The 71,031-nt window shown below is 50.9% G+C and overlaps 1 protein-coding gene and 1 pseudogene across 1 annotated transcript; one reads left to right on the top strand and one right to left on the bottom strand.

Annotated features, from left to right (window-relative positions):
* Nucleotides 1-6,915: 6,915 nt before the first annotated feature.
* Nucleotides 6,916-54,909, bottom strand: SLC9A1 (solute carrier family 9 member A1). Its single transcript, XM_003989699.5, has 12 exons — nt 53,741-54,909; nt 19,866-20,326; nt 16,347-16,597; nt 15,220-15,437; nt 13,802-14,004; nt 12,201-12,290; nt 11,651-11,721; nt 11,361-11,534; nt 11,009-11,123; nt 10,772-10,873; nt 9,476-9,548; nt 6,916-8,814 (listed from the first exon to the last, which is right to left on the bottom strand). The coding sequence occupies exons 1-12, from the start codon at nt 54,093-54,095 to the stop codon at nt 8,477-8,479; spliced, it is 2,451 nt and encodes an 816-aa protein (XP_003989748.1). The 5' UTR covers nt 54,096-54,909; the 3' UTR covers nt 6,916-8,476.
* A 3,202-nt stretch (nt 54,910-58,111) lies between these two features.
* On the top strand, nt 58,112-58,701 carry LOC111561982 (annotated as a pseudogene).
* The last annotated feature ends 12,330 nt before the right edge of the window (nt 58,702-71,031 follow it).

Raw genomic sequence — 71,031 nt, forward strand, 5'->3', positions numbered from 1 at the left:
CCAGGTGGTAAAATCTTCCTGCTGCCGCTAGCCCCGAGTGCTTCGCCAGCCTTTCTTGGCTCCAAGTCTGCCCACACTTTGTAAAAGTCCCTTCCTCAAACCCTTTTCAATTACCCCTTTAAATATGCCATCTGCTTCCATCCAGGCCTCTGATGGATTGATACCGGAATGATACCAGAATAGCCTTGGGAAACAGATCCTTGGATGGGATGCTGACATCTGAAATTGGGCTCCTCACACATCTTGATTAGTGCATGAACAGCCTCCCCGACAGGGGGTAATGGACAGTGGTAATCTGTGGCATGTAGTGGCATCATGGCTCCTGACTTCAGGGCCAACGGTGGCAAGAGATGGGCGGGTGAGATGTTGGGAGATCAGGAAGCTCTGGCCCTTAGTCACCATGGTGACAGTAGTGACTACAGACTGGAGTGGCCTTCCGACTCTGCATCTGACTGCCCTAGGAAACATACACAAAGAAAAAACCAGCTCGAAAGCCTTCAACTGGGCTACACTGGGGGAAAAATTCTCAATGTGGGCCTGTAGGCAATGAGAGGTGATGGGGTGAATTCTGAGGAGAATCAGCATCCCTTGTGAGGTAACTTCTCTGAGTGAAGTCACTGAATGACTTTTATGCTAGGAAAGGCTGGTTTCCTCGGACTGAAGGCAAGGGTGGCAGGTGGGGTGGGATGGTGGGTGGGTGGGGGCAGAGTTCTGCTTTCACCAACAGGGAAGATTCAGGGTGTGTTGGGGGCTCAAAGTTCTACCCAAATATCCCATCCCATGTCTGGGGTGGGGGGGGGGGACCATCCCATTCCTTCTGAACCAGTGGTCTTCCCTTAGCCTAAGATACTTGGTGGGCTACACATTCCATTAGTTCTGCAACCTTGGGGTTTTGACAGTCAGGGCCCGGGCTTGGTTCTCTGCCATATCTGTGCCATGGCTACCAGAGAGCAAAGATCCCTTCGGAGCCACCCTGGGTGTGCTTTCTGAAAGTCATGAGTTCAAGGCTTTCAATCTGTTCACAGCCCCAGTGGATCCAAGGGACCATAGGCCTTGTGTCTGTAAGTGAACTGGGAGAATCCCCCACTAATTTCCTGGCTCACGGAATGAGAACTCTTAGGGCTGGAAGGGGCCACATGGAATCCCGCTGTGCTACAACGTCACCACCATCAAATAGCCAACCAAGGGCAATACTATATTCCTAAGGGAATTTCAGAAATTAGCGCCACCATCAAAGATCTGAACTAGGCAGAGATTGTCGTTCCCATCAAGACTCAGTTTATCCTCACTTATTTGGCTGGTGCAAAAACCAGTTAGGTCCTGGGGAATGATTGCAGACGACTGTGAAGTCAATTGGGTAGGACGCCGATTTGCAGCTACGGTTCTACACATGAAATTTTTACTGAAACAAATCAACACATCTCCTGGCCTGGTCTACATCTTTGACCCCAAGTGCTTCCTTTTCTATTCCACTGAGTAAAGAGCCATTTGCCTTTGTGTAGCAGGGATGGTACATCTTTACTACCTCGGGGTTTTGTCTATTCTGGTGATTTCTGTCATAATATAGTCCAAAGTGACAATAATCATCCTGATGTAGCTCAGAACACTATGCTAGTCCATTACATTGATGAGAGTTTGGTAATTGGGCCTGGTGAGCAGGATATGGGGAGCACTTTAGATTCTTGGTAGAACCTATGCATGCCAAAGGAAGGGTGAGAAATCTCACAAAAATCCGGAGGCATGTCATGTCAGTGAACTTTCTAGGGTATCTGGTGGTCTGGGGGCATGTCGAGACATCTGTAAAACGAAAGACAGGTTGCTGAACTTTATGGTGCCCACTGCAAAGAAAGGGGCAAAATGTTGGATGGGATACTGGATTTTCGAGGCAACGCTTATCACATTTGGTCGTGCTGTTCTGCCCATTTACTGAAAAACCTGCAAGACTGCAAGTTTCAAGTGAGGCCCTGCAGACAGAAGACTTCAGGCCCAGGCTGCCCTGTCACATGTGCTTTAGGGCTTGGAAGTGACTATGGCCGAAAAAGATGCTGTACAGACAAGCTCCAATGGGAGAGTTGCAACACAGTCACAGACCCTTAGGGTTTTGGATTAATTCATGCTCTCTTCTTCCAATAACTAGTCTCCATTTAAAAACAGCTCTGGGTCCCTGAGTGGCTCAGTCCATTAAGCATCTCACTTTGGCTCAGGTCACGATCTCACGGTTTGTGAGTTGGAGCGCCACTTTGGATGAGCTTGAACCCTGCTTCGGATGAGCTCTGCTTCTCTCTGTCTCCCTCTGTCCCTCCTGGGATTCTCTTTCACAGCCCCTTGCTCACTCGTGCCCTCTTTACCTCTCTTAAAAAAAAAAAAATCTCCTGGCTCACAACTGGACATAAATGGAAACTGAATGCCTGACTGTGGACACCAAGTGACCCATGCAACCAGAACTGGATATTATCTGATCCAGCTAATCATAAAATTGGACATGCATGGCAGCATTCTATTATTCAATAGTATATAGGAGATCAGGTCTGAGCAAGTCCAGAAGGCACAGGGAAATTGCATGAGCAGGTGGTTCAAATTCCCATGGCATCTCCTCTCATTGCTTCACTGCTTCTCCCTCTAGTTGGGGAAGTTGCTTTGACCAGTTAACTTGGAGGGAAAAGCACAGACGTGATTTCCAAATGGGTCTGCACGGTATGTAAGCACCGGCCACAAGTGGACAGCTGCTGCATTAAAGCCACACCGAGGGCATCTCTAAAAGACAGTGATGAAGGGATAACCTCTCAGAGTATCAGGGTAGAACTTCTGATTATATAGATTGTCCATTTTGTGTGGAAGGTGAGATGACCTGAGGTACAGATCTACACTGATTCATGAAGAGGGACTAACAAGTTTGCTGGCTGGTCAGAAACCCGAAAATAACGAGATTGAGAGATCGGTGGTGAGGTCTGAGAGAGGAATATATGGACAGACTGCCTGAAATGGGCACAGGTGGTAAAGCTATTTCTGACCCACACAAATGCCCTGAGAGAGCATCCATTAAGAAGAAGCCTCTAAATAATTGGATGAGATCTATTCTGCAGATGTCAACTTCTTTTCCCAGCTACCTTGGTTCTTACTCAATGGGCCCACATACAAAGTGGCCATGGTGGCAGGGATAGGGGCTATTCATAGTAAGGTAGGCAGGATAAGTGAGCTCCCAGAGATGTCCTAATTCTTGGGATCTGTGAATATATTTTATATGGCAAAGGTGAATTAAGGTAGCAGATACAATTAAGGTTGCTGATCAGCGGACTGTAAAGGTAGGGAGATTATCTTGCAATATCTGGATGGGCCCAAAGGAATCACAAGGGTCTTGAAATGTGGAAGCAGGAGGTAGTCAGTGTCAGGGTGGTGTGATGTGGGAAAGGATTGGCTGTGACTAGTTTTGAAGATGGAAGGAGGGCACACGCTAAGGAATGCAGGTAGCCTCTAGAAGCGAGAAAAAGATTCTCTCTCCTCTAGAGACTTCAGAAAGGAATGCAGCTTTGTTGACACCTTGATTTCAGCCCAGTGAGACTTATGCCAAGCTCTTGACCTCCAGAACCGTAATACAATAAATCTGTGTCGTTTGACGCCACTAAATCTGTGGTAATTTATTACAGCAGCCACAGAAAACTAATACACACAGGCTCAACCCATTTCCCTCACCGAATCGAATGGACAACTGGCGCTGCTGAGCGCCCAAGCTGCCATCAGCAAAGACCAAGAGTTTCCCATGTGGCACCATTCCCTGGGGCAATGGTTCTCAAAGTGTAAACTAGGAACCCCTGGGGGTCCCCCAAATTCTTCCAGGAGTTCTGTGAGGTAAAATCTATTTTCATATTAATACTAAGGCATTCTTTGCTTATTTCATTGTCATTGTTTCATGAGTGTATGGTGGAATTTTCCAGAGGCCTGACATATGTACAACACACTAAATGCTGAAGATTTGAGAAGCTAGCTGTCTTGTATTAAGCCCAATCTCTTTAGAAATTTGTAAAAACGTTAAGTAATGCTGCTCTCCTCACAGTTTTTGTTTTGAAAAAGTTTTCATTCAAAATTTTATATTAACATACTAGATTTATTCATTTTAAATGAGTATTTTAAAGCTTAATTTTTAATCCAGGAAAATAAATACCCCCTCCCCCCCACAAGAATCCCTTTTTAATTTTTAAGAGTATAATTTTTCAGTATTTTTTAAGAATGTAAAGGATTTCTGAGACCAAACCTTTGAGACCTACTGTTCTAGGGTTACCAGCTAGCTAGCTTCCCATTGGCAGGTTGATTACGCTAACTCCTTCTTTTGTGAAGGGAACAGTTATCAGCTCACGGTAATAAATATGTATTTGTGGTACCGACTTGCCTTCCCTGCCTGCAAGGATTCCGCCAGCACCATCATCTCTGGACTTTCCAGAATGCCTTACTCATCACTAGGCCATGTCACACATTGCCTAACTTCATTTTATGGTGAGGGGCAAACAGCAGTGGTCTTAATGCACTGTACTTACAACGTACCCTGTCACTCATAAATAGCTGAATGGATAGAATAGTGTTAAAGCACCAGTTGGGAGGTACTCTGCAAGGTTAGGTTGAGAAGTAGAAAGCAGTATGTGCTTTAAATCAGTGGCCAATATCCGGCTCCACCTCTCATAGCCAGAAGGCAGAAGCCCAGGGGCCAAGGAGTAGGTAGCAATGGGAGTGGCTCCTCTCAATATTATTCCAAATAACCCACTGGAGGAATTTTTCCTTTCCATCCCCTCAACTTTGTGTTCGGTAAGTCTACAGTCCTTAGTGCCCAAAGGAGGAATACTTCCTCCAGGGAACACATAAATGGTTCCTTTAGATTGGAAGTAGTTTTCCCTTGGCTCAATTGGAGCTCTGTATGTTATCTAATCAAAAGGCAGAGAGGGGATCAACTGTACAAGATAGTGTGATTGATCTAGGTTACCAGAAGGAAAATGGGGGATGGGCAGGAAGGCTATGTTTGGAATCCAGAGTACTGGGCGCCTCTTGGATCTCCCATGTCCAATAACGACCGTCAACGGGAAACTTGGCAACCCTTCAAACCGAAGACCAAGAAGAACCTGAACTGTATGGCTCTTACCCACCAGGTAAAGAACCAAACCAGCTAGAGAGCTAGCAGCTGGGAAGAGGGACAGAGAAGGGGGTGGAAGAGGGTTGCCATTGAGTGCAAAATTACGCCTTGTGACCAGCGAGCGGCAGAAGGGGGTGCTGTAGTGGGTTTCTGGGTTTCTGTGGTTGGTTTTCTGCACCCACCCCCCACCCCATCTTACTGGAAGAGCCCTGGTGATGGGTGACGTTTTAAGTTAAAGGGTATGACCAGACGATGACAAGAGTATGGTTAAGTATGAGAAGGAGGTGGTGGTTGATGAGACTGTGTTTCTCCTATTGAAGATGAGCTTTCCTTCCATTTTTAGAAAATTGAGGTGAAGTTTACATGAAATGAGCCATTTTAAAGTAAATGATCAGTGGCACTTTGTACCTTCACAGTACATGCAAGGTAGCAACCAGCATCATAATCTATTTCCAAAACTTGCCATCACCCCAAACAGAAATTATGTAATCATTAAGCAACAGAGACATGAGTTTTTCATCTGAAGGATCAGTGGATGGTGGGGGCAAAAGGCATGGCTGTTTGGATGTCCTGTCCCCTAAATCCACTCTCTCCTTGCTCCCTTTACTGCAAGGCTGACCCAAGTTACTCAGGTGCCTTCCCTTCTGGCTCCCTAGTGGATTTGGCTAAGGGGAGGCACCAGCAGGATCAAAAGCAGAGTATTTATCCCCTGCTTCCCCGTCTGGCAGGGGCTTTGCTCTGCTCCCTATGGCTGTGGCTCCGGCAGGGTGGCCCCCTCCTCTAGGTACAGCTCCTTCTTCTTGTCCTAGGGGGAGGGAGTCTAGGGGTTGTAATGGCTTTCTGAAGTGTGAGTCCCCTGGGCCCCGTTCCTGGTAGGTTCCCGTAACCCTGCCCACACCTCTGTAAAGAATCCTTTAGTTGAAGGCTCTTCAGTATCCCTTTGGGTGTATCGTCTGTTTCTTGTTGAGACATCGATTGACACAGGAACGGATGGCATGGTCCTTCCCTACAGTCCCTTTGCACTGACCACTCCTGACTCCCAGTCGAAGCAAACAAGATGATTTCCTGGACAGCCCACCTTCCAAGGGTGCCTGGGGTGTGTGCCAAGGCCCCACTGCCCTCTGGTGGTCAGCTCCTGGAAATGCACCTCAGGGATCCAACCTCCACTGAACTGAGCCCATCGGGCACCCTGCACAGTGCTGAACCTTACACACCTGAGCACTTTCATCCACGTTACTGTCCCCACTTTACAGGTACCAGAACCTTCCCACTGCCCTTATGTATAAATCAAAATCTAGCCAAGGATTACAAGGTCCCATCTTTGCCTCCCTTCCTGTCACTCTCTGACCCAGCCAAACCGGTCGTTTCTCAGATCCTAAGGTCTTCGCATGTGCAGCTCCCAATTAGAATATTCAGGAACTCTCTGAAACCTTCATCACCTGATCAATCTCAGCTTATTCTCTAGTCCTTTCCTAAGATCACTCAGGATAGTCCTCCTTGCCACTCCCGACCCCCTTTCACTCGCTGTCATTCACAAACACACTGGGTTTTTCGTGGTCTGCATGAACGTCTGCTGGATAGTGCTCTCTCCTCAGGAGGCCGGAGGCTCCGGAGGGCAGGGAGCATCTTGCTTTGCCCACTGCTGTTATCTCCAGGGCCTGGCACACAGCAATAACCACACCAGCTGCTGACACGGATTAGGCATTTCTCTGCGCTAGCCATTGAGCTAAGTCCTTCAGGCGCCCAGGCCAGGCCACCCTCCTTCCCAAAGTCCTGGTCCCTAGGAAGCAGCCCTCAACTGTATAAAAACTCACACGTGTTTATTAGAATATGAAAAAGATTCGGTTTCTTCTGTACAGGCAGCAGAGCGGCAGCAGCTGTGGTGGCTTTGAACATGGTTGTCAATGTCACCCTTGCATGGGGACTCCTGCCCAAAACAGCACTTGCACGGAGAGGAGGGGGACAGATGAGCACCCACTGCCCAGTCCGCTGGGAAGAGGGGCACTCTGACTATTGCACAATCCTGGGGAAGGACAGACACCAATAGGCCTGGGCCTGGCCATGGTGGCAGTGGGGGTGGGAGTGTGTGCCTGTGAGCAAAGGCCCCTAAGGGCCCAGGACTCTGCCCACCACCAGCCCTGGTGGGGTGGGAGATGCTGGGGGAAGGCCTTCTCCCCCAAGGGCTGGGCTCCACAGCAAGCTGGGTGCGGTGCACATAAGAGGGGGAGTCTGGGGGCACATAAGAGGTCCAGGGGCCTAGGGGGTGGGTGGGGGGAATGAGAGAAAGAACAGGTCAGCAGGGACTGAGGGTCAGGCCCAAGAGCAAAGGAGGTGCCAGGAGGCCCAGCATCAGTGAGTTAGAGAGAATCATGAATCGGGATGTGTTGTGTGGTCACTTCTAAAATCACAGCCTTAGGGCCACAGTTAAGAGCCCAGGAGGCAGAGGACTGATCTGGGGGAGAGTGTTGGGCAGACAGGCACAAACGAGGAGGGGTAATGCTCTGGAGTAGGAGGGCCAGAGCTCTGTTCAATCAGGGGTGTTCAAAATGTTTTAAAAACAGGAATGCCCTCTGTGCAAACTGAATCATACATGGAGTGTGAACAGACAAAACAGATAAAAAGGCAGCACTTTCTGGATCCCCTGACAGTCCCTCCCCTGACAGTAGCCCCTGAAGGGTCTGGTGGTCCCTGGGGAAGCAGTCTGGAAAGCTAAGTCACATCACTGTCCAAAGTGCCCCAGCTCCAGTCAGGGAAGCTCAGATATGCTCTCGGCCTGCAGCTCTGAGTGAAGACAGGTCAGGGTGGCTGGCCAGGTGACAGAGCCAGCAGGAGGAGGGTGGGCCTGCCGTGTGTCACTGATTCGTACCCCAGTCAGATACCTGGTCCCCTAGTCTTCCCACTGTTAATGTAGGGCCCAGCCTAGGCCAAGAGAGGTCTCGGCTCCTTCCCTTTCCAGGTGGGACCAAGACTGAGCCAGAGGCTCTTTGGTTAGGAACTAAGATTGGTTTGAATGAGAAGGGCGATGGAGTAGGAGGCAGGCCTCTGAGGGCTGGGAATCCCAGAGGCCCTGGGCCAGGTTTGGGAGACAGCCTGGATCAGGAAGGGGCAGAATCTGCCTCCCAGCCCAACAGTTCTGCCAAATGGATTGAGAAGGCAGTCCTGGTGGGAGGGAGGGCGCTTCCCAGGAGGCAGGGGAAGCCGTGCTGCGGTTGGGGCTGTGGGCCCAGCTGCCATGCGGTCAAGGGAGGGGCAGGGCCAATCCAGGTCAGGAAGGACGAGGGGAGTCCCCAGCTCCCCCAGCAGCCCCTGTTCTGGTGGGAGAGTCTGTGGTGGGATGGGCACTGCCCGCTGACTCCAGCGCTACTGCCCCTTGGGGATGAAAGGCTCTCCCTCCCCAGGCTCAGGGTGAGGACCTGGGTCACTAAGGCAGCGCTGTATCCTCTGGGAGCTGGGGCTGTCACTTGGTCCAGGGGTGAAGACATCATCGGTGCCTGGGGATGAGGGCTCCTTGGTCCGCATCACAATGCCCCCATCGTCCTCCTCGTCCTCCTCCACCACCCTCGCTGGATCCCGGTTCAGCCCCAAGACCTTGCCCTTCAGCTCCTCGTTCACCAGGTCCACAGACTCGGGCGACTGCGGGGAGGCTGGGTCGATGGTGATAACAGGCAAATCGGCCTTCGGCTCATAGGCCAGGGGGTCTGGGGACCAAGAGCAAGGCACACGTTGGCTTCTGCCCTGAGTCTGGCCTGGCGTGTGCTCCACCTTGATGTGGGTCAGCAACCCCCCCAGAACCTTCCTAGGAGCATGGCAATGCTGCCACGTTTCAGGATTACTCCACATGGCTCCATATGAGCCCTCATCAGATGGTTTCTCTTCCCTTCAGGCTGGGGCTCCGAAGGTAAGACTGTGCTCCTCTCCTTAGACCAGGGACTCCCAAAGGTGACCCTCCTCAGACCAAGGATTAGGGCCCCTTCCTGAGTCACCACCTGCCCCTGGGGCCCAGGCCTGGGAGAAGGTCCGCTGCCATTTCCCTCACATGTTGGGATATCCCAATGGTGCAGACCCTTCCTGCCTCACCGCCAGGCACCAACCCCCTCCGCGGTCCTCACCGTGAGCCCCACGTGAAGCACCTCTGTCCCTAGGGAGGACAGCAGGGCCATTCTTCTGCCCCCTTGGGGGATCCCCAACTCCATCTGATGTAGAAGGAGCTCACAGCTTGGGAGGAGGTCAGAGGGAGTAGCCTGTCCTCCCCAGCGGTTCTCTGAGCCCCATTCCTGTCAGAGCCTCATCTTCAGGAGACACTGGCAGTGAGTGCCCCACCTCAAGGCCCCTCGTCAGGCACCCTGCACTCTGCCTTACCTGAGCCAATGCGGGCCCTCGACATGGTGGGTGAGTCCAGCTTGTGGGCCGGCACCGTCAGGTAGTTGTTGATCTGACAGAGAGAGGGCAGACAGGGGTGAGTGCGGGCAGCCCCTCTGGATGGCGCCTGAGGCCGATGGCCACACCCTCCTTTGGCGAGCTGGTGCCCGGGTGCTGGCTCCCTCTTTGGCAGTTCCTCACCAGGCTCTTCACTTGCCTCTGCCAGCGCTGAGGCCGTGCTGGCACTTTAGGGGTTCCCGAAGGCTTGGCCCAGCCTGTGGTCAGGCCATGCAATCTCCTGAGCAGCCTTAAACTGCCCTGCCTCTCACACAGTGACACTGCCCTGGTCTCTATCTACTCCAGTCCACACTCGCCCCTGAGGTCCATAAAGTCAGCTCAGGAGAACTGGACCCCAAATGGCCCTCAGGTATCTCAGTGCCATAGTCTAAACTGAACTCAGGTTCTTATCTTCCCTTAAGCCCTTGTTCTATCCTAGGGACACCTGGGTGGCTCAGTCGGCTCAGTCTTGATTTCAGCTCAAGTCCTGATCTCTCATATATTTTTTTAATGTCTATTTATTCATTTTTGAGAGAGAGGGAGAGCACAAGAGGGGGAGGGACAGAGAGAGAGAGAGAGAGAGAGAGAGAGAGAGAGAGAGAGAGAGAGAGAGAGAGAAGGGTGGAGGTGGGAGACACAGAATCTGAAGCAGGATCCAGGCTCTGAGCTGTCAGCCCAGAGCCTAATGTGGGGCTTGAACCCATGAACCGCAAGATCATGACCTGAGCTGGAATCGGATGCTTAACCAACCAAGCCACCCAGCTGCCCGTCTCTCATACTTTCAAGCCCTGTGTCGGGCTCTGCTCTGACAGTGTGGAGCCTGCTTGGGATTCTCTCTCTCTCTCTCTCTCTCTCTCTCTCTCTCTCTCTCTCTCTGCCCCTTCCCTGCTCACATGTGTGCATGCAATCTCTCTCTCTCAAAATAAATAAATAAACGTTAAAAAAAAAAAAGAAAATGAGGGGTTAGAGCACATGGATAGACTCAGATGTCTGAGGATACGATGAGACAGCAATGGCCTCTTTGCTGCTCTGAGAGGGAAGGAAGTGGAAGAAGAGGCAGCTTTCTGGAACCTGCCCTGGGGCTCAGCCTTCAATACAAGTGGAGGAGGCCCCCCCCCCAAAAAAACCCCAAAAAACCCAGATTGCAGAGGCTCTCTCTTCAAAGGGGCTTGGTGGTGGGGGTGTGGGAAGAACCCAGACTCCCGGAAAGGCGGGAGCCAGCTCCAGTCCTAGACGCACCTTCTGCTCTAGTTGCCGGGCCTTCTGTCTGCGCAGCAGCATCTGGTTCCAGGCCTCCTCATAGGGATCTGCCACCAGTGTGTGTCTGTTGTAGGACCGCAGCTGTGGGAGGAACAGCCATCAGGCACTAGAAGCTGGGCCTGGAGGAGCCAGGGGGGGTCTGGGCACGTGTGGGGCAGGGCTGGAGCAGAGAGACTCCTCTGCTGTAAGGGCACCAGGCGGGGAGCAGCCCCTCACCCGCTGCCTGGTCTTCTGCAAGTTGTTCCTCAGGATTTTGCGAATCTCCTCCTCCTTGTCCTTGGACAGAGCTGGCAGGATGCGCTCGGCAGGCAGGGACTTGGGGTGGATGTTCCTGGACAACAGGGCACAGGTTAGGTCCCCGGGAGAACTCCTGTGACCCTGGAGTGCAGGGTCCGGGCCAGGAGGTCACCCAGGGGATGGCCTGGGGGTGGGGGTGGTCCTCATTGTGGCCCTGCAGCCCTCTCACCCACCCTGCTTGGACAACAGAGGGGCCTGCCCCCCACCCCCCCGGCGGCCTGCCAGGTTGGTGTGTGTGCAGAAGCTGCCAGCATCGGCCATGGGCACTCACTGCATGGAGACAGTGGAGACAGCAGAAGGGATCTTGCCCATGCCACCGCTCTCCACCAGCTCAATGGCCTGCTTCATCTCCATCTTGTGGTAGAAGGCGATGAGCTGTGGCTCCTTGGAGCGCTCCCCGGCTATCAGACACTTCTTCACATACTTCTTGTTAAACCGGTTGAGCCTGGCGGGAGGGGGGAGGAGGGAGGAGATGCATGGAGCCAGTTCCTCAGGGTGGGATGACACCCAGGTGGGGAGACCCTCACCTGCCCCTCCCCGCCCACCAGGGCTGCCACCTACTTGTCCTTCCAGTGGTGGTGGCCGTAGTGGCCACAGATGTCCTCGATGCCTGTCAGAAGGTGGTCCAGGAACTGAAATGGGCCCAGGGCCAGGTCAAGCCTCACTACTGGGCTCCTTCCCTACGGAGACTTCTGAATGCCTCCCCCCCCACCACACCTTCCACTCTAGTGTAGCTCTGCTCAGCCCAGCCCTGTAGTTCCAGGAGCAGCCAGGAGGTGGCACCAACACCTCACTCATCCTGAACCCATGGCACCTCAAACCCTCTGCCTCTGGGGCCTGGCTGAGCCCCCTTCCCTGAACCCACCTGTGCCCAATGCCTGCAATAGATTCCCAGTAGAGGTAGAGATAGCATGACCCCCCCTCCTGGCACTCCTGGCTGCCCACACCACACCTGCCTATGGCACAATATGGTGACCTCAAGGGGCTGAAGGATGACCCAACACGGGGATGAGGGAGGAAGGAGCTGAGTGAGGCAACGGACGTGAGGCCTGGCTGCTCCCCAGCTCCCCGAGCCTTTTGCAACTGAGCGCCAAGGCCCAGCTTCCAGTACCTGTGTGTGGATTTCCTCGTTGATAGAACGCTTTGTTTCTTGCTTTTTCTTCACAGCCAACAGGTCTACCAGGGGCCGAATGGTCATGCCCTGGGGGGTAGGTAGGTGTCAGGCACTCCAGTTCTGCTACCCTGGCAGGGAGGCCCAGCCTCCCCTGCCCCCACCTGCAGAGCTCCTGAGGCTGGTATGCCCTCTGCTCTGAGGTCCCCAATCTCTCAACCTCCATGCCAGCCATCGTATAAAGGCAGGTCCTTAAGGGCTGCTTCTTCCTGAAGACACGAGCCCATCCAGGGGAATGACTCCCTTAGCCGGGGCGAGGGGTCGGAGGGCCTGGGTTCAAATGTGGGCTCCGCCACAGACATACTTTGCAACCCCAGAGAAGTCAGGCCTGGCTGATAGGGAAAACTACTTCTGCTCTGCCTCCCTCACAGGACTGCCACTGATAACCTAGTAAAAGTGACAGCAAATTTAACTGCATGTTTTCCAGGTGCCAGCTGTGATTTACTAGTATTAGTTCGTGAATACCCACAATGACCCTAAGAGGTAGATCTTTCCATTGTCCCCATTTTACAGATGAGGAAACTGACACAGAGGGTAAGTAACTTTCTAAGGTCTCACAGGAGTAGTAAAGCTGGATTCAGACCCAAGCAGGAAGGCCCTCCCTCAATGCTGACTTCATTGAAAATGGGCTTGGTAAACCATTACCATATACAACTGCAAAGTTAAGGTCATAAAATATTTTTGAAGATGGAAACAGGGCAAGCGGGTGAAGGAGGCAGCCCCCTATCCTTATTAAGGACAGAAGGTAAGTCTAGCCCCAGGAGGATGCTGCCATATCTTTTTCTTTTGAGAAGGCAATGCTGTTTCCCAGCTAAGGCTTTGCCACGATTTATATCTAGGAAAGACAGAGGGGATAGAAATGGAGGCCTAGACAGACCATTTCTCACCTGCCCAAAGTCACAGGTCAGGTAAGGTGGAGCAAATTTCCGCCATCCAGGCTGGGTTTCCTTGGGGATTCTGAGGGGATTGGGGGGACTCTCAGCTAAGCCAGGTTCATTTAAATGCACAGAAAATACTGACCAGCAAGGCTGGAAGGACTCTGGGATCATCTAAGCCGATGCCCTCACTTCACAGATGGGGAACTGAGCCCAGAAAAGGGAGGAGGGTCTTTTCCAGGGTCACACAGGGGCAGCACAGCTCGGGCTGACTCCAGACCTCCTGCTGCCCAACTCAACAACCTTTCTAGCTCCCCCCGTTGTGCTATGATTATCCCATTTTACAGGCACAGAAACTGAGATCCTAGGACATTAAATCACTTCCCCAAAGCCCTGTAAAGAGCCTGTGGGCCTGCTGACTGCACCCACTTCTCTCAATGCCATCTGGATCTCTAACTAAGTTAGGCAGCATTCTGGCTGCTCTACTTTCTGATCGGTTGCTCACTATCATAATTCCCCCTTCACAATTAAGGAAACTGAGGCCCAGAAAGGGGGAGTGGCTTGCCCAAGATTGCACAGCAAGTTATCAGTGAACTAGAACCCGTGGCCCCCTCTCACTGGCAGACCCAGGGTCCCCAGGCAGGGCTGCTCCATCCTGTCCAGCACCTGCACAAAGACGGTGAAGAAGATGACAGTGATGATGGCAGTGAGGAACAGGTCACACATGGGGAAGTGCTTCTTGTCCAGGAGGTAGCCCAAGGAGAAGGCGATGGCCCCTCGCAGGCCTCCGTAGGCAATGATGAACTGGTCCTTGGGGGTCAGCTTCACAATTCGGAACTTGTTGATGAACCAGGTCAGGCCCAGCACACCTGCCAGGGAAGGGCAGGAAGAGTGTCAAACTATCCCCAGCCCCTCCCGGCTTCCCCGAAACCGCTCTGTCTGGAGGAAGCCTCCGCGAGTACACCCACCCAGCGGGCTCATTTCCTGGGTCCCTCAGCCAACAGCTGGGTGGATCCCTCAGAGGGTTTCCCAACCTGGATGTGCTTTAGAGATATCACAAGGCCTCCGGTGGCTGGATGTCAGAAGGCGGGTGGGAGAAGAGCTGAAACAAGGCTGGCCACATGTTGGTATCTATTAATTATAATGGGTTCATGGGCTCAAATTTTCTGTGTGCTTCAAATTTTCCATAATAAAAAAGTTTTCTTAATTTCTTTTTTTTTTTTAATGCTTCTTTATTTTTGAGAGGGAGAGACAGAGTGCAAGTGGGGGAGGGGCAGAGAGAGGGAGACACAGAATCTGAAGCAGGCTCCTGCTGTACTGACAGCTCGGAGCCCAATGCCGGGCTCGAACTCAAGAACTGCGAGATCACACATGACCTGAACCAAAGGTGGACGCTCAACCGACTGAGCCACCCAGGCGCCCCTAAAACGTTGTGGGTATTTTGGTTTTTTTTTGTTTTTTAAATGCAGAGACTTGGATGCAACCTCAAGCACAGAACCAGAATCTCTGGAGGATGAGGCCCTGGAAGAAAGGGGATTTAGAACAGTGCACCGAGTGGATGTGACACCCAGTCAGGCTTGGGGACCAAAGACCTAGTCTCAGAGGAGAGGTGAGTGAGACCCAGAGGGGGAAGTGATACAGTCTCTGAGGTGAGGCGTGTCTGGAAAGTATAAGCAGGACCCAAGGACTGGAGGCCTGGTCCCTGGGTGTGGCCCTGGGCTGGCGGCGCGGCCAGGTTTGGAGGAGCCGTCCTCAGCTTTTCAAGGGCTTGAGTCATCGGCGCCACAGGACCACGCGGAAAACATTCACAAACCCAAGCTCTGTGGCACAGGCTCCCTGAGGCCCCTCCGTGCACTCACACACGACCGTCTTCCCAGAGGTCACAGACTCACCGTGAGCATGGGCTCCTCTCGAGGACCCATCGTGGTCTCAGCATGGCAGAGAGGGGCAGGGGAGCACCTGCTGCACAGCCAAGCAGGGGCTCTCCACACAGGGCACCCTTCCCCCCGCCCTCAGCCGACCCCCTGCCCCCACCGCGCACGCTCGCACACACACCTCCACCCGGCTCCAGCCCAGGACCTCACCCAGCACTCGGGCGATGAGGCAGAAGAGCAGGGTGCTGATGACAAAGGTCCAGTTCCAGTGGTGGGAGCCAGCCACCGTGGAGACGCCGAGGAAGATAAAGATGAGGGTCTCACTGACACTGCTCCACATCTTCAGGAAATATTTGATGGTCGTGTGGGACTTGTGGGAGATGTTGGCCTCCACGTAGGGGCGCATCACCACTCCCGAGGCAATGAGTCTGGGGTCAGGAAAGAGCAGAGTTCGGGGTTCAGGCGAGCTGCACCTTCCCAAAGCCCTTCCACTGCCAGGGAGGCTGAGCGATACCCATTTACTGAGCTCCTCTGACGGGTCAGGCACTCACGGTGGGCTTCACGCGACTTTTCCAGCTCAATCCTCTCACTCAACCCTCAGACACCGTCATGTTTTTGCATTTTTCAGCTGAGGGACCTGAGAGTTAAGAGACACTTCACCCTTCCACTGTTAGCCAGTGAGTGGCAGAGCTAAGATGCAAACCGAGGTCTGCCCGACTCCCAGGCCTGTGCCTCCTCCCCAAGGCCATGCTGCCTCTTTGCCTAACAGGAGTCAATTACACATGTCCGTGGCCTTGGTTTATTGCCCTGGAGTGCGGTGTCTCACAGATGGGGGTCTCCACAGTAGCTGCCCAAGCTCTCCTGGCCTGGGGTCCATACCTGAGCTCTGCTCCTGCTGGCCTGGCCTCCTCAAGGTCACCCTGAATCCTGTGATCCAACCCGGCCTCTCCACTTCCAATGTCCTGCTCTACCGGGCACACCTCACTGCTTCTCCACCTTACCCTGACTGTGAGGCCCAGGTGAGGCCTCAGGACCTCTATGACTCCTCACAGCAATGGAAGCCCCAAGCCTTCTCGCTAGGGCTACAGAAGGGCACAGTGAATGCAGGAGCCTGTGTCTAGCTACAACCAAGGAACCCCCTTGGAGGCCAATGAAGGGAAGAAGTAGCAGGGCTGAGGCTTTCCAGAACTTTAAACTCAGTGCTTCCCGGGGCAGTCCCAGGACCTGGAGCCTGGTGCATGAATCTTATCCCTGGAGCTGGAGGCTGGGCGCTGGGGTGCTCCCTTGTGTTGGCAGGCCGCCCCCCCCCCACCCCCCCATGCCATGCCCAGACTCACGCCATGATACCCGACAGGTGGAAGAGCTCGGCTGATAGGTAGGCCATGTAGCTGTAGAGGAAGACGAAGAGCGGCTCGATGACACGGATGTGGGAGGTGAATCGGGACGTGAAGGCTGCGATGACCCCGTAGACCACGCCCACAAACACCCCGCCCAGGGACACCACGAAGAAGCTCAGGAAGCCAAGGACGATGTCCACGATGCCCACTCGGTCGTAGTTTGCAAACTCTTCAAAGAGATGATACAGGACCTGGGGAGGACGTGCAGGCTGGTTGGCAGGAGGGCAGGGCCCTGGCCCTCCAGCTCTCGGGTCCACCCAAGGGTGATCATGTGCCTTCCACTGACCACGGCCACAAGAAGAGGCCACGTGATAGTGGAGACACGCTAGTGCCAAGCAGGTGGTCCAAACCACAGGGCCAGGGGCTCGAGGGCCTCGCTTCCGGCAGGCAGCATGCCGTGCTGATCAAGAGCACAAACTCTGAACCCAAATTGTCTGGGTTGAACAGTGGCTCTGCCGTGCCCTAGCTGTGTGCATGGGGCAGATTACTGTCTCCCTGTGCTGCAATCTTCCTAGCCATAAAATGGGATTACAGTACCAACCTTACAGGACTATTGTGAGGACTAAACTAGTTAATAAAGGCAAAGTGCCCAGGACCATGCCTATCACAGTGTTAGCTATTCCTGGCACTAAGGGGCCTCTCTCACTGTCTGACCTTGGGCAGGTCATGTCCCTGTCTGGACTTCAGTCTCTTCTTCAGCATAAATCAGGGAGAATTCAGACCATGAACTAGAACAGGACTTCTTAACCTGTGAAAATTTCTGAAAATATACACAGGCAGGCCATACCCGCCTTGGATTCTCTGGAGGTGGGGCCCAGAAATCTCTACTCAACAAGCTCTTCAGGGGGTTACCGTGAACGGCCAAACTCAGATACTATGGAACTAGAGGCTTTCTGAGGCTTCCCCACCTCCTGGACTGGGAAAGAAACAGTCACTGTAATGCTATTGTCAGATGTTTAAATGGGACTTCACATATTGTAAAGCCCTTGGACAACGGTCACCCTGCTTGACACACAGCAGCCTCATGAGGTAAGCGAGCCAAGGATGCCCACTCCTTTGCTCAACTGAAGCCCACAGTGGTGGAGCGACTTGACACAGGGCCCCCAGACCCCATCAGCAAAGCCAGGCCCAGAACTTGCTCCCTGACAGCAGTGGGCAGGCCCTCCCCAGCAGGTACAGCTCTGAGGATCCACCCCCACTCAGGTGCCAGCTCCCTGGCTACCAGGCCTTCTCCTAGACAGCTTTGCCAGGAAACCAGCTGGAGTTTCCAGGCCTGGGGGTGTTGAGGGAGAGAGAAAAGGACCTGAGGGTTACTGAAAGAGGACTCTCCAAAGCCCCCAGTACCTAGAGACAAGGAGGCCTGGGTAGGAGTGGTGACCTGTTCCAGGGCAAAAGCCTGAGACCCTGGGACTCAGGGGGAGCCTTCAGCTTTAATGTCGGGAACAGGGCACTCATGTTTGTGGCCAGAGCTCCAGAAAGGGTCTGACCTGGCGCAGACGGAAGGGGAGATGCCAAGCACTGGCCAGTCTGCAGTGCTGCCTGGACCATAGCTGTCTGGGAGACAGGCAGGGCTCCCGCAGTGGACAGCAGGTGCATTCTTAGCCCTCGGCTACCTAAACTCACTCCTGGCCTGAGGAGGTTCATGGGTCCTCACAGTGCACTACCTGGGCCAGTGGGGCAGGTGAAGGGCGAGGTCCTCCTCTCCCACCCGGCTACAGACTAGAGAGGCACTGTAGCATAGTGGTAAGTGTGTGGGCTCAGGGCTCCGACTGTGTAGATCTGAACCCCAGCTACCTTATTTATCAGCTAACATGACCCTGGATGAGCTCCTTAACCTCTCAGTATCTCAGTTTCCTCACTTGGAAAAACGGGATAGTTACAGTGCCAACCTCCCGGAGTTTCTGTGTGGATCAGATGAGGCAAATACATATTCAGACAGGAAGTGCTCACATAGGAAGTGAGCTGACTACCAGCACTGCCACCACCTTGGGAGGCATGGCCAGATGCCCAAGTTGGCCAGACTGCGGTATCCACTTGACATAAGCAGGCCCCACTGCTCCCCGATAGTGCCAACCTGAACCCCAACACCCAGACCCAACTGGGGAGGGCTTTGACTTTGGTACTTGCTGGTAAGTGTGGCTCCTGTAAGAACCCTGGGAGGATGACAGGCTGGGTACTGCAATCCTTGTTACAGATGGAGAAACTGAGGCAAGAGCTGGTGCCAGAAGACCCAGCACTGAGGCCTGCCTGCTTAGACCAGACTGCTGCTCCCCCAGCCCCACAAGGACCCGATGAAGGCAGCAGGGGAGGAAGAGGAAGCTGAGGCTGCCCCCCCCCCCCCCCCCACTGCTGTCTGTCTCTTCTTTGAAGTGCGGCTTCCTGAGGGGCTGGGGTGGGTGAAGAGGGAGCGTGTGTGTGAGCATGCACTGGCGTGCAGGTGTCCTTGTGTTTCCTTGTGTTTTCCCGTGTGTGCAGTGCTCTCTGAGGGGGCCAGCTAGGAGAATGGGAGTGTTTTCACAATGTGTGAGTGTGCACATACACATACCTGTTTCCTGAGGAAACCAGATGGGAGGAAGGGCATGTGTGAGCACATACAGCACAGCCATGTGCCAGACTCTGTGTTGGGGCTGTCTGTTCTTACTAGATCCTGGGAGGAAAGCAGTATCTGCTCTGCCACTTTGCAGCTATCAAAGGTGAGGCCCAGAGAGGTATGGTGATTTGCCTAAGGTCAGGTAATAAGCAAGTGGCCAACCCCAGACAATCTATTTTACTTATCACCTTCTGGAGGGTTCTTTTTTTTTTTTTTTTTTTTTTTGATAAATTTTATTTTTTATGTTTTTAAAGTAGGCTCCATGCCCAATGTGGGACTTGAACTCGTGGCCCTGAAATGAAGAGTTGCATGCTCCACTAACTGAGCCAGCCAGGTGCCCTTTCTGGAGGTTTTGAGGGCAGGGTCCCTTTCCACCACTGCTGCCCCCACACTGCACACACCTAACTATAACTTAAGACCCAGCCAACATAAAGCTGAAATGGCCCTCATAGACTAAATGGCCTATAAAGGACAAACTGAAGTCTAAAGAGGATATGTAATTTAACCAAGATCACATCACGATCTGAGTCAGGGACAGAGAATATGCCCCGGGAAGGCCAAGAGCTCAGGTCCGGACGTCTGACAGACCTGACTTCTAACCTTGGTTCTATCATATGTTAGCCAGTTGTTTAACTTCAGCGAGCCTGATGCTTCTTCGTTTGTAAAGTAAGAAGCACCTCCGAAGATCATCATCAGGATTAAATGAGATAATCCACACTGAGTGCTCAGAGTGATGCCTGGCACAGAGTAAGCAGGAATGGACATTAGCTGTTTGGCTACTGTGATTAGCGGGTGGATGTGGGATTCACTCTGGACCTGGATTCAGGTCTGTGCCCAATGTGCACGTGTGTGTGGCCACTGCCCCTCACCACAGTGACGGCGTCATTGAGCAGGGACTCCCCAAAGACAAGGATATGCAGCAGCTCATTGATGTGAATTTCCTCAAAGACGGCCAGCACGGCCACGGGGTCCACGGCTGAGATGATGCTGCCAAAGAGCAGGTTGTCCAGAAGGCCAATGTTGTTGATCTGCTCGCCGCCCACCAGGCACACGGCGTACATGAGGCCGCCCAGGAAGAAGGCATTCCACAGTGTGCCCACCACGGCGAAGATCAGGATGGTGCCCAGGTTCTCTGTGAACTGCCGCAGCGGCAGGAAGTAGCCCGCGTCCAGGATGATGGGCGGCAGCAGGAAGAGGAAGAAGACGTCGGATTGCAGGAAGGGGGGCGTCTCGCCCACGCCCTTGATCAGGCCCCCCACCAGCAGCCCCACCACGATCAGCAGGCAGCTCTCCGGGACGATGCTCGAGATAGTGGGGATCACATGGAAACCTGCGGAGGGTGAGAGAACAGGAGGCCATGGTCTTGCGGCGAGCCAGGACGGAAGGTTGGGGACAGGGCTGGGGACAGAGGAGCAGCTGGTGAGAGGGGCACAGGCTTGGTCTTGGAGGGCCGCTCTGTTAACTCTCTGAGCCTTGGCTTCACCATCCGTAAAATGGAAGCAGTAATACCAGCTTCACCGGGTTTGCCGTATAAACTAATTGACAATGTTTTTAAAGTGTTTTTTCCAAAGGATATACAGATGCTATCTCTGCCTCTGTCATAAAATAGTGGAAAGAAGCAGCTCTGTATGCCTCCGGAAGACAGAAATCATACATTGATTACCGAGGCTCCAAGTATCTAAGGGCATTAGCTACACCTGAACCCAAGTCAGCTTTCTAGGTACAAGTTCAGGGTGGCAGATGTGAGCTCGAGACCAGGCACAACAATCTAATGATTCTGTCTGAGGGAAGGAAGTGAGTTCCCCATCACGAAGGTGTTTAAGCAGAAAGCAGACAACCGGTTGGTCAAGAAATAACACAGGAGATAGAAGGAAGCACAGAAGAATCAAAGAACATCAGCACAGAAAGGAACTTGGGGATCAAACCACCTGCCGTCTGCAAACCTACAGAATGTACACAGTGACCCCTAACTCCAGATTCGTGTGCTTTCCTGCTAAGCCCAGAGAGCTGCTCAAGAAGCCAATGGCGATCAGTCCATTTTGCATGTGAGACAAAACCTATATGCCATCCTGTTTTCTAGCCTAATCCCATCCACTTTAAAGACAGAGCAACCGAGGCCCCGGAAGGGGAAGGGACTTGCATGAGGGCACACGGCAAATCAGTAGCAGAACCAGGACAGAACCCAGGTCTGACCCCCCGTAGCTCCCATCAAACTCCTAAGTTCTAGAAGTCAATCCTCACTCTCCCTCCTCCTCATCAAGGCATGAACATGCCCCTCTGCCTGACACCCTCTCCCCAAGCTAGCAGCAGTGGTCCACACTGAGGCTCCAAACCCAGAGCTAGGAAGTAGCAAAAATCCCCTTCTGAGAGGTGTTCCTTCAATGCCAGGTTTGGTCCCAAGCTCCCTAAGGGTTTTGGGTTTATTTTTGGGTGGGGAGGTGGGTGGAGAAGACCCAGGCATTTAACCCCATGTTGAGTGCCATAAAACCCAGGGTAAGCTTGGTTAAGAGAGTATGACGGTTTGTTTAAGGTGAAAGTTCTTGCTCCCGACCCCTCCCTAGCCTGTAATCTGTGCAGGCAGATTCCCTATCCATTTATAATGAGATCCCCAGGGCTAGGGACATAGTAGGAACTCAACAAGTATCTACTGATTTGAAAATGCACAGGGCTAGGCCATTACTGACAAAATTCCTGACAACCCATCTGGCCAAGCTTTGGCTCTCATTACCCGTGAGATCCGTGGGAAGGAGAAGAAACATCCCTCCTCATGCCCAAAGCCCCTTCTACACTCCAATACCGATCTGGGTAGTGCCAGTATCGCTACAAGTCAAGACTCACCCTCAAAACACTAGCTAGGCCCAGAACCGTTGGTACAGTGCCAAGCACCCAGGAGACACTCAAAACATGTTAGAAAAAAACACGTCTCCATTGTAGGCGAGGAGAGAACCCCAAAGCCACCAGTACAATTCTCTTGACTTCAAAACAGACCTGACCAAACTCCCCTCTTGCTGAAAAATTCCCCAGTCTTTGTAGTGTCTAGGAGTAACCCCCGGTGTTCAGTTGGCTGGTGCAATGGAAGGGGCATTTCGCCCAAATGAACCACATCCTCTCTTGTCTCTAGATCTTTGCCTGGTCTAGTCTGTCTCTCCAGAACGCCATTCCTGTACCTCTATCCCCATGTGTGTGGCTGATGCCACATGCTTCTATCCTCCTGCTGCTCCAGGAAGCATTCCCTGACCATCCCTGTCTGTTCACATTAGGGCAGGAGTCCCTCTCCGGTGCCTCCCCTTCTCGAACCTTCAATCCACAGACCCTGCCCAGATTTCTCTCTCTCCCCCAGCACCCAGCAAGGTCAGACAACCTAGGCCGGAGCAGTGGAGACGGGACAATGGTACCACACCCAGAGACCTGCACTGCCCCGGAGGGGAGATAGGATGGCATGGGACTTTGGGGGAGCAGAGCTCCTGCAGGCCACCAGGAAGCTGCTCCTCAAGGCCAGGAGTCCAGCTCCAAGTCTAGCCAGCTGACCTTGACATTCTGCCCTGGAACTGAGCACCAACAGCTAGCTGCCTTAGGAGAAGGCATAGTCTAAAGAGACAGCCCAGGCAAGCAGACGACAGCCTGTACCTCCATCGAGCACATCAGGCTTTGCAAATTCCTCCCTGCCCCCCCCCCCCCCCCAATGCTATCAGTCCGATCCACAAAGCTTTCCTGGGACCGGGAAGTGCCACACCATGCATTGGAAACCCAGAGAGGAGTACCACATGGGAGGACGGGGTAGGGGGACATGCAAAACAAGCCAAGAGCAGTAACGTGAAGAATGTTCATTGTTCCTAAAGATGCACTGTGAGCCAGGAACTGTGCTGGGAGCCTGGCATATAGCGTCTCTTTAGTCCTCACAACAGCCCCGTGGGATAAGTATTGTCCCCATTTTGCAGAAGAGAAAGGTGGGGCCTGGCAAGCAAGATTCGGTAGCTTCCCCAGAGTCTAAGGGAAGAATTCTACTCTAGCTTAGAATATCTGTAGCAGAGAGAGCTAATTAATCTTGTACTGAAACATGGGTATTTTCTCTGAGCCCAGGCTGGTGCTGTGCACTGGGGACACTGAGGTCACTCAAAGTCAGAACCTTCATGAAGAGCTTGTGGGAATGGCCATGCTTTACTCACTCTTGGGACTTCTAGGCCATCAGGCCTCCCTTGCTAGGCTAGGAGACAACTGGCACTCCTTTTTGATGGAAGAAAAGCTAGAGCTCAGAGGAGGCAGGACAGGTCCCAGCTACCCAGGATCACTAGGTCTCAGGCCTCCTGACTTGGGTGCAATGCACTTTCTGCCACATAAGCTTGCTCCCAGAGTACCTGGGACTGGAGCCATGTTCCCAGAGTGAGTCTCCCCGCGTCTTCCTGTGCTGGCCTTGCCTCTTGGTGAGCAGACCCTGATGGGCAAGGACAGGGAAGGGCCAAGCCCAGACTGAAGAGGAAGGTCTGGGATCCACACTTGGCTCCTTACCCCTGGTAGGCGGTACATTACTGGAAAGCAGTTTCCAGTGGGGAGGGCGCAGTGGTACGGTGTGGGGAGGGGCATGAAGGCCTGTTCTGGCTTGTCCCTCTCCCAAGGCCCTGACTCTACCAGCTGTCCCCACCCTGTAGCCCTAGAGATCTCCTCAAGGTGCGGGAAGTTTGCTGACACCACGTGTGGTGAAAGGGGAATAGTCAGGCCCCAACCCCCTGACAAAGGCCCAGCACTGAGGGGAGATCCCAAGATGCCAGGAAATGAGGCTGGACTTCCAGGGCCCAAACTTTGTGGCAGCAGTGATATCACCAGGATGGAATCTGGGGTGGGGCAGAGGCGGTTGGAATCAGATCCAGAGCCAGGAGAGTGGAACAGACCCTGGAGACCATCCAAACCCTCTGCCACATGGTCAGGGAAACTGAGACTCAAAGACAGCCAGTGACCTGTCAGTGTCACGTGACCATTCCACGGTGAGAAGCCAGGAAGCTCCAGGCCCAGTGGTCTCTCAAACCACGTGGCCTCCCATGAGGGTGTGGAAATTCCACATCCCTGGGCCACAGGGCAAACCCACGGACATAGTTCTGACCATGGGAGGGGAGAGATGTTTCCCACTCTGCCCAGTGTAGGTGGCAGATGGGCAACTGCGGGGACTGGGGGACACACACACTCACCCACACTCTTGCTCTCCTACACTCTTACAAACTCCCTCTTACACACTCAACTGCAGTCTCTCACACTCACCCACAAGCTCTTGCACTCTTACACACTCCCTTTTACACATACTCATCCTCACTCGAGCTCTTATACACACTCCTCACACTCACTCCTTCTTACACATACCCCCCTACTCTCACCCACGCTCTCTTACACACGTATCCACACTCCCTTACAGCTCTCACACACATTTACTCCCTCTTACACACTCACCCACACTCTAACTCTCTCTCATAACACACTCTTACACACATTCACACGCTCTAGTTCTCTCTCATACACACACACACGCACACTGAGCAGACACTGACCGAACTCCAAAGTGGTGAGGGGCTCCCGGTGCCTCTGCAACCTCCCCGCTCTCCACCACGAAAACATCTGATTTACATCTCCTGGGACGGTCCCCATCTGCTGAGACCGGTGCAGTGGAGCAGCAGGCAACGCTGTTGTACGTCACCCTCGGTTGCCAGGGTGACCGGACACCCCTGATCCCGCTTCCCGCATCTCGCTCCTGGCCTGGCCAGTCAGAGGGGAGTGCCGGGAAGAGGGGCCTCATTGGGCCACCAGTGCTGGTCACCAGGGACCCAGGGGTGTGCAAGGGGCTCTGCCGCCCTAGTTCCGGGCCTGAGGCCTGCTCTGGGGCTGCAACTCGGCCAGGTCCCGAGGGATTCCTGGTTGCACACGACTCCGTTTCTCTAACTCCCTCTTCAACTGCCCCAGCAACCAGTCTCAACTCCCGTCCTGAAAGGTAATACCTCCCAACGAAAGCCTGGCACTCTACAGTTTACAGCGGTGTGCTCTCATACTTTCCATCTCGTTTGCACCTCACCACAGCTCCGGGAGGTCACAATGGCCATCCCCTCATTTTACAGATGAGGAGACCGAGGCACAGAAAGGTTAAGCAACTTGCTCAAAGTCAAGTAGCTGAAAACTGACTCAAACCCAGGCAGCGTGGCTCCAGGGTTTGTGTTCTTAGCCACTCAACACATTATCTCTGGTTTTGTTCTTATTTTGTCTCTAAGGGGAGCATCAGCACCCAGGCCCAAAGAGGCCCGAAGTGGCCCTGAGAAGGCCAGAGACGGTATTCTCTCCACGAGCTCTCCTCCAGCGAAGTCTTACCACTGCTCCCCTTCCACTCCAGTGGCCTCGTAAAGACCTTGGGAAATCCTTCCTATCGTTTAGGTCTGTTGCCTTCAGGAAGCCCTCCCCGTGTTAACTCAGCCAGAAGGGCTCAGTCTTACCCACTAAACTCCTAAGGTAGGAGGTGGGAATTTTCAGACTGCTCAGCCCCTGCCTGCCTGATCTATATTCAGCTCCGGTCTCCGCTGGGGCTGGAGGCTCCTCTGGGGTAGGAGGGGCTCTGATTCTTCTTTAATCTGATTCTTTCCACCTACAACGTCAGCTATGAGGACCAAGGAAAAAGGTAAACAGACCAGAACACACTCCCCACTGCCCCAGCCGCTTCACAGCCAGACCAGCAGAGACAAAGATATGTGGCACTAGTCTCTCCTCCCTGGGTTCCAATCAGGGCTCCCAGCTGGGCAGCCTTGGGCATTTATGTTTTATCTCCTATTCTCAGTTTCCCCATCTGTGTAAAAGCCTATTTCAGAGGGTTTATGGAGTACAAGAGGAAATAATCCAGGCAGAGAATGCCAAACAGTGCTTGGCACTCACCGTTAGCAAAAAGTGGTGACTGCTTTTACTATTATAATTTTCTTCAAAACCCAAGTATAATGTGAATTGCTCTACATTATCATGACGTGTCAGTGTAAACTTGTCCATCACTGGGCCTTAAGCTCCCCGAGGGCGGAAATTCTCTAGAGTCATCTGGGACTCCAGCTTCCAGCATATAGTAGGCATTAACTACTTGTGAACTGAGATAAAACTGACTTTTAGATGTCAGGAAAGAGGAAAGAGGAAGAAGGTGGGGACGGCTACATTTGATTTAGGGTAGGTGTTGCTCCCAGGGCAGGGACCATTTGGATTGGGCTTTGAAGGATCAACACAAGTCTGCCAGAGAGTGACAGAGAAGCAGAAGGAATGCCATTCTAGGGTCTGTATCCTCTAAAGAGCCCAGGACAAGTATCCTGCACATAGCAAATAAATATACAGGTAATGAATAAATGAAACATGAGGAAAGAGAAAGACAAAGGGGAAGGCAGGCTGACTTCGACGAGCCTCTGCCAGTATCCAAGTATGAGTGTCGTTGTGAAGGTTAAATGTTACACGGTACACGTTACATGTGTCTCTGAATCTTGGTCCTTCCTCTGTAACCGGGGTGATGATGCCACCCTCAGGGTAGCTGTGAGGGTCACTGAGATCATTTATTTATAGCTCCTGGCCTATAGGAGTCACCCAATGAATGACAACTTATAAACATGTCAATCAATAGTGCCCACTCAATAATACTGTATTTGATCATGATTCACTTTAAGATACAATCTCTACACGGAGAAGAAAAAAACACTCACTAGATAGACACACTTAGAATGTCTGAGCAAAGTGTGAGGCTGGAGCCTTTACGTTATCTCCTCTCATTTCCCCTCTTAAAAAAATTTTTTTTTAAATGTTTATTTATTCTTGAGAGAGACACACACACACACACACACACACAGAGCGTGAGCAGGAGAGGCGCAGAGAGAGAGGGAGAACAGAATCCCAAACAGGCTTCAGGCTCTGAGCTGTCAGCACACAGCCTGACGCAGGGCCCGAACCCATGGCTGTGAGATCATAACCTGAGCTGAAGTCGGACACTTAACCGACTGAGCCACTCAGGCACCTCTCATTTCTCTCTCTTGTATCCTGACCCTCATTTGATAGATGAAGAAACTGAGGCAAGGAGAGGTGAACTGACTTGTCCAAGGCCACCTAGAGCTGGCAAGTTACAGAGTAAAAATTAGAACCCAGCTCTCCTAATTGCCAGTTTTTTTGTGTCATGCTGCATCAGTGAAAACAAAGCTTGTCAGGACCAATGGGAAGAAGATTCAAGTTTGCCATATGCCTCCACTGTGGACGGAGCCGTAAGTAAGTCTGTTCCAAGGGTGATACTCAGGAAAAGGGGGTTCAGGGAATGATGGAAGTTTCCTAAAGGATGTGGGACTGAACCTGGGCCTCAGGGGCAGGAGACTGGAGGGGGAAGAGTGTGAACAGAGGAGAGAGGGGATCTCAAAAGTCTTTCCAAGGGCCCTGAAACCTCCAGCCGGCCTGGAGATGAGACTGTGCAGGGAAGGAGACAACACTGGCTCACAGCTGGAGTGGGCAGGTCACAAGGGAATAGAGTCAAGGGGCCCCAGCTGATGCCGCAGGCCTCAGAGGGTCCCCTGACCCTTTAGGTCTGGCCCCCAATGACCATGACCCGGCCTTGAGCCAGGTTATACTTCTACCCTGCTTTTCATTCCCACTAGCCTTTTCCCTGGTCTCAGGGACGCACATCAGCAGCCCCTACCCCACCTTACCCCACTAGGGCAGTACTTCTTGGTACCCAGCCCAGCCTCCCCAATCACCTAAGCGCCCCATAAACATTTGTTGGATGCATTTCACTCCAGCAGATTCTCCCCATCCCCCACAGGAAAGCTCGGGATTGAGAGTCCCTGTGCAGTGAGGTAGAGGATGAGTCACACGGCGCCGCGCCGGAGGTGGGGGGGGAAGGGAATAGGGACAGGGACCAGGGACTGGCAATAAACAGTCGTGTGTGTTGACAAGATATAGAGCTCCAGCAGGCAGCAATAGGACCTGGCAAGCCGGAGGTTCCCAGGCAGCCAGTAAGGATAGCAGCTCAGGGGGGTGGGGTAAGACCTCAGGCTCCAAAGACCTGTGGCTGGTTTGGGTCCTTGGCAGGTATGTGTTACACATACTGTTTCTTTTGATTTTTTCCAAAATGGAAATCTACTGCTTTGGCGATTTTAAACAGAACGCTTGGTCAATGAAAACTTTTCCCCAACAGGATATAAGTGCATTAAACAGGAAGAGGATGATCTCCCAGTGATTCTCCTCCTTTCCCTTTCCCTGCTATACAAGACCCCTCCCCCTCAAACCCACACTGTTAACAGTTCAGTGGGCAAAATTCCAAACTTTTCGGTACCTATAGTTTTAGAATTTAGTATAAATGGTACTCTGTATACTGTGCTAGAACTGCTTTTATGGGGCAGGGACCGCACCAAGCACTTTACTGAAGCATCATCTCCCCCTAATGCAGTAGGCACTACTATTATCCCCATTTTAAGATAAAGAAAGAGAACATCAGAAGAATGACTGCTTACAGGCCCCAAGGTCACAGAGCCAGGGCCATGGAGCAGTGTTTCAGACCCAAGATTACCTTACCTCCTCCCCAGCCGTCCCATGGAGCAGTCTCATCATATACATGGCCTTGCCTGTGCCACAGTATATTGAACAGTCCCTCCCTGATGGCATTGGGGTGGAGGCTGGCTTCCATACTGAGATCCTCCCTAAGAGCCCCAGGCAGGCCTTGCCCCTGCGGCCGGCAGTGAAACCAGAGGGCCTCTGCTTCCATTTTCTCTGTACCTTCCCCTGATCCCATAGTATCACTGGCACCAGAAAAATCTAAATCGTGTCCCTTGCAGAGGAGGCCCTCTGGGCTCCCTGAAATTTCAATCATGCGGAGTGGAGGAAGCAAAAGCACAGAATGCTTGAGCTGGAGAAGAATCTGGACTTAGTCTGGATTCAAGCCACCCTCCCATTCCTTTCCGGGTGCCCAGGTGTGCGTCTTCCACTCCCCCACCCATCCGCATCCCTCCTCCTGCCAGACTGCTCTCAGGACCTGCAGGCCCTACTCGCAGAAGCTCCTAGCACCGGTCTGCCCACACCAGAGGCAGGCGAAGAAACAAGAAGCTCGATAAGAGAGGTTCCATTTCCAGAAACTTTAGACCTTGGGAAAACTGGATTTCTCTTTTCTTTTCCTTTAGTGAGGGTAGGGTAGGGTTTGCAAAATGCAAATTTAGGAGAAAAACTGAAATCGAGTATAGCAAATACCTGTTGTTCTTAGTGTCCCTTCCAGTTGAAAGTCACTTAGCTTAGAAGCTTAACAATTAGATCCGTTATATAGAACTTGAACTTGCTCACAAGATCATCAAAGCAACATAAAGAGAAATTCTGCCATTTCCAGGACAACAGCCCTGCGGAAAGCGAGGCCCAGCGTCCCATTTTCAGCTGCTCCAGGGGAGGGGGGGCAGCTGTGAAGGGAGAACAAGACAAGACTTCAGAGGCGCCGTGGGAGAGAACAGCACCCAGGGAGGCATCTGGGGCCCCTCTACCCCTCCCAGCTCAATCAGTGCTTCACAGCCTCTGGGGGTGGTGATGAAGAAGGGGTGTTGGGCACCCCTCAACTTGGGCTTTTTGGGGACCTTTCAGAAAGGCCAGAAAGACACTGATGAAAGAACATGACCCTCAGAAGACTGAGCTTGGAATAGGCCTGAGAGGATGAGGAGGTTTCCCAAAGGGGTGGGCATGGGTGACCCTTAGGCCGGTGTGTCCATGTGCACGTGGGGTGGACTCTGAGTGGCAGGGGCACAGGAGCTGAACTCTCTCATTCCTCCACCTCCAAACACGCTCCTACACTGTTCCCCACCGCTCCAGTATCATTCAGTTGCTTGGGCCCCAAACCCTAGAATCATCCTGACACATCTCACACCCCACATCCAACCCAAACTCTTGTCTGGCTCTGTGGCCTCCTTGCTTTTCCTTGAGCATGAGAACAATTCCACCCCAGGGCCTTTGCATTTGTTCTTCCTTCCTCCTGAACCACTCTGTGCCACATAGTTGAACAGCAGATTCCTTCCCTCTTTCAGGTCCTTGCTCAATTGCCACCTCCTCAGGGAGGTCTTCCCCAGGCCTCTCTAGCCACTCACCCTGCTTTATCTTTCTCTACAGCACCCGTCACTTCCCAACGTCTGCATGTGCTCACTGATGGGTCCCCCACCCAGAACACAAGGTCCGCTGTTGAATCTCTAGCACCTGGAGTTGTGCCCATCACACAGTAGGCTCACAATCAGTATTTACGCATTGAGATCATCTCCTGACTCAATGACCTAACAGGGTGTTGTGGGGACCACGTGAGACCACAGATATGAGAGCACTGAGCAAACCATAGGCTTTGTCAGGTGGATTACCGGAGAAATACTCCAGCTCCTCCAGCAGCTTTCCCTAAATACCCCCCCAGGCAGGAAACTTGTCACTTTAGAGTCTGGAATCTTGTAGCCCTCCACATTGTGTGGTTGGCGGGGCATCTACCCCTCCAGACTGCTCTCAAGGACAGGACCCTGTCCTAGTCATCTTTGACCCACCAGCACTTAGCACAGAGCCCGGCACATGGCAAAGACCAAAACTTGTTTGTTGAGCCTGTGTGACTGTCCAAGGGCAGAATTCAGGTCTGATTGAACCTCACCTCCAGGGTATGGCACTAAGCTCCAGTGCACCAAACACTGGCTGAACTGGCCTGAGCCTGAAGGCAGGGCTGGGGTTGGGAAGGCACTGGGAGAGCTTTCTGGGCAAAGCAGCAGCATATGGAAAGACAGGTGTGGGGAACAAACATGGTATAAGTAGTGGCTTTCTATCGGGCACAGGGGAGAGTGAAGACTGGAAAGGAAGTGATGACTTAGGTAGGCACAAAAGCCATTTGTCTGGGCAGTAGACAACAGGTGAGGAAACAGAAGGTCAGTGAGATCCAGACACTCTCAAGATCACATGGGTAGCAGCAGCGCCAGGTCACAAATGTGGGACTGCTGCCTCCCAATCCGGTGTTCAGCCAGGGTCACTGAAAGGCTCTGGTCTGGGACGGTGTGAAAGTCCCGCCTGCAAGCACCTCAGGGAAGAAGGAATGGGAGATGGGGCTGGCAGTCTAGGCTTAGCACCCCGGGGTGGGGAGAGCTGTCCAACTGCAGGGTTGTTAAGTCTAGGTTCCAGGAGCGGCTTCCACTGTCTCCTGCAGACGCCAGCAGGATGGGTGAGCTCACCCCCAGGTGCCTCAAGAGACCAGAAAGCTACATTTGGGGGAGGAAGAGCCCAAGCCTCAGGAGACCTGGGTTCCGGCCCAGACCCTGTCACCAACCCATTAAGTGCTTTGAACAAGCCCGTGCCTTACTCTGGCCTTAGTTTCCCCATTCTCAGAGGCATGTTGAGAGCCTTTCCATCTCTGACATCTGACCGATGAGCTCTGCTACTGGACAAAGCACTTCACACTCACCATCTCTGTCCATGCCAACAAGCCCAGGTGTCTGGGTCCAGGACAGTCTTCATGCGGAGTAAGACAGCACGAAGCACGGGCTGGTGTAAAGGGCCCTGGTCTGCCAACACAGGAGCTGGCTTCTGTCCCAGTTCTAAACCCGAACTTCTCTGTGATCTCTGGCAAATCACAGTATTGCCCTGAGCCTCACTTCCTTCCTCTCCGGCATGAGGATAAGCAATGCTCATGGCACTGGGTGGCTGTGAGAAAGAGAAAGACTGGTCTTGGACGGAGGGGCTGGATGGCAAGGGGCCTCCCTGTTCTCAGGGAGCAGAGTATGTCTGCCCTCCAGGGCTCAGCCCGCTCTGCGGCCCAGCATGGTTGCCACCTAGACGTGGGTTCCACAGGAGAGCACAGTAGAAATATCAAGACACCAGAGGGGCTGGGGGCCCTCCGCTGGAACAGAAGTCACTCACTGCCTCACACTGGAGCCAGGCCTTAGTAAGAGGAGGACCCAGCAGTCAAGTGACAGCCATAGCTCTGGAGGACTGAGGCCGAGCAACTGGGCCCGGGCCAGGGGAAACTGTCCCACACGTAGGCCGGAAGATCCTCAGTGAGATGGCTGGGAAGGGTGACATCTGGAAAAACAAGCAGGGGTACAGTCGCCTCAGGGATCTGTCCAAGGTTTCACCCCAAACTCAGCCAGCAGTGAGCCTGTGGTTAAGAGTGAACATGGTCAAGGGGCACCTGGGTGGCTCAGTCGGTTGAGCGTCCGACTTCAGCTCAGGTCACGATCTTGCCAGTCCCAAGTTCAAGCACCGTGTCGGGCTCTGTGCTGACAGCGCAGAGCCTAGAGCCTGCTTCAGATTCTGTGTCTCCCTCTCTCTCTGCCCCTTCCTCACTCGCGCTCTATTTCTCTCAAAAATAAATAAACATTAAAAAAAATAAACAAGAAAAAGAGGGAGCATGGTCTTGAGAACCGGCGGCCTGGTTTCCTGGCCCTGCCATCTCCTAGCCAGGTCTCCCTGGCAGGCACTCAACCTCTGAGTCTTAGGTGAAACTCAGTTTCTTCATCTGAAAAGCGGGCTCATAACCACTTGTCTCACAGGGCTGTTCTGAGGATCCAATGAGATTATGTGTCTGGAGCAAACAACTGCCAAAGAAAGCGCTCAGTGGAAGGCACGGCTCCAATCTCCGAGCCCCTAGTCCCCAGGCCCAGAGAGGGCCTTCTGGCACCAGAGCACACTTGCCAGGGAGGGAGCTGGACTCAGGAGACGGGGCCACACTCTGAGAGAGCCCCTCTGAAACAGGGCTTCGTACCCTGTCCCTGTCATCATTGGTTCCAGGCTGAGCCAAGCTGGCAGAAGCCTGCAGAGGTGCTGAGGGGAAGTGGAGAAGAGGCGGGGCGGGAGGAGGGGGGGAGGCAGAGGGAGGCTGAGAGGAGGCAGAAGCCCTCTGGATCCCCACTGAACCTGTTTCTTATCCCCTATAAAATCTATAAAACTGCCTTCTAGGGTACCTGGGTCCAGGTCGCAGGAGCGTGGATGTGGCTGAGCCAGGCAGCAGCAGGTCCCAGAGGCGGGTTGGCAGGGTGGGAGGTCAGAGCTTCCCCTGAGCAGGTGCCCAGGGGATGCCCTGAAAGGCTCCCACACACTTCTGAAAACAGCCCAGCTGGCTGAGCATCATGAGGAGGGAGACACAGAGGGCACACTTGGAGGGCCTCTCCCTGCCCACTGGGACAGTTTGTCACCTCAGGCCTCTAAGAGCCAGGAGATATACTGAGTGGATGGGAGAGCTGAGCATGCTCAGAGGAGGCTGCCCTTTAGAGGACACTGCAGAGAAAAGATGAGGACATGGCTGGCTGCAGGCCTTGGTCCTGGTGCCAGGAAGGCCCAGGGCTCCAGGAACAGCAAAGGGAGGTCAGGCCTCTCCCGGGGCTCAAGAAGAACCTCAGTATGAAGCCACAGGAGGTTGGAGGAGACAGGGCCTTCCGAGACCATTCCAATCCAACCCCTTCATTTCCTAGATGCAAAGAATAATACCCAGAGAGGGCAGGAACTCGGCAAGGTCACATAGCCAGGTGTTGGCAGAGTCCGGATTTATTCACACCGAGGACTCATACTCCGAAGCCAGTCCTCACTTAGAACACAGTGCCGCCCCTCATCACTCCCACCTTTTCTTTACAACTACCTTTTACCGGGCACTTCAGTGTGATGTGTCTGCACACCTTAAACTACACGAGTCCCCGAAAATCTCTGGTATCACATCCTTATTCTGAAGCTGAGGAAACCGAGGCAGGGAGAGGTGAAGAGACTTAACCAAGGCCCTACCGTGGGGTCTTTCTGACTCCAGAGCCATGGTTCGGCATGCTTCCTCCAGCTCTGAGCCCTGGCTTTCTGTCCTGCTGTGCTCGGAACAGGAGGCACGGGTCGCTTCGGCTGTCATTTGCTTGCTACGTGACCTTGGGAGTGAGACACTCACCCACCCTAAACTCCTGGCTCCCTCTAAGACCCACCCCCAGCAGTACCAATATGCTCTGGTTCTGTGTGTGCTCTGCCAGAGGGAGGACCAGGACCTGTCTGTTACCCTGGGGAAGAGGAACAGAAATTTCCAGAGGCACCTCTCAGGCCTGGGATGAGGCCTACGAGGCCCCTGCTTAACACCTGTGCACACTGCCTTGGGGGACACAGTGCAGCCCACTAGTCACATGCCAGCATGGGAAGGGAGGATTGTCATCAAGCCCTGTGCTTTCTCATTTGGCCTCAGCGATGCCACGAAGTAGGCACTGTTTCTATTTTCCAGAGGAGAAACTGAGGCTCGGAGTTTAAAGAACTTGCCCAAGCAGCACACAGCCAGTAAGCAACAAGGCTGGTACTTGATCCCAGGACTGCTTCACCCCAGAGGCTGAGCTCTGCCCTCACACCAGGCTGCTGGATAGGAAATGGCCCATAACTGCTTCTTGCTGCCACTCTCATCCGCAGGCACAGGTTCCGGAGTCCAGCCCCCACGTGGCTATGCGGTGAGGGCCTGGATGACGGCAGGCGCCCATCCGTGACGAGCCGAGCACAGAGAGGCAAGATACAGGCAGGCTGAGAGGCTGTCGGCCTGCCTACTTGCCTGCCATCGGTGTGCTCCAAATAAGTCACTGTCCCGTGCCCAGGAAGAAGCAAAAAAGGCTTCCAACAGCACCTGCTTCCACCTAAGCTGGGCCCATCATATGACTCTGCACATGGCACAGGGGTGGGGATTCCTGTGGCAGCAGGAACCAGGAAGCAGCACTGCAGGGCAGAACAAGAAAGGCCCGGAACTCAGGCTGGAGCCCTGGTTCTGATCAGCTCAGTCGCCGGCTGCTTCATGAGATGGGGACATTGATGATCATAGCACTCACTGAGGGCTCCTTAATCCTCAAACCATCCAGTGAGGGAGGCACTATCACACTCACATCATAGATGAGGAACCTGAGGCTCAGAGAGGCCGGGCTACTTGGCCAAGGCCGCCAAGCTGGTAAGTGGCAAGGCCGAGCAGGAGTCAAGTCCAGGAAGCTGACTCCAGAGCTGACAGGTACTTGTCCTCCAGGGCATTTCTCAACCAGGTTCCTCACCTGAGCCACAGGAAAAATAAGGTGGATAATCATCTTCTCGACTCTCCAAAGGATGGGCCTAACTGGACTGTCTCAGAATGTTCAAAGGAGTAGCCTGGGGGCCTTACTACGGTACTAACTGTGGTTGTTATCAATGGAATGGAAAGAATACTAGCCCTGAGTGCCAGTCCCCATGTGCCCTAACTCTGGGCCTTGGGTTTGCTCAACCATGAGGAGGGAGGGCCAGGTAACCTCAAATGACTCTCTCACCCTGGTTTCCTAGGATTCAAGGTTGCTCGGTTCCACCACTTTCTTGTGCATGTGACCCTGGGCGAGTTAGTTAACTCTTCAGTCCTCAGGGTCCTCATTTATAAAATGAGGACACCTCCCCTCACCTCACAGGGTCAGATGAGGCCCACCCAAGATGCTGAAGGCAGAGGGCCCAGAATGGTGACATGCAAGGCAAGAGCTCCGGCACATGGTGGCGGTGCCTCCTATTCTCTGTGCAGGACGTCTGTGATATCACCATTCACTGCCATTTGAACATGTGTCCCTCTACAACCTCGCCCTGAAAGTGGATACAAGGGCTCACACCCCACCCTGGACCAACAGGGCACTCCCAGTGGCCCTGCCCAGCAACCTGATATCACTGCCATGGGTGCTTTCATAATGAGCTGTGGCTCCAAAAGAGGTGGGAGATAGAGCACGAGGAGCCACTTCCGCCTCTGTGTGCCTGGTACCGAGTGTGGTGGCCAAATACGGGGGGGAGTGGGGCCCACCTGGGCTGGTACAAATCTTATCACGCCAATACTTCCGTGGGAGGAGCAGGGTGAATGAGGCACAGGCCCCAGCCCATACTGGTCAGGGTTTTGTTTCCAGATTCCTGACCTCAGCCTGGGCCATGGGCTCACAGGCCTGGGGGAGCCCTCTCTATCCATTTATAAAAGCTGGGAGGGTGAAGGCTCAGGAGATCCAAACACCAAACTACGAGAAGTCTAAGAGACTACTCGCCTCCAGGCTGTCACCTGCAGGAAGGGACAGAGAGCAGGGGTGCTTCTTAGGGGGAGGCAGTGAGCTCTGTGGGAATGGACAGAGGTCCGGGTTTGGGGGCAAAGTTAGGATAGAAAAAGTGCTGTAGCTTGGACTGGGACAGCATCTCCTCTGCCCCACCTGCCTGTTTCCCCACCCTCCTAGACCAGAGGATGGTGGACACCCCCTCCACTGGGAAGCTGCAGGGCTGATGTCCCCCTTGGCTTGGTTCTGGCTCTGCAGCCTTCCCTGGGCCACGGTTTCCTCACGTGCAAGGCAGCGGGCTGGGTTAGCCTCTCAGAGGCTCCTCTGGTTCTGATAGCCCGTGATTTTACAGAATAAGCAGCATACACGTGTCACCTCCCACCTTGTACTTTCTACCTTACACTTTCCACTTTGTACTTTGCTAGATGTTATCTCCTACCCTGATATTGATCTTTCCTATATGTTATCGCATTTAGAGTTAGACTTCATGGCATCCTTTTATGAGGCAGGTGTGGGTGCTCCTGCGTTAAAGATGAGAAAACCAAAGCTCAGGACATTTAAGCCCAAGAACACACCCAGGCAGGGCACAACAGAGCCTGCACTTTATACCCAGGGTTCCAGAATCCAAACCCTGGGTTCCACACGGAGGAAAGCCCGAGGGCAGCCCTGCCAGGCCTGAGTGGAAGGCCCCGAGCGACTGATGCAGGACCTCATTCCAGCCTGTCCCTCTCGATGCTGCTCCTTTAACGCAGATAAGGGGACTCTTAAAAAGTCAGACTTAATAAAAAAAAAAAAAGTAAGTTGCAAAAGAGTATGAACAGTATGATTACCACTTTAAAATGATTTTTATTAAAAAGAACTTCACACAAAGCTAGGGAAAAGTCCAGGCAGACGCTCAGAACTGTGAAGTGATCAGCTCTAAGGAGCAGGTGAATAAAAGGGATAGGACTTGCACTTGGTTCTTTACATACTTAGGTCGCGTTTGAATTTTGTTTCCTTTTTATGAACAACAAGATCTGGGAGGAAATTTTTCTGAGCACCTGCTCTGAGTCCAAGCTCAGTATTAAACACTTTATTATAGGGGGCACCCGGGTGGCTCTGTCAGTTAAGTGTCTGACTCTAAGTTTCGGCTCAGGTCAGGATCTCGTGGTTTCGTGGGTTTGAGCCCCGCGTTGGGCTCTGCGCTGACAATGCAGGGCCTGCTTGGGACACTCTCTCCCCCCTCTCTCTCTGCTCTTCCCTCCCTCAGGTGCGCTTGGTGTCTCTCTCTCAAAATAAATAAATAAACTTAAAAAAAAGAAACACTTTACTGTAATAAATTATTTCATTTAATTTTCACAAAACCCCATGGAGTATAAGAATGTTCATAGCAGCTTTATTCATAACTGTCAAAAATGGGAACCAACCCAAATGACCATTAGCAGAAGAGTGAACCACCATGGCTTATTCATAGAAGGCAATGCTGTTCGGCAACAGAGAGAACAAACTCTCATTCATGTGACGACAAAGAGGAACATCCTGAATAAGGTGAGCAAAAGAAGCCAGACACAAAAGAACACCTGTTGTCTGACTCCAGTTATATCAAGGTCAGGAACAGGTACAACAAACTGATGATGACGGAGTCACAACAGCGGTTACCTCAGAGGAATGTGGGGGTACAGACTGGGAAGGGCAGGAGGGGGCCTTAGGAGGGTACACAGATATCCTCTATCTTGATTTGTTAACATGGTCACAAACATTTATAAATAATCACTGAGCCATTCACTTTAAGATTAGTTCACTCTACTGTATGTATATATGTATGTTATTCCTCAATTAAATAGAGGGAGGAAAAGGTTTAAAAAAAGACATGCAAGGGAGAATTATCTACAGAAAAATGATGTTCACAGGTCAGGTACTCAGCCTAACGTCCCACAGCTAGCAGTAGTGCAGCTGGGATTCAAAGCCAGGTCTGCTGGACTCTGAAAACCTTAAGCCACCAGACTCTACTGACCCTGACTGCACCAAAGGATGCCCTGAATCTCCACCATCCGGGCCCCTGCACAGGCAACCTTGTCTCTGCTTGCTCCTCACTGCTGATCAATGGTGGCTGTGGTTTAGTCACCTGCTCACACTGAGAGGAGCCTAGCTCCCTGGAAGCCTCAGCATACTGAGAGCTGCTGTTGAACCAGCGAGGCCGATGGGGAGCAGAGGCCAGGCCTACAACTAAAACCTCGGGCCTGCAGGGAGCTGAGATAGGAGGTGTGCTGTGTGCCTGGAGAGGGTGTCCGGTGCACCCACTTGCCATAACAGGCCCTGGCCCACAATGATGGAATTTCAGATGTGGAAGGACAGCTGAGCAGCAGAGCTGAGCCTGGACTTGGCTCTGACACTTGGACCAGTGCTGAGGCTGCTGGGCCACATTGCCTCACAAGGACTCAGAAAAGCCTATCCCGCCAGTCAACATCACCCCTCTTTCCCACCAGGGGAGCAGAAGAACTTTGAGGAACTTGGCTCCCCCGGAGACACCCACTCTGATTTAAATTCCTAGCCTGCTCAGGCTCCCCTTCCTCCTCCTTCCAAGGGAGCCACCTCCTGCTGCTAGGCATGGATCCCGCCTCCTGCTACATCCTTTTCATTCTCCCCCCAACTCCTACACAATCCTTGTCCCAAACCATTTCCTGCAGTTTCCCATCTGATCAGTTTCTTAGGAAGGATAATTATCTATGGAGGGAGGAGGCGGAAAATTCCCAGAGCCAAGAACACTGTGAGAAACTTCATCTAGTCCATTCTCCACCTGCTGGGAGAACCTTCATCCTAAACACAGGCTGGTCGTGGTCATGCCTCACCCCAAACTCTCTGCAATTCCCATCAGCACGAGAAAAGTGTCCACACTCCTCTACGCTGAATCAGAGCCCTTCTCAATCTTTCCCAATTTCGACTCAGGCCCTCGTCACCACTACATTCTAAGTGGCAGTGCCAGAACCGAGACCCGTCTGCCACCAGGGCCCACACTGCATTGTGCTGCCTGCCTGTGTCACTTCAGCCTGTCTTGTATTGTAGCTGTTTACACGTCTGTCTCCCACACACAACTGTCAGCGCCACAAGGGTGGGAGCCACTGCCCACACTGCTGACACACAGTAGGTGCTCAGAGGCGAGCTGAAGAGCAGGTGGGAGCCAGGGGCAGCCGCCTCACCTGCAGAGGGAACAGGGGGCCGTTCCGGAGGGAATGGTGGAGGAAAGAAGACCCACACTTATACCATCACAGAGGGGCTCCGGACTAGGGGTTGGGAGACCTGAACTAACCCCAGCTCTGTCACCTCCCACTGCGGCCTATGGGCAAGTCATTTCCTCTCCGGCTCTCTGCTTCCTCCTCTGTGAGATGAGGGGGTTGGGCCCGGCTCCGTTACTGCTGGGTGCTCTCCACAGCACTGTCAATGACCGTCCCCAGGTCTACGTGCCAGGCCCCACCCCCACTGCCGCAAGAGCTGGCATCCCAGTCTAAGCCTCTTGACCCCCAATCCCCTTCCTTATCTTTCACTGTCTCGCCTCCTGGATCCCTCACTCTGTCCCTAGATCCCTCCCGACAATAAAGTCTACTTCTCTGATTCTAGGCCTGGTGTTTCCGGGCCCGGCAGTCCCCCAGGCCACGTGGGATCATGGGATTCGGCAGGGAACAGGCACGTCACAGCCCTGGTGCTCAGCCGTGCCAAGGCTCGCACAGGACAGGTCCGGTGACGGCCTGCCTGTGGGCACCGGGGTGGGGCAGGGGAGGAGAGGGCAGGAGTCCAGCAGGGCCTCGCGTCCCCACAGCCCCTCCCTTCCTCAGGTGCCCTCATCCCCTCCTGCTCTGCCCTGCTCCCTATTCACCCCTCCCTGGCAATGACTCTCCCAGGCTGGAGCTTCCATCCCACCACTGGCCCGGTGTTTCAAAGCTTCACACCTGTTGCTCTCACAGACCTGGGCCGAGTGGCTGTGGGCCAGGGACCTGCTTTGCTCGGTTTACTGTGGCCAGCCCGAAGCCGGAGCCAACCCTCTATCTCTGGCTCCCAGGCTGCTCTGCGCATCCCTCCCCAGGTCAGACCATGTCACCCTGATCAAAAGCCTTCAGTGGCTCCATATAGCACCTAGATTCTCACACCACACCTCCTTCCCTCCCTCTCTCTCTACTCCAGGTTCCTCAAATGTGCCATCTCCAGGGACGCTGGTCTTTGAAAGGCAAGCTCCTTCTTGTCATTTGCTCAGCTCAGAAGCCACCTCCTCAGAGAGGCCTTAGCTAACCATCCAAAGTAGCACATCTCTCTCCTATCTATTTTCTCCAGGATACTTATCACTGCCTGACACTGTTGTGTCTACTGTCCAACACCCCACACTGCCCTGTGAACCCCCTGACACCAGAAGCCTCCTTGTCTTGCTCCTGGCTATGTCTTCAGTACCCAGAATAGTGTCTGGCATGAGAGGAGGGGGGGTTCTACACATTAGACTCGGTGGCCAGGGAGGCCTCTCTGAAGAGAGGACACCTGATCCAGGACCTGGGCAGGGAGCTGGCCTGCGGCAGCCTTCCAGGCTGGGGAGAGCAAGTGCGGAGGAATAGGCCTGGAGAGGCTCGTGCACTTGAGAAACCCAGGAAGACTGGAGTGAGTGAGGTCAGGAGAAGAGCAGCAAGGAGTGAAGCTGAGAGAGCTGAACGCCACACCTCTCCTGGATTCGATTTCACCCCAAGTTCATCAGGAAGCAACTGAAAAGTCTGAAGCAGGGGAATGGCGAGTTCTGGTTTACATTTCTGAACGATGCCCCTGGCTGCTCTGTGGAGAGCTGATTACAGGCAGAGGGGAGTGCAGCCAGGAGACAATTCAGGGGGCCCCTGGAGTCACCCGGTTAGAGATGCTCGTGGCTTGGACGGGGAAAGCAGAGGTGGAAATGGAGTGAAGGGTGTGTGATTGATGTGTGTGATCGAGCTTTCCAGAGGGCTGACCAGCCCTCTGGCTGGAGTTCTAAATGCGTGGGAATCTAGCCTAGCCCACCCACCCAATCTTATTTCTCACTGACCCCAGCCCAGACGTCCCCCGCAGCTGGTGGGCCTTCCTCTCTAGCCCCTTCTTTCCCCTTCCTCAGCCGGGTGCCCACTCACACCCACTGTTCAGAGCCTCGGCTGGTGCCACGACCCTTGCCTGACCCGCTGCTTCCCCTCCCCTTGTCAAGGTCTTGTGAACGCACCCGCACAAAGGCCTCTGCCCCCTCATTCCGGCCACATCTCGTCTCTCCCTGAAGTCCTCCTGGGCTTTGAGGCAGTGGCACAGCTTCACTGGGCACTTTTATTTGCTCTTTCACTCCCTGAGGTGGCTGTAAGCTGGATAAAGGCAGACACCGGGACTCGTACCCTTCAGGGTTGCCGTGACACTCAGACAACCATGTACCATGTGGGGCCCTTAGCACAAGGCCAGGCACTCGGCGGGTCTCAAACAACCCAGCTGCTTACTCAACAACCTGCTTACTGCCTCCATACGGCAACATCCAACACTGGTGCTCATGGCCCCGCAGGGTGGCTCAGCTTCTCTGCCCAGCCGGCCAGGCAGGTGAAGTATGTGTGGGGCTGAGGTTAAGGGGGTGAAAAACGCCCCAATGGGTTTCACAAGCAAAGGTCAATGGCTCCGCATTATCTACGGCTCTGCATTATTCACATCTCCGTGCCTTTCTCCAGCTCCACCCTCCATATGAGCAAACTCCTGCCCAACCTTCAAGGCTCAGCTCAAAGCTCTGGCATGTTCTCTGATCCACCACCCACCCAAAGCCTCCTGTGCACCCACAGCCCTGTGGGGCCCTGCTGTGGCACTTCTCAGCACATCCCAAGTGCTTGTTTAGACCTCAGCCTCTCCCGTGAGGCTGGGATTATATTTATTCCTCTTTCCATCTTCATTCAGCACAGCCTTTATGAGGCATGAATCAGTGTTTGCTGAATGTGTCTCCCCCTCCCAACTAAAGACCAAACCTCAGACATTTCAGCTCAAGATCTCATCTACGTGCCCACCCCAGTCCTGGTGACATTCAGCATTGCCCGGTGCCCTCTGGCTCTCATGACTGAAACCACCTTCCAACCACAGTGGCAACTCCCATTTCTGAGCGCTTCCGGTGTGCTTACACGCATTATCCGTTTCACTGGAGAAACTGAGGCTCGGCCAGGGCGGTGCAGTTACAAAAGTGGCAGCACCTTCTGCCCTGCACGCTGGCACAGTTCACCTGGTACCTCATCAGAGCTGGGCCTATTTTAAAAACCATCATCTGTTCTGCAAAATTTAGTGCTTTTATAGCTACACATCAAGTTGTCATACAAAATCGTGCTTTGCTCATTAAATGCTTCAAGTGATAAGTCTTGCTACTACAGCTACATGGTGAAATGACTGTTATATAGGAGAAATTGCACAGGACTTGGAATGAGAAACCCTGGGTCTGGCTTCGGCTGTGCCACAGTCAGGCCATCCGCTTCTAGGCAAGGCACCTAACCTCTTGGGACCTCAGTGTCCTCATTCATAAAAAGGAGAAGAACAGCATCTCCCCGAAAGGTTTCCTGCTGCATCTGGAAAGTGCTCTCGCCACCTTAGGAGTGTGCTCATTAAAAGGATAAACATTATTTATCCATAGCTGCCTCACCCCTGCACTTAGCACAGCATTGGACACACAGCAGGTCTTGCTGAGTGATTATTCAGTTGCTGGGCGATTCAGGAGTCAGAAAAAAACAAGCCAGCATCTCTCTCCCTCCCAATCCTAGAGGGACTCCCAAGTGCCATCATTTATCGCGTGTTCGGGATGTGCCAAACTCTGTGACAACCATCTTACACCGGTACTCTCCCCAAATCCTTCCGACATCCTGCCAGGTGTTACACCATCACAGTTGCAGGTGATCAAACTGAGACTCAAAGAGGGGAAATGACTTACCCAAAATCATGGTGCCATGAAGTGGGAGAGCCGACACTTGAACTCGAGTCTGTGGCACTTCAAAGCCTGTGTTCCTAACCACCATGTTTCCAAAGGGAACTGCTCTAGGATACTCCTCTGTAATCCCCAGGTAGAAGCTTCCAGATGTGCCCAGTAAAACCTGTTTCACTCAAGCATCTCATCTAAATCCTACTTATCCTTCAAGGGTTAGTTCAACTGTTACCTCCACACAACCCCTTGCCCCCACCCCCACCGCCGTCCTCAGGTGGGAGGGTCTTTCTGCTTCCTCTAAACCCTCATAATTCCATCTGCACCTCAAATCACACCCACTTTCTATTGCCTGAGTGTGCTGTATCTATATGGCCTTTCTCAGACCAGCCCCTGATTCCTCAAAAGAAGTACTTCTCGTGCATCCTTGCTTGGTCCACCAGCCAGGCTGGCCAGGGGAGGCTGGGCCACTCCTGCTGCCTGCTCCCCTCCTCCACTGAGCCGTAACGGGAGTCTCGGGCTGTGCTCAGCGAGGTGAGCTGGCTCTGCCTCAAGCAGGCGTCCTGCCTACCTGGTATAGCATCCGGATTCCTGTAGGCCCTGGCCCAGGACCCAAAAGATAAGATCTTGATGCCTGGCTTGATGGCAAAGATGCCCTAAAAGCACAGCACGCAGGCTCATCCTGCAAGGGCCCGTGTGGCCAAGGCCAAGTAGCTTCCCTGCCAGGAACAGCTCTCGGACAGATACTCCAGCAGGAAGTTGCCCTTCTTAGGCTTAAACGGCCCATCAGAGTTACCAGTGCTTAGGAACCAAGAACCAAGCCAAAGACCACGGCCCCTCTTGGTCCAGCTCTTACTGCCCAGAGCCCCCCGGGTTATTAGTTAACAGAGCGGGGAAAGCCCTCCCTCAGCCATTAACTCATGTGTGGCTCTGGGCACAGCCTCTCTGGGCCTCAATTGGAAAATGAGAGGATGGGACCAAAACATCTCCATCTCCCCTCGGGGCCCGGAGGCCACAGGTCACTTTCTACCTCTAGTATTCTACAGGCAGAAAAATTTCTCTACTTTACTCCCAGAAACAGGGTGAGAGCAGGAGATAAGGGATCCTCAGTCCTGGCAAGAGCAGAGGCCAACAGGGGCCGCCTAGCACTGTGCCCTCAAAGCCTAGCACTGCGTCCCCTTCAGAGGGGATCCCTTGCTTCTGCTGCTTCCCCTAACAGAGGCTCAGAGGTATGTTTGGGCCCTAGCCACTTTAGGACAAAGGGCCAGAGGCCTGAATTACCTCCTGGGGTGTGAACTGGACTTACCACGGAAACCTAGCGGACTCCAGGGGCAGAAGGAGCCCAGCACCTTCCCCACCTACACAGGAGGGCAGGTACATCTGCTTTGATGCCCAACCCAGAAAAGCTTTCTTCAACTTTACAGGGTCAATTTCCTTTCTCTTCTCCCAGGACACAGCTTACTCATTCTGACTGGGTTCATTCCCCTTGCCTAGAAGGAGTTCTGCGGTCCCCCAGGCAAACTCCACTCATCCCAGGGTTAAGTATGACACTTTGCCCAAGGAAAATCCTTTACCCGTCTTCAAATTTTCACAGCACAAAGGGCCAAAGCTCTTCAACTTTGTGGGGCCACACATCCCTCGGAAAAGCTGTGGCTACTACTACTCCTCCTCTGATAAAAATACACATATACAATGTCTGCAGACTATTTGAGGGGTCCCCAAATGCCATCATAGACTCAGAAAGAATTTTAGGGGCTCCTCACTGGCTCAGTCGGTGGAGCATGCGACTCTTGATCTCAGGGTTGTGAGTTCAAGCCCCATGTTGGGTGTAGAGATTACTTTAATAAAAATTTAAAAAAAGGAATCTTAGAAACCTAGATCCTAGAAGAGAAGCCAGTCATCCAGTCCATTCTCCCACCTAAGCCAGAATCCCTTCCAACAGCAGCCTTACCAAATGATGTTCCTCTTCTCTGCCTGCCTCATTCCGCAGAACTACCTCCTTCAGGAAACCTTCCCTCATGTTTCCTCCTCCCATCCAATGTCCCCAGCATCTCAGGCTGAGCCATGTACTTTCCCACTTGTGCTTTCTTCCTTTCTCCAACAACAGAGCTGGCTCTCTGCGAACCCATTCATTTAGTCCCATAACCCTGAGCTGGAGTTGCAGGAGACCATGACCCTGTACTTGAGAATTCTGTACTCTTGAAGCCAGGGCTAATAACAGCAGTGGCCCATCTCCCAAAGGATGGGCTGTGGAGATCCCCCTCCCAGGGCCTCACGGTCTGCCCAGGGCTCACCACATCAGGGACACCCCTGGGATGACTGCCTTTCCCGCTGAAAAGTCCTGAAGAGCCTCTTAACAACTGAAATCGACGGACAGGAAAACTAAGGCCCAGGAAGGCAAAATGACTTACCATAGGTCAACATGCATGAAAGAGGCAGAGCTAGATCTAGGACCCAGGTCTCAGCCTAGAACTCTTTTCTTTTACACACGTGGCTTTATGAAAACTAAATCTGCCCTCACACTCCCACACTCATATGTGTATAGAGAATTTATGAAAAGATACACAAGAAAGTTAACTCTAGAGAGTAGGACAGTCCAGTGATCAGAGACGTGAGGAGGGAAAATTTTACTTTTTACCTTAGTACCCTTCTGTACTGTTTTATTTTTGTTTGTTTTGTTTTGACCACAAACATGTTTTATTTATTCATATTTTAAAAATAAATCTGCCACAGAAAGGAGATTCTGGCCCCAGCCCACTCCCAACACACATAAAACAAAGAGAAGCCATAAGTCAACCTGTCTAGGCATAACCATAAATTAATGAGATTGCCTTCTTGCATGGTTTATGGCCACTGGTCTCATCCATTCACAGTCACAGAGCAGTTGATGGCTTGAAGAATCTTCCCAGGAAAAGCTTAATTCAATTAGGGCTCTTGACAACTCCCTGAGGAAGCTCTGGTATCTTGCTTTTACTTACACAAATCAAGGGCAGATGAACAGACCCACACTCTCCTGGAAAGACCCCACCCAGCCCACAGAGGTTGCCCTTGCAAGACCCTACATTAGAGCCAAGCCCATGGAGGTGACAAGGGAAGGAGGGAGGTGGCCTTGAAAGCACCACTCGCACACAGGCTGATGCCTAAAAGCACTCTGAGTGTCACTTTCGGAGCTCAGTTAAACTCCTGGCCTGGCATTTGGTCTGATAACTAGCCTCTCCAACCCTTGCTCTCCTTCCCCTCTGAGCAAACTGGTTTCCTGTCGGTCCCATGCTTCAGTCACATGGACCCCATCTCTACATGGAAGTCAATCATGCACTCCTGCGTTCTCCAGATATTCAGGAGCCCTTAATCTGTGCCAGGTACAGATGAGAAAGCAAACAAAGGCCCTGTCCTCAAGGGGCTTACATTCTTGTGGGGATCATGCTAAGAATAACTCTCTTGGGGGGCGCCTGGGTGGCGCAGTCGGTTAAGCGTCCGACTTCAGCCAGGTCACGATCTCGCGGTCCGTGAGTTCGAGCCCCGCGTCAGGCTCTGGGCTGATGGCTCGGAGCCTGGAGCCTGTTTCCGATTCTGTGTCTCCCTCTCTCTCTGCCCCTCCCCCGTTCATGCTCTGTCTCTCTCTGTCCCCCCCCCCCAAAAAAAAAAAGAATAACTCTCTTGGTCCCACATCTTTATCTCGTTCCTCTCCATCCTTCAAGACTGGCTCAAGTTCCACTTTCCCTGAGAAGCCTCCCCTACTCACTCCTGCCCCCAGAGACTGGTTGTTCCCCGAACTCTGCCTGCCCAGAGTCTGCCCATCCCTCAGCACGGACTGACCATTCTCTCCTAAGCACACTGGAAGCCCTAATGAGCAGGGCCCAGGGTTTCACTCTTCTTGGTTCCCTCATGGGCCACAAGCTAAACGCCTGGTGGCTGATTTTGGCCGACCTGCTTCTTCAATCCCGGCTTGAAGAGACAAATTAATTAGCTGCTCTCAGTCCTGGCTGACCAGTACAAAGACACAGCCTTTGTGAGCTTTGCTTGGCATACGGCAAGTGCTATGTAAGTGTTAGCTATTTATTATTTTGGTGAGCTCGTGGGCTCTGCCTGACACACAGCTGTGAGGTCACCGCTCTGCTTTCAGTGGCCTGGTCTCAAACAGGCTGAGTTCTCTGGAAGTGCCAGACTGGGCTTAGGGGCAAGTGTCCCCCCCAAGGGACTGAGAAGGGGGCCTGGGAAGGAACAGAACCACTTATCCTGGACCTCACTCCAAGCTGCTTAAGGACATATCTTTTCAGAAAAGAACTCGCTGGGGGTAATTTGGGGAACTCCAAATTCTCGGCAAGTCAGTATCAAAACTCAGGGGTCAGGTCTGGCCTAATAGACCCCCAAACTGGCCCTGCCCGTTAGATGAGCTTTAGGGGGGAAGAAAATGAAGTCAGCATGGAAGGGGGGAGAGCCCACTGATCCAGGCCCAACCCAAAACTTAGTTCAGTTAAAATTAGATTAGCCCATAAGATTAAAAATACCCACATATAATCACGGGCTGTCTAAAAGTATCAGTTGATGTTTATCGGCATCTAAAGAGATGGTTTGGCCCAGGGCGGTGCGTGCAGACAACCTTGGGGAGACGTGTCTGACTCAGACGTTTGCAGGGGGTGTGAGTTCTGCAAAACGAGGCCCACACAGGTGACGGATGACTCAGGAATAACCCAGGTCCTGAGTTTGCTGAGTGAGCCTTCTCTCCCCACCACAGAAGGAAAGGGGGCAGGTGAGGGGATGATGGAAGGAGGCAGGCCAGCCAGCTCAGTACAGGCTGGCATTCCCAAGGGAGCCTGGGGCCTCTCCACCCCAGTTCCCTGCCTCTCCTGTGTTTCTGAATGCCAACACCCCAGAGAAGGGCTATTTAATTCATGGTGGGGCTTGGGGGAGAGGGGTGTCACAGTCTTTCTCTAAACCCAAGAAATGATCCACAGATTGCAGTCAAGACTCAAAACTTAAAATTCTTCCTTGTTCAAAATGATTATGAGAAAAATAAAACTTCGGAGTTGAAAGGGAGTCGGGGCATAATGAAGAACATGGGTTCTAGAGTCAGAAAGATCTGGGCTTAAACCCCAGTATTTTCTAGCTGTGCAAGTACCTGACACAGCTTCTGAAACAGGAGCTTAATAAGTGGCAGCTAACGTAATTAACAAATACTTGACAAAACTGTTACATGTATTTCCTAACAGGAGCTCAGAGAGGGTGTGTCTTGCCTAAGGTCACACAGCTCAGCAAAGAGCTAAGACCAGATTGCAGGTTTCTTAACTGCCTCATTCCTGCCTATTTATTCAGCATGTTTTCGGTTGTAATTCACTTCCCTGCCTCTCCTTTCTCCTCCAGGAGGGCCTACAACACTTCAAGGAAAAGGAAAAGCCCTCCATTTCAAAGGTTTGCTGTTCCACTGACCAGGGCTCTGAGAATGACAGGTCCCAAGGCTGAGTTCAGCTCTTACACTCTCCATAAGAACTTGGAGCTGATCTGGCCTGAGCTCCAGACTACCCCAGACTTCCCTGCTCCTTCAGCTCTTCCCTCCTACTGAGGGAACTGGTGTCTCTCCTGGCAACCATTCAGATTACCAATATGGATATGCCTACGAAACCCCTTTGGATCTCTGGTCTCCCTTGATCTTTATAATAACCCAGTGTGTTGGCCAGGCAGAAGAGAGGATGGGCCTTGGGTTAGAAGTCCAGGGACTGTGTTCTTTGCCACTCACTTGCTAAGTGACCTCAAGGGTCCTTCCTTAGATGTTCAATGGGCAACATCAATACCACCTGCTAACCCACTGAGACAATCAGAATGAAACACTATATATGCAGTGCTTTGGAAACAAGTTACAGTAGTGATGATAATTACTACCAAATACTGCCTGCCTTACAGGGCTAAAAAAATGTGTGCCACCTGCTCCCAATACAGAGGATGCCTCTCAGGGGATCCTGCCAGGCCCTGAGGGTAACTGAAAGCAGCCCAGGGGCAGAAGATCACAATCACAAGGTTAGCCTCCCCCTGCTGGCTAACCCCCCTTCCACTGGCACTCCCCTCCCCAAGCAGGGAAGAAGTAAGCTCTGGTCAGACCACGGAGAGGGCAACACCAAAGAGATGGCAGGTGGGGCCACTACCAAAGGACCAGGGAAAGGCCCAGCCTCACTGCAGGATTCAGTTGTATCTGTGCGACTCAGAGGGACAGGGGATAGGCCCGATGCCAGGCACAGAACCCCAACAGCAGAGAGGGCTCCCACCACTGACGCCTGCCCCAACCCTAGAGGGAGTCCTAAAATTCCTGAGTGCCCGCGCAGCAAGCTGGGCCCCTACTCAGTGGAAGGCTGTGTGCCCCTGTGGATGTGACTGTGAGGGACAGGAGACAGAGTTGCTGTAATCCTCCAACTTCACAGCACCCCTCTAAGAGGCTATGCCAAGTCTCAAACAGAAAATAAATAGCAATTCAACATCACAGAAGATAACCTCTATGAGCTGTTTCCTCATCTGTAAAACAGATAGCCTTTATTTCATATGATTTTAGTAGGAATTAAATGAGACCACTTTTATAAAGTGCCTAACACTACTCTGTAGATACTCAATAAATGGTAATTCTGATTAAAATACAAACACACCCAACAGAAGAGATGTCACAGGGCAGGCTAGGCCTCATGCCAAAGTTGTGGATAAACAATAAGGGAAACGGGTTCAGGGGGAGAAGTCAGAGCTGCTGCCGTGGACTGGAGTGGGCTGGGAAGACCGCCCATAGGGGTGGAGTCTGAACAGGCCCTAGAAGCTGCCTCATCAGCAGGGCACTGGGCTGGGCATTCCCACGTTTGTCCTCTATACCCGTCTTAGAAGGCAGATACAGTATCTTCGCCTTACAAGTGAGGCAAGTCAGGTACAGAGAAATGAGGCACCTGGCCAAGGTCACTGGTACCAAGGGGCAGGGACAGGGCCCAGGATTTCTGACCCTGTCTTTGCTTTCCCAGAGCTGCAGGAGCAGGGGTGGGAGCTCAGCTGAACGAAGTCCAGCAGCATGACCAGTCGAGGCCCTCCAAGTGTCCTGATGCTTTTGGAGACACATATTCAATACCTGAAGGCTTCCTCCCAGCCCCCAGCTGGCCCTCCCCTCCCACTGCCCTGCCGTCAGGCAGCTGTTTTCCCAAAGAGAAAAAGATCACCCCTTTCTTTTTGGAGAGTGCCATCTGGGCTTCTTGAGACAGTTTCAAGGTGACCTTTAAAGTTGTATCTCTCTCCTGAGAAGTGGGAGAGGGGAGTTCTCGTCTTATTTTTACAGGAAACTAGTTGTTGGGGCTGATATCCAGGTGTGTGAAGTGGGCAATAGTGACCCCTACCTCCTCTATGCACAACTTGTTTAAGGAGGAAATGGCAGGATACACCTTGCAAAGACCAAAACCAAAAAAAATGTTATAACATGTGAAGAGACAAAGGAAGGCTTTTTTTTTTTTTTTTTTTTTTTTTTTGTCTCTGGTCCAGAGACAAGATGAATACCTGCCTTATGGGCTCTCGGGCCTCTGCCAGGAGTTCCAGGTCAGGGATATGGGCAAACAAACGCAGGGGGTGCCAGTGGTGAGTTGTGTTACAGTGAGGCTTTCCCTTGGAAAAAGGCTAGACTGGGAGTCCGGTGAACCGGGGACAAAGTGGAATTCACACACACAGGGTCCAGATCACAAGGTGGGGAGGGGGCCAGCAGCAGACACAGCCTAAGGCTTCTTGGGGGTCATTCTCACAAGACTCCCAATTGTCTAAACTCCCCCCTGCCACACCACCAGCCCCTCCCTACCAAGGAAAAGTCAAGGATCCCCGACTGTTGGAAGGAGCAAAAAGGCCCAGAGACGGGCCAGATGTCACCCCCTGAGCCAGTTAGAAAAGAACCCAGAGGCATTACTCTAGAACTTCAGCGCTGGCCAATCCCACCCTCCCACAACCATCTCCAACAGGGTCTACTTGAGGCTCTGCTCAATGATCAGGGCAGGAAGGAGAACTGCACACAGCACTTTCTAATCTTAAAGGAGGGGTACCTTGCAAGGGAAGCAGCTGCCAGAGATGACAGAATGAGGGCTCCAACACAGCTCCTACCCACACTGCGGTGCTGGGAGAACAGGCAAGACCCCAGAATGAACTCCTAGGTGCTTGGGGATCTGGGCGTGCAGAGGGAGTGTGGCCTCAGCCCCCACCCCCGTCCCCTAAGTCAGCAGGTGCTATCTCCCCTCCCCCCAGGACCAGCCCGGGAGGCAGCTGAAGTGAAAAGAAGAACAGTGGGTAGGACACACCCAAAACCCTGAAACCTTAAGGAAGGACACCCAGTGGCAGCCTAGGGTTGAGAGATTTGTAATCCTCCAACTTCACAGGAAGACGGCACGGCACGTGGGTGGCTGAGGTAGGGATGCACTTGCCTTCGGTGGTTAAAATACCAACAGGGGCAGCTGCCACTCACTGAGTGCTTCCTGTAGGTACCCAGTTGACTGTACATGCACGAATTTATGTCACTGTCACATCAGCAGCACTATAACTAGGTACTATTACTTCCCCCATTTTTATATATGAGGAAACTGAAGCTCAGACAGGCTAAGTGGCAGAGTGGTGGAGACTTTATCTAACCGGAACTCTACCCTGCAAAGGGAAGGGGAAAAAATGGGCGCTCACTTTTGCCACCTGAACAGGGACCCTTGAGATCCTTTGGTCATTAATTCTCTCGACTCTCTTCCCCAGAATGGCCAGGTGCTAGGGCCCCTCTGTTTTCAGAACGCCCTTCCAAGCCAGAGACACAGACTTTTGGAACTGCAAACGCCCTCGGAGATCATATCCAGCCTCCTCGTTTTACAATGGGAAAACTGAGGCCCAAGGCGGAATGATGTGCCAGGGTTACCCGAGTCAGTGGAATGGCAGAAATGTCGGTCCTGGAAGGGGCCAAAGATCAGCTGACAGATGGGGAGGCATGACTGGCCCAAGGTCACAGAGGGAGGTGGGATGAGAAGCCAAGTCCTAACTTTCTAGACTGATGCCCTTGCCATGGCATCATCTCTGTTCTCCAGCTGCTCAGGGTCTCTGGCACAGGTTCCGGTGGGGACAAAGCAGGCCAAGCCTGACCCCATTAAAAACAGATATCAGGCCTGCAGGGACAAACTCCTTACTGCCCTGAGTAGAATCTCTGTGGTCATACTGTCGTCCCAATAGAAGGCACTGAGACTGGCAGTGTGTGTACCAGCTCCCGGCGCCCTAACACAATGCCAGATGTCGTTGGGAGGTGAGGGAGATGGAGAGAGAAGGGCAATTTATAAACAGTGATTGTGATCAGGTCTCCTCCTGATCTTACACAGACAAATGACACATCATGGTCACCGGTTTCTTACAAAAAATGCAGACACTGGTTTCATGACTCAATTGATATGGTCACATTTAGAGATTCTTGCCAGTTTCACGGCTGGGCAAGACCTGCAGAAAAAGGCCCCAGCTCGTTCAAGGTCATGTTGTTGTCAGAATCAGTACACATAGCTCCTCTTGCCCAGTCCCTGACTTTTACCAGGAAGCTGGCTGCCATCAGGGCATAGGTGCTGGTGGCCCAGCTCCATATACAGGCCCTGCTACCGTCACAGCACCAAAGCTACACGCCAGCAACCGGATCTGTCAAAACAGAGTGTCCTCCTGCAGCATGTCCCAGAGCCTGCCTCACACAAGCCTGGCATCACCACTCAGCTCCTACACGCCCTTGGAAAAGCTGCAAAGCTTCCTACCAAGAGTCACCAACTCCCCAAACCCAAATCTGCAGCATCCCAGATCCTCATGCCTTCCACAGCTAGCTGAGGCTAAAAACTCAAAGGCAGCTTCCAAAGCCCCCCGAACACACACTTCCAGGGACTTCTGAGCTATGCAGGCTCCGGTGAATTCCATCAATCAATCACCCAGCAGAACAGAGTGTTCAGGCCTAGGAGGGAGGGAGCCCAGGGAGGGGAGGGAACAACTTTTCTAGTTCCTTCTCCCAAAAGGAACATTTCAAAGTCTCTTCAGACCAGAGCATCCCAAGCCAATCCACTTGTCCCTCTCCCACTTGGTTGAGTGGGTGGCCAGCATGACTGGCCAGCCCATACAGCACCTTGAGACACAGCCGGGTGCCAACCTGGAGGTGAGCAGGGGCCAGACCAGGCTTCAACCTCCTCCACTCCCCTTCCACCTCCAAAACAGACTTCAGAAATTTCCAGGGCCCCAGTCCCATAAACTGTATAAGGGATGGCATTCCTGGGCCGGAAACTGACTCAGGGGCTCCCAGCCAGCCTGGGCAGGCAGAGCTGACAGATAACATTCTGGGGAAAAGGGAAGGTGATACTATGGGGATCCCTCATGTTCCGCCACACTTCTAGGTCTCCAGCACACGGGTCCCCTGCTATACTTAAACTCCTCAGACAGGCCAAGTGGATATACACTCCATCCTGGAACGCCCTCCCATGAAGCATGTAATTGCACTGGTTGTTGTTGACAGAGCAGGCTGTGCCACTTGCTGGAAGACACTCGTCTGGCTCACACACAGCTAGGTGCCTGGCTCCCCTCGGGGTCTGGCCCAGCCAGAGGAGACCTGCAGGCCTGGAGCCCTTGCTCAAAGTACCCAGTACCAGAAGCATCCCATGCTCTAATCCTGCTTTCTACCATGCACAAAGCTGGCTCCGATCCTGGGAAAGCTCAGACCACAGAGTTCAAGTTTGAGAAGAACAAAGATGGCTGGATGGAGGCTGGAGTGGTCCAGACCCTTATTCCCAGGCAGCCTCAAGTGGTAAGGATGGGACAAGAGGCTCACCAATTTGGTGTTATCAGAAGTGTCGGAGCAAACTGAACTTACCTATCTTCATGAGGCAGGCCAGCAGGATCCAGAGCGAGATCTCAAAGGGTGTGCGCACATGTGTGTAGTCGATGCCCAGGACTGGAAAGGCCTTTCGAGTCTTCATGCTGTGTTCAGTGACGGAATGATTAACAGGCCGGCTCTCGGGGGGAATCTCCGGTGGGGCGGTGGTGACATCCCCAATAGAGCGTTCCCGTGGTGGCTCTGAGCCTCGGATGGTGCTGGCAGTAGGACTGGGCTGGAGGCCATGGCTCCTGAGAACCGGTAGCAACCCCACCAAGGCTACCACCATGAGCAATGAAGGGAAGATTCGTGGGGGAGAGCGGCCACAGACGCCCGACCACAGAGGCATCATGCTGATCCCTTGGCTCAGCAGGCCTTGACTGTCAGCAAAGTGAGAGTAAGACCTGGGACATAGGTAGCAAGGGGTCAGCAGGTAGGAGACAGTCTGGGGCAGTTCCTAGGAAAAGTTCATGTTTTAGAGAGGTAATTGTGTGGAAGCAGATCTCTGGGAATGGAGGGAGGCTGGGTTTGCAATGGAGAACTCCAAACTGGGGAAAGGGGACAAGGACCCAGAAAGGACCACAGGAAGAGACTAAAAGGTCTGGAACTCCAGGCCTGGAAAAAGGGGTGGGGGAAGAGACTGCACCCTAGAGACAGAGGAAGGGACAGGATAGGCTGGACCCCAGGCAAGGAAAAGGAGGAGGGAAGGCTGGGACCCTTGGCTGAGGAAAGTGACTGAGGAGCTGGGACTCAGCTAAGGGAAGGGGCAGGGAGCCCGAGCTAAGGGCTCGGGGAAGGGGAACGAAAGGGGTGGGAGCCAATCCAGGAAAAGAAGAGAGGGGGCTGGGAGCCCAGCCTGCGAGGAAGGAGTGAAGCCGGAAAGCGGCCCGGAGCTTCCCCACCCAGAGAAGGGCCGGGGTGCAGGCGCGCCGGGCTGAAATTCCGGGGAAATGGAGGGAGGCGGAAGGCGGAGGCAGGCGGCCTGGCAGGAGGGCACCTCGGCGCGGGCTGGGGGCGGCTCGCGGTGGGCCGGCAGCAACACACCCCTCCTTGCGGCCCCGGCGCAGCGCGGCGCTCCGCCCCGGCCCAGCTTCAGGTCCGCCGCGTCCAGTTCCAATGACAGCTCCAGCCCTGGCCCCAGCCCCGGCGGCGGTGCACTGATGCCTCGCTAAGCCCGGGGCTGTAATTTATAGGCACCAGCGAGCAGCCAGCGCAGCAGGCTAGAGAGACCTGTCAGCGCCCGCTCGTCGCAGCGACCCCTGTCGCCAAGGGAAGGAAGTACGCGTAAGAAGAGGAAGAGTCAGAAATGGCAAAAAAGGGACTGAAGAGAAAGTCTAACTAACAGGGGTGAAATGCTTTACCATTTGCAAAATGCTTTCACATGACATCTGCAGTCTCATGAAGAGTTCCTAACAGTCTTGTGAAGGATATATTATTACCTTATGTATTTAGTTATTATATAACCTTGAGCAAGTTACTTAACTTCTCTGTTCCTAGCTTTCTCATCTGTGAAGTGGAAATAGTAGCAGTACCTATTTTGGAGGGATGCCATGATGACTAAATGAGATCATCTACATGAAGTATTTAGAATACAGCACAGCATATAGAACCATTATTATGATTCCAGCTTTACAGATCAGAAAACTTAGTTAGTATGTAGTTACATTCATTTGGTAGGGCTGCTGTAACAAAGTACCACAAACTGTGTGGCTTAAAGAACAGAAATTTGGGGTGTGTGAATGGCTGAGTCGGGGGGCACCTGGGTGGCTCAGTCGGTTAAGCGGCCAACTTCGGCCCAGGTCATGATCTCGCAGTCTGTGAGTTCGAGCCCCGCGTCGGGCTCTGTGCTGACAGCTCAGAGCCTGGAGCCTGTTTCAGATTCTGTGTCTCCCTCTCTCTGACCCTCCCCCGTTCATGCTTTGTCTCTCTCTGTCTCAAAAATAAATAAACGTTAAAAAAATTTTTTTGAATGGCTCAGTCGGTTAAGGGTCTGACTCTTGATTTTGGCTTAGGTCATGATCTCATAGCTTGTGAGATTGAGCCCCAAATTGGGCTCTGAGCTGAATGTGGAACCTACTTGGGATTTTTCTCTCTGCTCCCCACCCCCTCAAAATAAAATAAATAAAACATTCTTTAAAAATAAAGAGGGACGCCTGAGTGAGTCAGTCAGTTAAGCATCCTTACTTCGGCTCAGGTCATGATCTCCTGGTTCATGGGTTCGAGCCCTACTTTGGGCTCTCTGCTGTCAGCACAGAGCCCGTTTGGGATTCTCTGTCCCCCTCTCTCTCTGCTCTTCCCCAGCTCTCTCTCTCTCAAGAATAAATAACATTGTTTAAAAAAAATAAAGAACAGAAATTTGTCTCATACTCTGGAGACTAGAGGTCTAAAATCAAGGTGTCAGCTGAGTTGTTTTTCTCTGGGGGTGTGAGGGAGATCAGTTCCCTGCCCCTTTCCTAGCTTGTTGGTTGACAGTCTTTGGTGTTCATTGATTGTGGCACCATAAATCCAGTCTTCACATGGTGATCTCCTTGGGTCTCTGTCTTGGGGTCTAAATTTCCTTTTTTATTTTTTTATTTATTTTGAGAGAAAGGCAGAGAGAGAGGGAAACAAAATCCCAAGCAGGCTCTGCTCTGTCAGTGTAGAGCCTGATGCGGGGCTTGAATCCACGAACCACGAGATCATGACCTGAGCAGAAATCAAGAGTCAGCTGCTCAACCGACTGAGCCACCTAAGGGGAATCAGCCCCCAAATTTCCCCTTTTTACAAGGCCCACCAGTCAGATGGATGGGAGCCCACCTTAATGACTTCATCTTAACTTGATCATCTTCAATAATCCTATTTCCAAATACATTCACAGGTACTGAGGGTTAGAATTTCAACATCTTTTGTGAGGGTACAATTCAACCCACAGCAGTAGTGGAACTGAGATTTGAATGTATGGCGTCCATTGGAACTGGTAAGATTCAAGAGGTCATGGTTGTACACAGGAATCGTTGGAAAGCTTAGAGCAGCACCTAGCAACACCACATATATTTATCATTATCTTTCTTTGTGTGTCCTGAGGGCCTCAGATGTAGACTTTTGGTGTTAAGACTACATGAAGTTACACATTCAGTCACAAAGAATCATTGGTAGTCTAGAAGGAAGGCCTTCACATCTGCGAAATTGGTTCCATCATGAGACCACCCCACCTATATACTGTGCTATGAATTTAAGACTTTCAGATAAATCATATCACTGTGTATTATGCATGTTAAAAGCATGATCTTATTAGAGCTAAATATTAAATATACTGTAATATTCATAACCCTGTTTTAGCAAGTCCTCAGTTTTTAACCATTCAAGGCCCATACTTCTCTTGACTCAGAGAGTCACATTTGGGCAGACCCTTCCCCCTGCAGATCTAGGGCAGTCTCAGGATGCTTGGACCCTGGGTGGCATCTCCCCCTGCCTAGGCCATGTCTGCTCCTCTGTCCCCTCATTGAATCTTTTCACTAAAAGTGATGGGAATTTTATAGAATTGCTGTAGCTATGACATCAACAGATATGTGGCAAATAATGTGTGGTATTAGGAAAGAATATGCTGGGTCACTTAATAGTTGTACATCATGACCAGGTCACATTTTGTTTCTGTCACTCAGTTTGTTCATGTGTATAAGAGGTGGGTGGGGTGAGGGGGCACCCTGGCTGGCTCATTCAGTAGAACATGTGACTCTAGATCTCAGGGTCATGAGTTCAAGCCCCACATTGGACGTAGAGTTCACATTTTTAAAAAGTGGTGGGGGGTGCCTGGATGGCTCTATAAGTTAAGCATCTGACTCATGGTTTTGGCTCAGGTCATAATCTCACAGTTGTGAGATTGAGCCCTTCATCAGGCTCTGAGCTAGGCATAAAGCAATTAAGATTCTCTCGCTCCCTCTCCCTCTGCCCTTCCTCTATGCACATGCTCTCCTCTCTCTCTCTCTCAAAAAAAAAAAAAAGAGGTGGGTACAACCATAATACAGACATGCCTCAGAGATGTTGCAAGTTCATTTCCAGACCACTGCAATAAAGTGAATATTACAGTAAAGCAAGTCAGATAGATTTTTTTGTTTCCCAGTACATACCAAAGTTATATTTATAGTATAGTGCAGTCTAGTAAGTGTGCAATAGCATTATATCTTTAAAAAAAAAAAAAAAACATTGTGCCTACCTTTTTTTTTTTAAAGTAAGTTAGTTCTACACCTAATATGGGGCTTGAACTCACAACCTGACATCAAAAGTCACATGTTCTACTGACTGAGCCAGCCAGGCCCCCCTGTGCATAACTTTATTAAAAAATACTTTATGGTTTTTTTGGCTTTCACCTTGCAGGAGGTGAAGGTGCAACTGTCTTTGGTCATCTCGAGTCCGGATTAATCCGACACCAGGTGCCTCCGCCATGCAACCTCAGTTCAACCCCAACAAGATCAAAGTCATATACGTGAGGTGCACCATTGGGGAAGTTGTCTGCCCTGGACCTGTCGGCCCCCTAGGTCTATCTCCAGAAAAGGTTGGTGATGACATTGCCAAGGCAACCAGTGATCGGAAGGGCGTGAGGATTACAGTGAAACTGACCATTCAGAACAGACAGGCCCAGATTGAAGAGCTACCTTCTGCCTCGGCCCTAATTATCAAAGCCCTCAGGGAACCACCAAGAGACAGAAAGAAGCAGAAAAACATTAAAACACAGTGGAAATATCACTTTTGATGAGATTGTCAACACTGGCCGTCATATGCAGCACAGATCTTTAGCCAGAGAACTCTCTGGAACCATTAAAGAGATCCTGGGACTGCCCAATCTGTGGGCTGCAATGTTGATGGCTGCCACCCTGATGACGTCAATAGTGGTGCAGTGGAATGCCCAGCTCGTTAAGAACTACGAACGAAAATATTTCAATAAAGGATTATTTGGGACTTGTGGCTGGCTCAGTCGGTAGAACAATATGACTCTTGATCTCAGGGTCATGAGTTTGAGCCCCACGTGGGGTGTAGAGATTACTTAAAAAAAAAAAAGTAAGTTAAATAACATATTTTTTTTTAAAAGGAGTATTTGAAAACCCAAAAAAGGAAACTTTATAGCTAAAAAATGCTAACCATCATCTGAGTTTTCAGCAAGTCATAATCTTTTTGCTGGTAGAGGGTCTGACCTTGATGTTAATGGCTGCTGACTGATGTTAGTAGGTGCTGAAGGCTGGGGTGGCTGGGGCAATTTCTTAAAATAAGACAACAATGAAGTTTGCTGCATCAGTTGACTCTTCCCTTCACAAATGATTTCTCTGCTATGCTGTTTGATAGCATGTTACTCACAGTAGAACTTCTTTCAAAGTTGGACACAATCCTCTCAAACCCTGCCATTGTTTTATCAACTCAGTTTATGTAATGTTCCAAAGCCTTTGTTGTCATTTCAACAATCTTCACAGCATCTTCACCAGGAGATTCCATTTCAAGAAACTACTTTTTTACTCATCTATATGAAAACAATCTTTCATCCATTCAAGCTTTATCATGAGATCGCAGCCATTCAGTCCCATCTCGAGCCTCCACTTCTCATTCTAGTTCTCTTGATGTTTCCACCCCATCTGCAGTTACTTCCTCCAGTGAAGTCTTGAACCTCACAAGTCATCCATGAGGGTGGGAATCAACTTTCTCCAAACTCCTGTTTTAATGTTGATATTTGGACCCCTTCCCATGAATCACAAATGTTCTTAATGGCATCTAGCATGGTGAATCCTTTCCAGAGCGTTTTCAATTTACTTTGCCCAGACCCATCAGTGGAATCACTATCTAAAGCAGCTGTAGCCATGTGAAATGTATTTTTTAAGTGTCTTTCTGTTTTTTAATTTTTTTTAATGTTTATTTATTTTTGAGAGAGAGAAAGAGAGAGAGAGCATGAGCAGGGGAGGGGCAGAGAGAAGGGGAGACATAAAATCTGAAGCAGGCTCCAGGCTCTGGGCCATCAGCACAGAGCCCACTGCAGGGCTCGAACTCACGTGCTGTGAGATCATGACCTGAGCCGAAGTTGGACGCTTAACCAACTGAGCCACTCAGGCGCCCTCAAATGTCTTTCTTAAATAATAAGACTCAAAAGTCAAAATGGCTCCCGGATTCATGGGCTGTGGAATGGACATCGTATCAGCAGACGTGAAAACAACATTCATCTCAATGTACATCTCCATCAGAGCTCATGAGTGACCAGGTGCATTGTCAATGAGCCATAATGTTTTGAAGCGAATCCTTTTTTCTGAGCAGCAGGTCTCAGTAGTGGACTTAAAACACTCACTAAATCATGTTGTAAACAGATGTGCTGACATCCAGGCTTTGTTGTTCCACTGATTGACCACGGGCAGAGTAGATTTAGTATAATTCTTACGGACCCTAAGATTTTCAGAACAGTAAATAAGCATCGGCTTCAACTTAAAGTCACCAGCTGCATTAGCCCCTAAGAAGACAGTTGGCCTGTCCTCTGAAGCTTTGAAGCCAGCCATCAAGTTCTCCCCGGCTATAAAAGTCCTGGATGCCATCTTCTTCCAGCAGAGGGCTGTTTCTTCTCCATTGAGAATGTGTTGCTTAGTGGAGCCACCTTCATGAGTTATCATAGCTAGATCTCCTGGAGAACTTGCTGCAGCTTCTACATCAGCACTTGCGGCTTCACCTTGCACTTCTATGTTCCGAAGATGGCTTCTTTCCCTAAACCTCATGAACCAGCTTCTGCCAGCGTCAGACTTTTCTTCTGCAGCTTCCTCCCCTCTTTCAGCCTTCACCGAATTGAAGAGAGTCAGGGCCTTGCTCTGGATCAGGCTTTGGCTTAAGGGAATGTTGTGGCAGGTTTGATCTTCTAGCCAGACCACTCAGACTTTCTCCATATCAGCATTAATGCTATTTCACTTTCTTATCATTTTGTGTGTTCACTGGAATAGCACTTTTAATTTCTTTCAAGAACTTTACCTTTGCTGGGGCGCCTGGGTGGCGCAGTCGGTTAAGCGTCCGACTTCAGCCAGGTCACGATCTCACGGTCCGTGAGTTCGAGCCCCGCGTCAGGCTCTGGGCTGATGGCTCGGAGCCTGGAGCCTGTTTCTGAATCTGTGTCTCCCTCTCTCTCTGCCCCTCCCCCGTTCATGCTCTGTCTCTCTCTGTCCCAAAAATAAATAAACGTCGAAAAAAAAAAAAATTAAAAAAAAAAAAGAACTTTACCTTTGCATTCACAACTTGGCTAACTGGCACAAGAGGCCGAGCTCATGGCCTATCCTGGCTTTCGATGTGCCTTCCTCACTAAGCTTAATCATTTCAAGCTTTTGATTTAAAGTGAATGAGGTGTGGGTGTAAGGTGGCTCAGTCGGTTACGTGTCCGACTTCGGTTCAGGTCATGATCTCAAGGTCCATGAGTTCGAGCCCCGCATGGGGCTTTGTGCTGACAGCTCAGAGCCTGGAATCTGCTTCGGATTCTGTGTCTCCCTCTCTCTCTGCCCCTCCCCTCATCATGCTCTGTCTCTGTCTCAAAAATAAACATTAAAAACAATTTTTAAATATATATAAAATATATAAAAATAAAGTGAATGAGGTGTGTCTCCCTTTCATTTTAACACATAGAGGCCACTGTAGGGTTATTAATTGACCTCATTTCAATATTGCTGTATCTCAGGGCAAAAGGGGGCCCAAGGAAAGGGAGAGAGATGGAGTGGGCCAGTCAAAACACACACATTTATCACTTAAATTTGCCATCCTATACAGGTGCCGTGCATGCCTCCCCAGAACAATTATAATAGTAATATCAAAGATCACTGATCATAGATCACTATAACGAAGCTAATAATGAAGAAGTCTGAAATATTGTGAGAATTACCAAAATGTGGCACAGGGACATAGAGTGAGCAAATGCTGCTAGAAAAAATGGCACCAATAAACTTGCTCAGTGCAGAGTTGCCATAAACCTTCAATTTGTAAAAAATGCAACATCCACAAAGCGCAATAAAATGAGGTATGCCTGCATCTGCCTTGCAAGGTTATAGTGAGGATTAAATGACTGAAATATGTCAATCTCTGTTCCTGGCAAATAGTTAGCACTCAGTACCTGTTTATGTCTTTCCTTTGTTATGTAATCTCACACCCCTGCAAGGTTCTTTTTTCCACTCTCCCTTCACTTCCACCACTCCAACCACACTCCCTCTTGGTTATTTCTCAGACACTGTCAGTCACACTTCTGCCTCAGGGCCTTAAGCGTTTGCTGTGTCTTCTGCCCGGAACACACTTCCCCAGATATCCACTTCGCTCACTCCCTCACATCCCTCAAGCCTTCCCATAAATCTCCCTTCTGCACATGGCCTACTGCCTGATAACTCTATTTAGTAGCGATGCTTTCCCTACCCAACCACCACCCCTACCCCCCAGTCTCAGCCCTTACTCTGCTTTTTTCCCCCATAGCACATTCTCCCATACGGTCTAATTTACCTATCTGCTATATTTATTGTTTATTGCCATTTCCCCCCCAACGGGATGTCAGCTCCAGGCAGGAGAACCCTAATGAGTGAGTGAGTGAATGAATGAAAGAACGAATGCATGACAGGATATATTATTTGCACAAGGCTCTGGGGCACCTGAGTGGCTCAGTTGGTCAAGTGGCCGACTTCGGCTCAGGTCATGACTTCACTGTTTGTGAGTTCAAGTCCTGCGGGGGGAGGGCGGGGGGGGGGGGCTCTGTGCTGACAGCTTGGAGCCTGGAGCCTGCTTCAGATTCTGTGTCTGTCTCTCTCTCTGCTCCTCCCCCACTAACGCTCTGTCTCTGTCTCTCAAAAATAAATAAACATTAAAAAAAATTTTTTTAATAAAAAAAAAAAAGAAAATCAAGGCTCCAAGAGGAGAGCTGTTTGTGCCCAGCAAGCTGGGGGGAAAGGGGCCAGGTGTGGATCCAAGTCTGTCTCACACTGAATCATAAGCTTATCTCTAGGCTGATAGCCAGTGTGAAAGCACACACACACCCTGGGCAACTAGAAGAGAGTTGGAAGGAAGGTCAGGAATTAGAATTTGGAATTCATCGAGGGAGCTTTTAAGCTAATTCATCGTAATTCACTCAATAAACATTTAGTACCTACTATGTGCAAGTCCCTGTGTTTCCTGCAATGGGAGCTTGATGATGAAGCTGATAAACACCTGTCGGTGAACTTGACAGTCACATCCACTCCCCCCCTGGACATCCCATGGGCACTTCCATCTCCAGGTACAAACCACAGCCTCCCATCGTCCCCTGAACTTGCTGCCGCTCCGTGTTCCACATACAGATTGCTTGGCCCTGCTGGACAGGTTAGAATTTAGCAGGCTGGAAGGGAAGGGTCCAGGGCTGGAAATTTTATTAAGTGTTTCGGGAGGTTTTGAAGCCGATGGTCCCATCCTCACTCTGGAAAACTCCAGCCTGATCCACTAAAGTAGACTTTGTATCACTCCCACTTCCAATCTGCTGTACACAAGCTGGCCACACACACAGCTTTCAGGGAGAACTTTCTGAGCCGTGGTCATCCTCTGTTTAGACAGCTGGATACCCCCATTCTCGGCATGGCACACAAGGTGCTTCATACGTTCGGGCCCATAAACTTTTTTCCCCCTAGTGATTTATAAGACAATTTGAAAGTATAAAGATAATATAACAAACACCAAAATTTTCACCTCTCTGAATTATCAGCTGTTAGTTTCTTAAAAAAAAAATTTTTTTAATGTTTATTTATTTTTGAGAGAGAGAGACAGACAGACAGAGCACAAGGGTGGGAGGGGCAAGAGACAGAGGGAGACACAGAATCCAAAGCAGGCTCTAGGCCCTGAGCTGTCAGCACAGAGCCCGATGGGGGTGTTCGAACCCACGAACCATGAGATCATGACCTGAGCCAAAGTCAGATGCATAACTGACTGAGCCACCCAGGTGTCCCTTACAGTTTCTTATATTTGCTTTCAACATGTATATATACATATACATGTATATGTGTATGTATATATATATACATATATGTATATATATATACACATATATATACATATATATACATATATATATGTATATACATATATATACATATATACATATATATACATATATACATATATATGTATACACATATATATACATATATACATATATACATATATATATACATATATATACACATATATATACATATATATATACATATATATGTATATACATATATATACATATATACATATATATACATATATATACATATATATATATACACATATATGTGTATATATATATATGTATATATATAACAGATATCTGTACTATTTTATCAAATCTTAAAAAGTCTCTGAGTTTTTATTGACAACAACCTCTCTCATGAATGTTATGTACATCAACTTCTATCAATGACAGACAACTTCTACTGTGGGGTAATGTATTATTTTGACACTTGAATACACACATCTCTGTAGCCCACACACCCTCCAGCTACTGCCACGAGCGAGAGAGCTGTCTGTACTGTCTGCATCATCTCACCTCCCATTCCTCCAATCCAGTCCAGTTAGGTTTTCACCCCATACGCCATACCCAAACCCTCTTGTCAATGTAACTAATGGCCTCTGTTGGAGAGGAAAAAAAATCTCTCCCTCCACCCCTCTTAGGTTCTCCAGCTGAGGCCCTGTAAATGAGGCTGGCCAAAGACAGGTTAACAAAGGAAAAGCAAACAGTAGCTCCCGAACACATGGATCACGTACCCAGCAATGAGAGACTCAAAGGTTTAGTTAGAGCTTGGGCTTATATATCATCTTAGCAAAGGACAATACATTTTTAGGGAAGTGACAAGACAATGGAAAAGAACCTGTCTCCAGGGGCAGCAAATTGTGGGAAGGCAAACATATGGGAAACTAACGATAGAGAAAGGTTCATTAGTGATGTTTGTTATACAGACTCCTCTGGTGCTATCTCCAGGCTAAGGGTCTAAGGCTGTCTCGGGGATTAACTCTCGTCCTTCCTGGTAGAGAAGGAGCAGGGACACGTTTGGAAATCTGTATCCTCCTTTCATCCAAAGGGGGGCGGGGCAGAGAGCCTTCCTTGCATCTGCTTCTTCTCAGTTACCTCCAGATCAAAATAATCCTTTGGGGGCACCTGGGTGTCCCAGTCAGTTCAGTGTCCCACTTTGGCTCAGGTCATGATCTCATGGCTGTGAGCTCAAGCCCCGCGTTGTGCTCTGTGCTGACAGCCCAGAGCCCGGAGCCGGCTTTGCATTCTGTCTCTGACTCTCTCTGCCCCTCCCCCACTTGCACTGTGTCTCTCTTTCTCTCTCTCAAAAAAATGAATACATATTTAAAAAAAAAAAACAAACCTTTTACCGAAGTGATATCTTTTGGGGAGGCCTACTCTTCCCCTCCACACTTCCACGTTGCTCAAACAGCCACTCCTCAATTCTCTTCTTGGTTTACCTATAAGAGCCTTCAATGCTTGTGATCACTTGTTCCTTCTTGAACTCATAACTTCAATTAGCGGATGAAACTCTGCTCTCTCCTGGTCCCCCCCCCCCCCCGCCCTTCCTCCTCCGCCCCACTGGCCTTTTGGTCTTGTTACTGAATCCTCCCCTTCTCCACTCTCTCCTCCTCAGCCTCCTGCACAGAGTCTGCATATCCTGGGGCCCCAGGGCTTGGTTCCCACCTTTGCACTGCTCTGCATTGATACTCATTTCTCTGGTGATCTCACCCTTTCTTGAGGTTTCGAATAACATCTAAGTACATATCATACACAGAGTTTTATCTCGTCTGATCTAAACTCCAGGCTACGGTGTCCAACTGAATACTCCACATGTCCACCTGGTTGTTGGATGGAAACCTCAAACTCAGCACGTCCAAAAGGGAATTTCAGGCCTTCTCCTCACCACCTTGGCCCCAAGCCTGCTTTTTGCACTGTCTTCCCCATCCAGGGAACAGTCCCTCCATCTTTCCCCTTACTCAGGCCAAAAACCTGAGTCATCCGTTCTTTCTTTCATGTCAATCCTCAGTCAAACTTCACTGGTGAACCTTTTTCATGTCAATACTGCCAATTAGATCCGCAAAATATGTTCAGGACCCAAGCACTCCTTAGCACCTCCACCGCCATCACTCTGGACCAAACCACGACCATTTCCTGCCCAAGTTATTACAAAAGCCCCTGAGCAGTCTCGTCTCAACAAAGCAACCAGAGGGAGCCCTCTAAAGCCCAAGTCATATGCTGCCTCCCTCTGCTCAGGACCTTCCAAAGTCCTCATTATGATTTCTAAGACCCCCCATCCAATGTAGCCCCCACATCTCTCTGGCCTCATCTCTGACCATTTCCCCTTCTTCTCTCTGCTCTAGCCCTCCTGGCTTTCTTGCTATTTATTTTTCAAACACTCCATCCAGGTTTAATGGACATTGAAGTTGCTCTAATTTTATGGTATTGTGAACAATGCCATGCCATATCAATTGCCCTGACACATGCGTCTTGGTGCACATGCTTAAGAATTCCTCTCCCTAAGGGCTCCTGAATGATTCAGTCATGAAGTGTCTGACTTTGGCTCAGGTCATGATCTCTCGGTTTGTGAGTTCAAGTTCCACATTGGGGGAGCTCGAGCCCCGCTTCAGGTGAGCACAAGCCCTGCTTCGGGTGACCCCCACTTCTCTCTCTCTTTCTCTGACCTTTGCTCACTTGTGCCCTCTCTCTCTCTCTCAAAAAAAAAAAAAAAAAAAAAAAGAATTCCTCTCCTATATACTTGAAAATGATTTCTGGATTGTAGGGTTTGTATATTCTCTGCTTTACTAGACAAAAGTGTTTTCCTAACGTATCTTTTTTTCTTTAATCTCTACACCCAATGTGGGGTTCAAACTCACAACTTTGAGATCAAGAGTCACATGCTCTACTGACTGAGCCAGCCAGGCACCCCTTCCTAAGGCATCTTTTGCCCTCCCACCTGTAAGTATAAGAGACCCACCTTTCCCATATCTTCCTCAATACTTGTTTGAGTCAGACTTTCTATCCTTCGTTAATGTGATGGGTATAAAATAGTGTCTCAGCATTTTTTTTTTAATTTTTTTTTCAACGTTTATTTATTTTTGGGACAGAGAGAGACAGAGCATGAACGGGGGAGGGACAGAGAGAGAGGGAGACACAGAATCGGAAACAGGCTCCAGGCTCTGAGCCATCAGCCCAGAGCCCGTCGCGGGGCTCGAACTCACGGACCGCGAGATCGTGACCTGGCTGAAGTCGGATGCTTAACCGACTGCACCACCCAGGCGCCCCTCTCAGCATTTTTTTAAATAAACTTTTTACATTGGAATATCTTTAAATCAAAAGAGAAGTTGCAAACAAGTCAAGAGAATTCCCACATACACCTCACTCAATTTCCCCTAATATTAACATTTTATATTACCATGACAGATTTGTCAAAACTAAGAAACCAACATTGGCTTACTACTTGGTTTTGTTTTTTTTCCAAAGCTATCTCTATATCCAATGTGAGGCTCAAACTCACAACCCTGTGATCAAGAGTCACATGCTCTACCGACTGAGCCAGCCAGGTGTTTCAGATTATTACTATTAATTAAACTCCAGATTAATTTAGATTTCATAACGTCCTTTTTCTAGTCCAAGATCCCATCTAGGAGACTGCATTGTATTTATTCCTCATGTCTCCTTAGTCTCTTCAAGTCTGTGACAGCTTCTCAGCCTTTCCTGGCCCTATGACCTGGATAGTCTTCAGAAACACTGATCAGATATTTTACAGAATGTCCTTCATTTGGGTTTATCTATGTTTTCCTCATGATCATGGGTATAGAGGAAGGATAGCATGGAGGTGAAGTGCCCTTCTCATCACATCCTATCAGGGGGCACGTGCTACCCACGTGACTTACTACTGGTGACATGATTACCCTCAACCACATGGTTAATGTGGTGCTTCCAGGTTTCTCCACTGTAAAGTTATTATTTTTCCCTTTTCTACATTTGTTCTTTGGAAGTGCTATCTAATCGTGTTGATCTGCATTTCTCCGCCTTCGGGAGTTCCTCTTACAGAAATGTCTGTTCCTGTCCTTTGCTTATGTTTCAACTTGCTTGCTTATCTTTAGTTCTTACCGATTTCTAGGTGTTCTTTATACATGAATTGCAATTATCTTCTTCCTGGGAGCCATTTAGTATTTTAATTTTGTTTATAATGCCTTTTGCCATGTAGAAGTTCTTTATTTTAACCTAATCATACTTACATATTATTTCCTTTATTCTTTGTGCTTTTTGAACCACCTTTGGAAACACAGCCATGACTCAGCAAATCCTTTGATAACCATTGGTTCTCTATTCACGTTGCCCCTTTGCCTTGAATGCCCTTTCTCCCTTTTCCATCCAGCAAGCTCTTACTTAACTTTGCGGCCATAAAACAAATGAAACCTCCCAGTGAAGTTATCCCCAGGTCCCCCAGGTAGAATTAGGGCTCCCACAACTTATTGTCCATACTTCTATTTATTTTATTTTTTTTAAGTAGGCTTCACACCCAGTGTGGGGCCCAACACCGAGCTTGAACTCATGATCCTGAGATCAAGACCTGAGCTGAGATCAAGAGTCGGATGCTTGACCCACTGAGCCACCCAGGCACCCCTTGCCCATATCTTTATTAAAGCACATATCAGGGCACCTGGGTGGCTCAGTGGGTTAAGCATCTGACTCTTGATCTCAGCTCAGGTCTTGATCTCAGGGTTGTGAGTTCAAGCTCTGTGTTGGGCTCTGCGTTGGGCTGCGGGTTGGGTATGAAGCTTACTTTAAAAAATAAAAAATAAATTAAAAAATAAAGCACATATCATTCTCCATTATGTTGCCCTTTGCTTAATTATGTGTGTGTCTTCTGTCCCACTCAATTATTATTACCTGAGGAGAGGGACCCCATGTAATTCATCTCTGTAGTGGAGCACTAGGTATGATGCAGTTAATGTTTATTGAATGACTGGATGAGGCTATAGGGTGAATCAGTGGTCTTCAGAATTTTTGCTTTTTTGGCTCCCTTAAGAGGTTTTTAATTTTTTTTAAGTTTATTTATTTTAATTTTGAGAAAGAGAGCACGTGTGCGTGAGACAGGGTGCACAATCAGGGGAGGGACAGAGAGAAAGAGCGAGAAAGAGAATCCCAAGCAGGCTCTGCACTGAGTCTGACATGGGGCTCAATCTCACAAACAGTGAAATCATGACCTGAGCCAAAATCAAAAGTTGGATGCTTAAGCAACTCAGCCACCCAGGCGCCCCAGGGGATTTTTTTTCAAATTCTGCATCCCTTCTGCATTTGTGAGAATTCTAACAGAAAATGAATGGCACACTCAAATTAAGACAATTCAAGACAGTTATACCATATACAAAGGGGTAATTTAGAAGGTGTGGTCGAGGTAGAGAAAAATCACAAGGGATCCTGCAGGAAACTGGGATAGGCAGCAGCCAGGCTGTTACCACCTGAGGCCTAGAGGGACAAGTCCTTTGCTTGAGAGAAGCACTAACTTTCTGTCCAGGGGCAGGGTCAGATAAACTAGACCTCCAGAGAGTAGGAACTAGAGCCATAGAGTCACTGACCTCACTTTGTTTTCCCCCTCTGTCTCCTGCTAAGGCTCCGCATTGGCCCAACCCAAACCAAGACCGGAAGACACAGAGCCATTGATGTCCTCCATCAAAATCAGACAACTAGGGGAGTAGAGGTGGGGGGGAGGGCAAAGAATGGTCTTCAGAAGCACAGGCAGGATATCTGGCTTTTTTTTTTAAGAGAGAGAGAGGAAACAGCGTAAACAAGAGAGGGGGAAGAGAGAGAGAGAGAGAGAGAGAGAGAGAGAGAGAGAGAGTCATAAGCAGGCTCCATGCTCAGTGTGGATCCCAGCCCATGACCCTGGGATCATGACCTGAGCCAAATCAAGTGTCCGATGCTCAACTGACTGAGCCACCCAGGTGCCCCTGGCATAGTTTTTAATTGACAACTAAAATGTTCATCTTACATGTAAATCATTGTAAAGAATATACTTCCGAGAATACTGTAAATATCAATATTTTAAATAAAACTGTCCCATCATCAATATACTGTCATTCATTTTGAGAACATACTGGAACAAACTCTACTTTAACAGACAGAAATGCTATATCATTATTTTTTTCTTTTTGAATGTATAGTTACATTTTGCTTCCTCTCACACATTGTTATCCTAGGATGATGTATTTTATGCTTGAAAGTCTGTTATTGATTACCTAATTCATACTTCAAGAGAAATTTACATATAAATTACAATTTGAAAATTTTTGAAATTTAAATAATACAAAGATTACTGGCATTATTATTATTATTATGTGTATTATTACACAACTGATCGGAGCAACGTAATATATATCTTTTGATACATGTTAAAAAGAAAACCACAGGGGCGCCTGGGTGGCTCAGTTGGTTAAGCGTCCGACTTCGTCTCAGGTCATGATCTCGCAGTCCATGAGTTCGAGCCCCACGTCGGGCTCTGTGCTGACAGCTCAGAGCCTGGAGCCTGTTACAGATTCTGTGTCTCCTCCTCTCTCTGACCCTCCCCTGTTCATGCTTTGTCTCTCTCTGTCTCAAAAATAAATAAATGTTAAAAAAAAAAAAAAAGGAAACAAAACCACATGGGTGCCTGGGTGGCTCAGTCAGTTGAGCATCTGACTCTTAATTTTGGCTCAGGTCATGATCTCATGGTTTGTGGGATCAAGCCCAGCCCTGGGCTCTGCACTGACAGTGAGGAGCCTGCTTAGGGTTCTCTCTCTCCCTCCCTCCCTCTCTCTCTCTCTTTCTGCCCCTTCCCTGTGAGTGTGTGCAAGCTTTCTCTCTCTCTCTCTCTCTCTCTCCCCCCCCTCAAAATAAATAAATAAACATTAAAGAAGAAGAAGAAGGAGAAGGAGAAGAAGAAGAAGAAGAAGAAGAAGAAGAAGAAGAAGAAGAAGAAGAAAAGAAAACCACAGGTCCCACAAGGCATTACTTGAGCCAGGCCAAGTCACCAAACCAGGGCTTAATATCTAATCGAAATGCTCTTTCAACCTCCCTAAGAAATGTAAAATCCTAATCAGTCAGTCAGGAATTTTCTGATAAGCACCCATGGGGTAATCCATGCATAGGCCTTCTCCATCCCATAAAGGAAGAGGAAGTAGTCTGCATATCAAGACCCTCTGCCTTTTCCCCAAAAGGAAAAAGATCTTGCCTGCAACAAGGAAGGTAGTCTTGCCTTTCTTTTTTGTTTGTTTTTTTTTTATAAGTTTTCATGGCCTGTGCTCCTTCCTGTAAAAAC

Source organism: Felis catus, chromosome C1 (assembly GCF_018350175.1).
Source record: "Felis catus isolate Fca126 chromosome C1, F.catus_Fca126_mat1.0, whole genome shotgun sequence".
Lineage (NCBI taxonomy): Eukaryota > Metazoa > Chordata > Mammalia > Carnivora > Felidae > Felis > Felis catus.

Bases quoted from the DNA above. Each gene is read 5' to 3' on its own strand.
- SLC9A1 (XM_003989699.5), bottom strand. From the start codon at position 54,095: ATGATGCCTCTGTGGTCGGGCGTCTGTGGCCGCTCTCCCCCACGAATC. The intron at 11,722-12,200 runs GTACTGGAAGCT...GGCCCATTTCAG, and splicing joins ACGAGGAAATCCACACACAG to TTCCTGGACCACCTTCTGAC. The intron at 11,535-11,650 runs GTAGGTGGCAGC...CCCTCCCGCCAG, and splicing joins CACCACCACTGGAAGGACAA to GCTCAACCGGTTTAACAAGA.